This window comes from Marmota flaviventris, chromosome 15 (assembly GCF_047511675.1).
Source record: "Marmota flaviventris isolate mMarFla1 chromosome 15, mMarFla1.hap1, whole genome shotgun sequence".
Classification (NCBI taxonomy): Eukaryota; Metazoa; Chordata; class Mammalia; order Rodentia; family Sciuridae; genus Marmota; species Marmota flaviventris.
The window spans coordinates 58,448,129-58,513,137 of record NC_092512.1 but is presented as its reverse complement, the minus strand read 5'-3'; the positions used below and the strand labels follow the sequence as shown (position 1 = coordinate 58,513,137).

The window sequence follows — 65,009 nt, the reverse complement described above, 5'->3', positions numbered from 1 at the left end:
ATATTTTATGTACCAGGCACTATTCTGGATTCCTGGTGATATAAAATGAATAATATTGAATCCTTGGCCTTAAAAGGCTTAGTCTAATGAACATGAAAGACATAAATAGTGTTTGATATCATAGTTGATAAGAGCTCTCATAGAAATGTATATATCTATGTGGAATAGTTTCCAAGAAAGTGGCTATATTTTCCCCAAAGTCAAGTTCAAGTGGTCTATAGCTTGAAAGTTCAACACTCCTTGGTTTAGGGCTATTATAATATTGTAGAAAATAATACTGACTAGTAGTAAGAAATTCATTTTTGTGTTATAGTTTTGTCACTAACTCTAGGATTTTGGACTAATTTCTCAGCTACTAAATCTCATTTCCAGGGTGGTAGAGTACTTGCCTAGCATGCATGATCCTCAACACTGCAAAAAAAAAAAAAAAAAAAAAAAAAAAGAGTGTGTCTCAACTATCAATTATGGATTGTCATAAAGATAAAACTAAATTATAAGAAAGTGATATGTGTTCTTTAGATGCAAAAATTTTATGCCATTTGTTTATAAAGTATTAATGCAGTATCTACTTCATGGTTTTAAAATTTCTACTGGGAAGATATGCTAGAGAAAGTGCTCAGTGTTCCATAGTGGACAGATTGCTATGTGCATATCCACTTTCTTCCTAAGCACAGTAAGAAGAATGAAAGGTACCTAAGACAGTGGGTGTCTGAGAAATGGAGAAGGAAATAGAACTAAAGTTGGTTGGGACAGGAAGAAGTGACAAAAGCAGATTAGTATACAAATGTACTCATTCACAGATTTTTTTTAGTATTTATTTTTTAGTTGTAGTTGGACACAATATCTTTAATTAATTAATCAATTAATTTTTATGCAGTGCTGAGGATGGAACCCAGGGCCTTGCCTGTGCTAGGCAAGCGCTCTACTGCTGAGCCACAACCCCAGTCCCTCATTCACAGATTTAATCAGGATTTTTCTGGCTATCATCATAAAAAACAATTTATTAAATACTGAATAAGAGATACATTCCAGGGTATGTCAGTAAATGTTTAACAACCAATTCTCTGGGGAAAAAGAAACATACCATGTACTGATTTCTGTACTATAAATACTACTATGGCGAATTTCAAACTGCTAACATAGTATCATTGAACAAAGAGTTAGGAAGAGATGCACAATAGCATATCCTTATATACTATTTTCATCATGTAGATATAATACATAAATAAACTCAAGAGCATAGATAATAAGATAATTAGGGAGTGATGATTTTTGAGTATTTGCTGGCTTTCTTTAAAAATAATTTATTAAGTAAAAAAATCAATTTGATTAATTTTTAGTAATGGCTGGATTGAAATTCAGCTTGCAAAATTCCTGAAAATTTAACATTTAGCTATCATGAGCTAATGGCAGCACAACACTGGGTATATTGGCAACTGTCCTAATATCATACTTTCACAGGGAAACCCTCAAAGCCATTTAAAAATTTTTTTTTGTAGTTGTAGGTGGACAGAATGCCTTTATTTTATTTGGTGCTTCGGATCAAACCCAGTGCCTCACAGGTGTGAGGCAGGTGCTCTACCACTGAGCTACAGCCATAGCCCCCCTAATATAATACTAGTTGTGGTAAAGATTATTGCCTCTTCTGGGAAGCCTCTCCGTGTTAGGTGCTTTGCTATCATAATTTAAATATTTAAGCAATTACAACACTGGATTTAAATGTTATTTTTCTCCTTCCACATAGGGCCAGTGACTGTGAGTTTTAACTCCATTTCTTCTGCATCCAGTACTATGCCTGGAACATGTGGTGTTCACTAAATGTATATTGAAACATTAATTTTCCTGAATCTGGCTTCTATCCTCTTAGAGCCCTCAATAATGCTAGGACATACAAAGACATATTACAGAATATAAAGACAATGTAATAGAAGCTCTGAACGAACACCTGAATAGATAATATGATTTTTGTATTACCTACCAGTGGTTTTTACTGGAATACAAAATAAAAGGAAATGATATTCTTTTAGTGTTCACATCTTTAAGAGGTAAAAACAATACATATCCAATTATAGAAAAATTAGAATCTACAGAAGCATAAAGAAATAGAAACCACTTGTATTTCACAAAGTTGATATATTAGTGAGGAGAAGTTAAGACACGAGCATCTGTAAAACCCCAAATAACACTGCCTGTTATGGTTTAGATATGTGTTGTCCCCAAAAGTGCATGTGTGAGACAATGCAAGAAAATTTGGAGGTGAAAGTGATTGGGTTGGTTATGAGAACCTTAACTTAATCAGTGCATTAATCCACTGATAAGGATTAACTGGGTGGTATCTGTAGGCAGATAGGGTATGGCTGAGTGGTAGGTCATTGGGGGGCATGCCTTTGGGGTTTATATTTTGTCTCTGGTGAGCAATGCTGAACTTTGTAGTTATGGTTTGGATGTGAGGTGTCCCCCCAAAACTCACGTCTGAGACAATGCAAGAAGGTTCAGAGGAGAAATGTTTGGGTTGTGAGAGTCTTCACCCAATCAGTGAATTAACCCTCTGATGGGGATTAATTGAGTGGTAACTGAAGTGGTGGGGTGTGACTGGAGGAGGTGGGAATTGGGGGCATGGCTTTGGGGTATATATTTCTATCTGGGAAGTGGAGACCTTTCTCAGCTTTCTGATCATCATGTGAGCTGCTTCCTTCTGCTACACTCTTCCACCATGATGTCTTGCCTCACTGGGAGCCCTGAGGAATGGAGCCTGTTGTCTGTGGATTGAGACCTCTGAAACTGTGAGCCCCTAAATAAATGTTTCCTCCTCTACAGTTGTTCTGGGTGGGACCTTTTAGTCACAGCAGCGATGCTGACTAAAACACTCTGCTTCCTGATTGTCATGCCCTGAGCTGCTTTCCTCCACCACACACCACACTCTTCCACCATGATGTTCTGCCTCACCTTGAGCTAAGAGGAATGGAGCCAGCCTTCTATGAACTGAGAATTCTGAAACTATGCATCAAATGAACTCTTCCTCTTCTAAAATTGTTCTTTTCAGGTCTTTTAGTTGTAGCAATGGGAAAGCTCACTAAAACACTAGTAACCCAATAATCCATATGGCTTATATTTTGTTTAAGTATGGAGTTTTGGAGATGGAGGTGGTTATGGTAGTTCTGCTCCCCAGTGTCTTCATAGGTTATTTCCCTCCCAGCTCATGACTTAGCCATTCCTAGTGTGTGGCCTCCTTCCTCCTCATCTAAGTCAGTGTCCACTTTCCTTGGGGGCAGGATGGAGATGGGGATGAGGAGGCAAACATCTGGCTGCCTCTGTGAGGATGATTCTTAGAACATGCGTGTGGCACATCCATGCCCTTTTGTTTGAATACAGTCATAGGGTCACATTTAGCTGCAGTGTAGCCTGGGAAATGCAGTTTTTATTCTCAGCAGCCACGTGCTTTGCTAAAATTTCTATTACCATAGAAAAAGGGGAAAATAGATGTTTTTAGGGCCAACTGTAGATTTTTCTAGTTTTTCCTTAAACTGAAAATACAGGAATTGACATAAGTTATGTTCATTTTGAAGCATATTGATAAATTTCCCTTCAGAGGCCCTTCACATGTTTACATTGCCAATGAATATGAATACTTGGTACTAAACACCGACACAGCAATCAGGCGGTTCATTCAATGTCCACTATATGGTTTTGCTACTGGGAAGATGTAATGGAGAAGGAAGTTCTTAGTGTTTGATGAGCCAGAGTTTTGTTGTCAGGAGTCTTTCAGCTTCAAGCATCAGATGACTCAACATGAGTGTTGAATTTATTCGAATATTGAGGTGATTTAGTAAATCAAGGAAAAATGAACTATATATTTCAGAATTTGGAGTTGGAAAATTAAAAATACAGTTCTTCTTCTGAAGAATGGGAGGATTATATAGGTACTGTAGTTGTAAGAATGGTGAAGCCTAAAAAGAGAGGATTCAGTATAGTATGAGTCTTTTCCTGTCAGTGGAGGGACTCTTAGGCAACCTTCCATCAACTGGTACATTCTAGGCAGTGTCTTGATGCTTTTTTCTTGGTGCATTTCTCTCCTTGAATTGCCATGGCATTCTGGGTTGACACATATTTTTACGTATCCATATTTTATATGTGATGAAGTAAAAGCTGAAGAGAGACATCAAGCCAGGGTGACCACAGACTTTAAACTCTATTCTGTCTAATTTCAAAGTTTGTTCATTCCCCTTCTACTTTAAAGTAAACTGATGCTCAATGGTAGATCAAGTGCTTGGCATCCTTGAGGACCTGGACTCAATACCAGCACCTGGCCTGGGATGAAGTGGGGGCACTGACCTACTTAAAAAACAAATTTTGCAAGATCACTTTTGCTGAAGCATTTCAATTAATATAAGAATATATGAAGACAATATAAAATCTTTTAAAATTGTAAAAATTACAGGGAACAAATGAAGTGCTGTCTTTATTGCACTCTTTGGAAGAACCTCAGGAAATTTTTGTGTCTCCTAGGGGCCCTTCCTATCTGGGCTGGGCACCATCCCTTTCTTTCTCACAGTATCTTGTGCTTGCCCTAAGACAGTTTTAATTTTTATTGTGGTTACCTATTTGTTGTCTCTGCCACCAGAATTATATTTTGGGTGCCAGGTTTCAGGTCACGCACAACTCTGTATTCCCCGGATCTAGTAAAATACCTGGAAAATAGTAGGTACTCAATGTTTGCTGCACAAATTGCACAGGGATTTATTTCATGATCCTATTTATGTGTATTTACTAAAAATGTTACCAGTTTACTATGATGCCAAATTTTAAGAGGTATACAATAATAATTAGTATGAAAGCATGATTCTGCCTATGACCATAAAGAGATTTTTATAAGGCAACTAAGCTTGTGAATAATATTACGTGTCTACAACGTGCCAGCTGAGTGTTTAACGTTTTATTTATGTATTAAGTTCTTGCAAAAACGAATATAATATGGGTCAATAACAAATTTTGCATGAGCAAAATAAAATTACCTCCACTTCAAAAATGGGGAAAAAGAAAAAACTAGGACATAACTCCAGGTAGTTCTGTTGTAAAATTCTGTGTTTAACAACTAGTCTGTTTTACATCGCCATTGTTTATGTTTTTTTCTTTTTTCTTTTTCATGAGAGCATCTTCTAGTGAAAACTCATTGGTCCTGATTAATCTGTCACCGGAACTTCCTTTCCACCAAAGAGCCCTAAGTATCTTGGGAAACTGCTCCCTTCTACCCAAACAACCTCCAAAACCAATGAGTAATTTGCTATCTCCATCTTTCCCTTACCGTAATAACCAGGGACTCATATTTTAGATTTTTTTTTTTTTTTAACCTAAAATACTCCTGGTTGCACCTCCCAGCTGACTGCCGCGCTCCAGGCCCTCGTGCGCGCGCAGAGCTCTGCTTCTCTGCGGCCTCGGCCCCGCAGCTTCTCGCGGGTGAAAACTACACTTCCCAGAGGTCTCTTCATCGTCCCCCCACCTACCCCGCCAGGCGTCGGGGCAAACCTAGAGAAGCTCCGCCAGGCGGCGTGGGTGGGAGAAGCGCCGGGCGGACGGGCGAGGCTCCCTGCGCTCGAGCTCTCCGCAATGGCTCGGAGGCAGGAGGAGCAGAGGGCGGGAGCGCCCTTGATGGCGGAAGGCAAGTCCGACGCGGAGGTTAAGCTCATTCTGTACCACTGGACGCATTCCTTCAGCTCTCAAAAGGTACAGGCCTCGGCTGCCTGGGGCCGCGCGGATCGGGTTTCAGCACCGGGACAGCTCCCGCTGGGTGTCGCCGGGCCACGCCGGCCTACCCAGAAACCCGCCTCCGGAGTCCTAACCCGGCGGGCACGCGCTCCGGGGCTGGGATGAGCTTTGGGAAAAGGCGGGAGAATCGGTCTGGGATGGAAAAGGAGTGACCCAACACTGCCAGTCATGACGTGCAATGAGAAAGCATCACTTTCAGAATCTGAAAGGCCTCTCTGGACCTTGCGCAATGGGCCCTGTGGAGTCAGGCAGAGGAGGCTCCTTAATTCAACCGCTTAATAATCTACATTTTTTTTTAACCCTCCCTTCTTCACTCTTCCTGAAATTCACTCTCTCCATCAAGGCCCAGGATACCTGTACTTCAACTTCTTGTCGGGGGAGGACCCATAATGAGGTTTAGGACCTAAAGTGGTGGTGATGGGAAGGGTGACTATAATACAGACAGAATCATTTTCAGTACTTTGTCTTCTCAAATTTTTTTTTTTTTTTTAAGAGTAGGGCCCTGGAATACATCTCACTTATTCGTTCTAGGAATAGCTATCCTTATAAAGAACGTTTAAAATGTTAATATCTCTGGAAGCCCAGCAAGGCTGCTTAGTGGTATCCAGGAAGTCATTTAACTGAAAGCTTATCTGCACTGCTGTAACCCTTGTGAACTCTTCCAGGTGCGTTTGGTAATTGCTGAAAAGGCATTGAAGTGCGAGGAACATGATGTAAGTCTGCCCCTGAGTGAGCACAATGAGCCTTGGTTTATGCGTTTGAACTCAACTGGAGAAGTGCCTGTCCTTATCCACGGGGAAAACATAATTTGTGAGGCCACTCAGATCATTGATTATCTTGAACAGACTTTCCTGGATGGTAATGTTAAGGCTATTTGTGATTTCTTGGATTTACTCTCAACACAAATGTGCACCTTCTTTCTCTCCCCCGTCCTTCTCCCCCTCCCTCCCCCTCTCTCTCTCCCCTTTCTCATTTCATTATGGTTTTAGTTATTAAAAACCTTTTCCATTTCCATAAGCACACGAATATAATATAGGTCAATAACAAATTTTGCATAAACCAGTATGCATAAACTCTGTTTAAAAGAATTTCATTTAAAGTACAAATGTTAATGTCAAAATTTTTCTTTTAAATCTATTTGCAAAAAACCCCGCAGGTGTGTGGCTTGTGGTTGTGATTTAATTGCTTTAGGGTCAAATTCAGAATACTGATTCTAAATGTATACTGTGAAAACCAATTCAATCTATCAAGTGGTTTCATCTTAAGAGGAAAAAGAGGAATAAACCTCAGAAAAAGTAGAATAGAACATTAGTGTATTTCGATTTCTATGCCCTAGTACTTATGTATAGTTGGAATTTTTAAAATCTTTTTTTTTATAAAAACAGAATAGGGCTTAAATTTGTATAGTGTTTGTCAGTAATAGTCATTTAATAGCTTATATATCAAACATTTTATAGTTTCTATTTCAGTCAGTCATCAAATGAACCTATCTAAGATAGACTAATTATTACCATTTTGTACATGAAGAAAGAGGAACAGAGGGTTACCCAAGGCAATATAGCCATTTTATAGCAGGGTCTTTGGCCGCCATTGCCTTCATACCAAATGGGCTGTTTCCCGTAGTCTTTGCCACTTACACATTCTCACTTACAACCCTTTTAGTTGAACTGTGGCTTCAGTGATTTGCCCAAGATTACACTGCTGATCGATGGTGGAGCTGAGGGCAGGGCATGAGGCTCCTAATTTTCAGCTGAGTTTTCTTCTAAGAGAACTGAGATCCTGTTACTTTTCATCTACTACTAGTTATGCTAATGTTTAATTTCGTAGGATGAAACCAGCATGTAAGCCCGAATTAGAAGCAACTGAGGAAGGAAATTACCAGACCAAGAATTATCTGAGGCATCCAGAAGGAAAATGGGTATGAGACCTAGATGAGGAGGATGGGAAAGCCCAAGAACTTAGATGAGCAATCCCTATTCTTAATTTGTGTGTGTGTGTGTGTGCGCGCGCGTGCGCACACTTATATACACACACACACTTGCTAAGGAGATACCACTATTAAAATTTAATTTCTTAGATTCTGGATTCTGATTGGATGACTAAAGGTGACCTTGGCCTAAATCAAATGTTTTCATGAACTACTTATTCTTCACCATTATTTGTTGTTGCTTATGTGCTGGGAATCATACTGAAAATAGTGACTGATTTGACAATTTTTCTCAACCTTAAGCTTTTTGGAAATGGATAAGCCTGTTAATATAATTTGTATTTCTTGGGAGAAATGATTATATTAATGAACAAAAAATGTGTAAGAATTCTGTTTTATATGATAAAAATCTTTAAGTGGAAAATCATATTTAAATCTTTTTGGTAGCGTTGATGAACTAATACTACTACTACTGTCATATTACACATCTCTTGCACTTCCTTTTTCTCCTCCTTATACTGTTTTTCCTTCTGAGAAATTCTGCAATGATATTTTATAACATAGTAATGTTACTGATATTAGGTTTCCTTAAAATTTTCCTTAGGCTTTCTCTTTTGCTTTTACCATATAATAATGACAAAAATGAAATGCATTCTGGGTCTTGCTAAGTTATATTTAGATAATTAACCCAGGGAAATCTGTTTTTTTTTTTTATGATTGCTTATTGAAATAGAGGAGAGGTTACTCTGAACTACATGATAGAATGGAAATATAGAATTGCAGACTTTGTTCTGGTTGAGCTTTTATAAGAAAGCAACCAAGAGTTCCAGCTTTTAGTCTGATGCAGCTACTAAGTTGCTGAATACCTTTAGTGATTAAATTTCTCTATTTGCCTTTTAGATTAGGTGATTCAGGTTTATCAGTTGTAGAGATAAAGCAAGTCCAATGAACTCTTATTTCACTCTTTCCTCTTTCCCAGGAGGGTAAGTATCCAATTGGAAAGGATTAAAAAAAAAAGATTAAGGGATCTATAATTTATGGTAGATAGAAAGACAGAAAGAGAGCAATAGTCATATAAATCAAGCCTAATCCAGTTGAAAGGTCAAGATGAAATTTACCTCAGAGTATTGGAATTAAAAAAACAAAACATACATCAGTGTTATCACTATTGTAATTAAGATACTTAATTTTTATCTTTAAGAACTCATGGGGAAATAGGAAAAGAGCCAGACAAGTGATAAACGTAATCCAGCAGTTAAAAGAAAGGAAAGAGTGGAATCCTATGATCCTGGCATTTAAACTGTGTTGCATCCACCAGCAGCACTGACATCACCCAAGAGCTTGTTAGAATGCAGCACTGTAAATCTCACAGCAGATCTACAGAATTAGAACCTTTGTTTTAACAAGAACCCTGCGTGATTTATATGTACATTAAAGTTTGAGAATAATGCTATAAATTACTGTGTTGAAGCTTTAAGCACTGCTGTAAATTACTGACTTGAAGTCTGGCAGAATTCTAGAATGGACTGCCAATGTTTTTTTCCCCCCCTTTCCAATTAAATAACTACTCTCCTGGGGAAGAGAAAAGAGTGAAATAAGAGTTGGTTGGATCTGTTGTATCTCTGCAACTGATAAAATTGCCAAGGGTTTTTAAAATATAGTTTTAAAAGTTTTGGGTCTTTCAGTAGAAGAAACTAGCTTAAGTCTCAACATGGCTTGAGAATGTGACAAACATATTTTAAAAAGGTGTCTATTATGTACCAGCCATGGTTGTAGATACATTGTATCTTGATGTAAGTAGAGTATTTCAGATCACTTTATACAATACCCTTGTGGGATAAAGGGACAAATATAGCTAGATGATAGTAATGCACCATTTGTAGATGAATAAATTACCATGTTGAAGGATATTCATTTATAGATTTGTTATACCAGGTTGCCTTTCTAGCTATGGACTCTTATTTTACTTATGATTATTTTTATCATACTTTATTTTAAATATGTGAATGACTTATAGAGTACTGTAAGCACCATGAAGTCAGAGACAATGCCTGTCTTATTAAAAACTGTATTCCCAATGCCTTGCACAAGTGAATGCTTTTTAATAGATGCTTTAAAATGCTTTTGAATGATTAAAATGAGTGAATTATTGAAATAGGCGTCAGTCTGGATGGGGATCTCTAGAGCATTCTTTTCTTTTTGGCTGTGCTGGGGATTTAATCCAGAGTCTTGTGCATCCTGGTAACCTCTATACCACTGAGCCTCAACCCCCCAACCCTAGTATTCTATAGTCTTCTATTCTCTGACTTGAACCTGAAAATCGTATAAATGAGTTGAATAAAGACATAGAAGACATTCTATTACATATGTGAATGACAGAAAATCTAAAATGGTTAAAATGATGACCATCTTATGAAATGTTTCTGATGGAATAAGAATTAAAAAAAAAAGCTCAGATAAACTTTAATGAGGCTAATGTAATATATAAATTTTGTTTTTAAAAATCAGCTGACTTAAGGATGGATAATGAAACAAAAGGTTAGTGTGATCTCAGGTTCTATCTGGACTGTACAGGTGGTAATCCTCTGCATTCAAAGTTGGTCAGAACATTTGGCATTTTGTCTAGGTATGGATAGGATTTTGAGGAATGTTGACATGTCAGAATGATAATAGCGGATGTGGTTCAGGAGGTGTGATGAGGAGACGGTGTGGCCGTTCTTCTAAAGAACAACAGCATATAATGAACCAATATCCCTGTTGTCCTTTGCTCTCCTTTTTTATTCTGTCAACTGGGGTCTATACTAAAAATGAGGATTTGCTTGACCTTTTTGTGTACCACTATTCATGTCTATATCCTTGTGCTTTTGTGATGATCCATTAAATAATGGATAGTTTTAGGGGAGAAATATGAGAGTCAAGGTAATCCTTTTTCAAGTCTTAGCCTAAAATCGTGCATATATAAATTGGTTAATGGCTATGTTTGATTATATTTTTGTTTTGTTTTTGGAAAGCATACACATGGAGGAAGGATGTAGACATGACTGATATTGTCCAGGCAAGACTTGGGCCAAAGGAGGAATTTAGACAGATTCAGTTAAGAGCTGGCCTAGTGCTCCCCTTTCATTCATTCTTTCAGTAGCCATTTATTGGGTATTAATTGGGTGCAAGGTCCCAGCATACTTCAGAGATCCCAAATCATTGGAAGCTTATTAATCTTCAAATATTTTTTTCCTATAAGTTCAATAAAAGTTCCTAATTTGTTTTTAATATATGCATATGCTATTATTACTATTCAGTTTTTCATGTACTTGATATCTTCTTCAGTGCAGGTGTGTAATGAATACTTCTATTAAAGCAAGCCATTGATTAAGTTAGATGAGGTATGACAGTAAGTAAATTAGGCAAACTCAGGAACAGGATATGACAAGGACACACTAATAGAATTTTAAAATCCAGCTATTTTTTTCCTATTCAAAACTTCTTCAAATAAAATTTAATTTGGCTACTAGATTTAAAAAGCGAGTATGAAGTTACTCTAAAATATTAGAACATCTGATATTTATTATGCCAAATAACTGAATGGTAAGCTAGAATCAATGATATATGATGAATATTGAGTTTTGGTAATTTAATATGTTATAATTTGAAAATTATATCCTGTGCCTTATATCATTTAAAGTGTTTAGAAATTGAATTTGCTTTTGAAATAATCAACTATCCTGGTCTGATATTAGAATAACATATAAGTCTGACCAGGAAATATAAATTTATTTTATAAATACAGTATATATTAAAATTCAAGCATAACATTTTAAAAAACATTAATTTTGAAGTAATTGTTACATTAAAATATTTAAGGCCAGTTGTTAAGGTTTATAAAATGATATTATGCTTATCAGTGAATGGTTTTCATATATAATTCTCATATATAATTAAATAATTGAATAACTTCATATACCTTTTAGCACCTCTACTGAAAGCTTCATATTAACACAAACTGGAGAAAATGGTAAGGAACAGAAAATGAGTCTTTAAGATTAATGATTATGTCAATAAAAGTTGCTTGAAAAGAAGTTATTGTTTTACTTTGTGATTTGTCCAATTTTAGCAGACAGATAGGGATATTGAAGTGCAGAGGCCATAGTTCTGTAAGTGTATCCAACAGTTGGCACAAGTAATATTTGTCCCTCTCATTGCAAATGTTTCTGTTAAAAGTCTTAAATATAATACCTATCAAAGTAGTTGAACATTTACTATATAATGTATAAATTATTTTGAAAAATAAATGCTAGATTTGTCTCTGTCTCAGAAAACCCTGGAGGCATATGAGGTCACATAATTTGACACCAAGTGTTTTTTTCCTCTTTTGTGTTTAGATTTAATCTTTCTAGTACCAAAGTGATGAGAGTCTTTAGTCAGCTTGTAACCATATCTTTTGCTTCAGGTCATGACTTGTTTAAATAGCTTGATGGATGCCTAATTGAAGGGTATACTGTTGTTCAGTTACTTATGTATATACTCATGCCCCCACTATGCAATAAAAAAAGCAATAGAGTTAGATTTGAATTTTAATGTGTTTTCATTAATCTAATAAGGAAGATAGGATAAGTTACTAAAATAGACCTGAGGGGTGTGTCTTCCTTGAAAACAAGGCATAATAATGGCTTTATCCACTGTCACTAGGGATGTTAGGAAACCAGACCAGTTAATTTAGTAGAATAATGGAAACTTACGCTTTTAAACTCCTAACTCTTTTCATTTTTGCCCTTGAGAAAACCCAATGTAGTTTTTGTTTTTTGTTTAAATAGCCCAGAGCTATTATTGTTATTGTTATTCTACTCAGCAACACAGGGGCTCACATACAGGTCATTTGTTTCCACTAAATGGCTGCAGAATGCTTCTATTGTTGTTCACCCCCCCCCCCCATTCTTTTGGTTTCTCTTGCTGTTATCACATCTTTCTTTCTGCTATAGGAACTCTGCTTTTTCTCTATTGGCATCTTTCTAATTTGCCACCTAATTTAGGTACAATACAAGACCTGTCTTGTCACTTATTTAATTGGTCTTCTGTCAATTTATCTATTTATTCTTTTTGTTGTTGGTAGTGGTCCTGGATATTGAACCCAGGGCCTTGTGCATGCTGAGCACATATCCTGCATCTGAGCTTACACCCCAACCCTGATTTATTCTTGCAGTCACCAAGCCTGGCTCCTGCTGTGCAACCTCGATCCCCAATACTGGGACCTCCTTTCATCAGTTGCTTCTGAAAACTCCCCTGATTCCCTGCCCTTCCTCTGTGTACTGTATATAACCAAGATGCTCAATGAAAGAGTTGGAAACTAAAATAGAATGGGTTTGGGAGGGAAGATATCTTGTATAATTCAAAGGAAATTCCCAGAGGCAGTGGATGCTGCAGTGCCCTGGGGTGAGGAGGAGGTTGCCTGTGTGATGTTGGAATGGACATCCTTGAAGCATGTGGGGAGAAAAGGGAGATGGGTAGAAAGTGTGGATGCAGTGGGCATCTTACGCTGTGTCTGGTGGAGTACTTTAGGAGATAGTAGGCGGCAAAGGCATGAGAAGAAGAAATTTATTTTCATGAATTCAAGCATTTGTTCTCCTATGAAGAATTCAGGTTTGGCAGATGGAACTAACCCAGGAAGCAATTGGACATTTGTTTTTCCTTCTCTCGTTTACTTTCCTGGGAAGGAAGTGGAATGCTGTTCTGGAGAATGCTTCAGGGCCTGGCACCAGAGGCAGCCAGAGCCAGCAGTCATCAATTTGACATTTGGGAAGCATTTGAAAATGTTGTGCTGGTCTATGGCCATACCACCCTGAATGCGCCCGATCTCGTCTGAAAATGTTGTGCTGTTTATGGTTATTAACCTGAGGATCTTTGACTTCCCTAAAGCAGTGGTTCTAAAACTTTTTTGGTCTCATGATCCCTTTGTCTTACAAATAATTGAGGATGCCCGAGAGTTTTGTTTATGTGGGTCATTTCTATCAATACTTATATTTAGAAATTTAAACTGAGAAAATTTTAAAATGTTCAATCACACATCCTGCTAGTTGTCAAAGTGATGTAGTAATCACCTTTCCTGTGGCCTCTGGAAAGCTCTGCCCTATGCTTAAGAAACAGCAAGAGTGAAAAAGCGAACAACATCTTAGTGTTGCTATTAAAAAGTAGCTTTGATTTTGTGGATTCCCCGCAAAGTATCTTGGGGGAAACCCAAGGACCCTTAGTCTATATGTGGAAAATGTTGCCCTTAAGGGTTTAGGAATAGAATTTAGGAGAGTTGAAATATTTGAGAAAAAATTTTCTTTATTTTTACTAATTTCTAACAGGAATCTATCATTTCCTTTCATTACTTATTAGATATAATCCATAACAATATCAAGAATGCTTATGACTTTGTTAACAATGAAAATCAGATCCATTCATGGCATATTAAATTATTATAGATATCTTAATTTTTTTAAAAATTAGGATAGTTATTAGACCTGCTGCTAAATCTTATTAATGTGTTAAAGAGACATGCATATTAGTATTTTATCATTTAAAGTTATTTTCAATATAATATCTTTTGCAATCCCATGTTTTGTATTCTATGCATTTAAGAACACTATTATTTTGAGAAGAGTTTGGTGGTAAATGAGAGGCTAAAATTTCCTTAAGATTTCAAGGCCTGGGATCTGTGGTCTGCATGGAAATGACTACCATGCATTAGTTGGGTCCTGGTGCATCGCATGTTCACTGTAGAGGTCCTGAGAAGTCAACCCAAGGAGTTAATTGTAAGATCCTCCATGTTGAGAGCCTGACTGTGTCATAGGTGACTTACCTGCCCTTTTTCCATGTGGGGTCAGTATTGCAGTATGTTCTGGTGTGGTAATCTTTTGGAGGAGCAGAATATAGCTGATACTTCATTCTTGGTTATTCTAATGCAGCCCTTAGCGTTGGACTCTCCAGCAGGGAATTAGATATTTGTCTGCTGGTTTGAAGAGTAATCCATCTTCTTTATTCTTAGAGTCAGAAATAGCCTGCTAGTTTAAAAAGCTTATTCTGCTTGGTCAGACATTAGGAGATCTTGCCTGAAATGCTCTGTTGATGGCAACCAACTATGAATCATTGACATTTATGAATGAGTATGAGATTCTCAGAAGAATTCTAAATTAAATAGATAATGCAAACTAAGAAATCAATATATGAAGAACATTGAGACTGTTTCTTTCATTAGGCAGAATAAGCTGGTTGGTAGTTTTTCAGGGATGGTTTAAGAAACAGTGGGAAATGATTCTGAGGGGACATATTCCTGACATTTGGGATGTCACTATTATTCTTTCTGGATAGTCTCTAAATCCTTTGAAGATATTATAATAATATCATAAAATAGAGCACTACATCTCACTGGAACCAGATGCCTTCAGTTCTTGTTCTGCCTCTAAATAGCTGTGGGATCCTGGGAGAACTTCTCAGCCTCCATATCTCACTGTCTTCACTAAGTACTTCAGAGCTTCTTTCTTGAACTCCAATATTCTAAAATAACTGGAAGTTGGGAAAGTATTAATTATAAGTTAGTGAGCACCTTCTGTATCAGACATTATATTAGGCACTAGGGATTTAGTAGAGAACAATATATGATTTCTGCCTGCAAAGAATCTGCAGTCTAGATTTTAACCTGCCCTCAAGTGAAGATTCAAGTGGAACACACTTTCCAGATATTAGATATTCCTAGGGAAAGTGCTGTGGTATATGTTCAAAGGCTTTTATTGTTCTATTCAGATTGTCATTTAATATTTATATAGTATTAGTAGGGTCACTCCTAGTGTTGGTTGATTATTTTCCCATAGTGAGTATTCCTTCACTTGTGGAGGGCCTAAAATGTGTTTCTTCTCAGGAAGATGTCCATGATGCAAAAAGATACAACTATTTATAGAGTGATAACTTCTGTATAAGAGTATGTGCCTGTATTATGGATATGTAGAGGAAGGCACACCTGAGGTGATTGATGGGTGATAGATGCAGGAGGTTGGGCATGCTTCATGGAGCAAGTGGAGTAAAGAACTGGACTTGGAGGGTTCAGCAGCAGTATGCAAAGTGGAGAAGTGAAAGGATGTCAGTGTGATTGTGGTTAGGAATCTGGTCTAGTGCATCAGGCTATTTCAAACAGACTGGACTGGGGACATAATCTTTTAAATGTAATTATATAATGTTGAAATGTTAATGATGAGGGATGAGGATTTTTGCTTTTGGATATAACATTTGTAACTTTTTCTTCAATACTTGTGTTTATGTTTCTGTATTTTAGAAAGAACACCCAGGTTAATGCCTGATAAAGGAAGCATGTATTATCCGCGAGTGCAACATTACCGAGAGCTTCTGGACTCCTTGCCAATGGATGCCTATACACATGGCTGCATTTTACACCCTGAGCTGACCGTGGACTCCATGATCCCAGCTTATGCAACCACAAGGATTCGCAGTATGTAAAAATTTTAAAGACCTGGAATTCAGTTTGAAGTTTTCCTTCTTTTTTTTTTTTTTGCGGGGGCTACCAGGGATTGAACTCAGGGGCCCTCGACTACTGAGCCATATTCTCAGCCTTATTTTGTATTTTATTTAGAGACAGGGTTTCACTGAGTTGCTTAGGGCCTTGCTGTTGCTGAGGCTGGCTTTGAACTCATGATCCTCCTGCCTCAGCCTCCTGAGCTGCTGGGATTATAGGTGTGTGCCACTGTGCCCTGCTGAAGTTTTCTTTTGATTCATTTTTTTTTTCTTATTAGTTGCTCAAGACAATACAATGATCTTGACATATCATACATTTGATTCAAATAGGGTATGAATTCTCATTTTTCCACATGTACAGATTGCAGGAACACATTGGTTATACATCCATGTGTATACATACAGCAATCCTAGTGTCAGTTGTATTCTGCTGCCCTCCTATCCCCCACTCCCCTCCCCTCCCCTCCCCTCCCATCACTATTCTCTACTCATTCTACCGTGACACTTATCTCTCTCTCTTTTTTTTTCTTCCCTTCCCCCTCACACCATTGTATATGTATTTTGTGAACCCATGAGGGTCTCCTTCTGTCTTCCGTGCAATTCCCCTTCTCCCTCCCTTTCCCTCCCTTCTCTTTTTCTTGTTTCGTGGTAATCTTCTTCTCATGCTCTTCCTTCCTACTCTGTTTTGAGTCACCTCCCTTATATCAGAGAAGACATTCGGCATTTGTTTTTTAGGGATTGGCTAACTTTGCTTAGCATAATCTGCTGTAATGCCATCAATTTCCCTGCAAATGCCATGATTTTGTTATTTTTTAATGCTGAGTAATATTCCATTGTATATAAATGCCACATTTTTTTAATCCATTTATCTGTTGAAGGGCATCTGGGTTGGTTCCACAGTCTAGCTATTGTGAATTGTGCTGCTATGAACATTGATGTAGCTGTGTCCCTGTAGTATGCTCTTTTTAGGTCTTTTGGGTATAGTCCGAGAAGGGGAATAGCTGGGTCAAATGGTGGTTCCATTCCCAGCTTTCCAAGGAATCTGCATACTGCCCTCCAAATTGGCTGCACCAGTCTGCAGTCCCACCAGCAATGTACAAGTGTACCTTTTTCCCCACATCCTCACCAGCACTTGTTATTGTTTGACTTCATAATGGCTGCCTTTCTTACTGGAGTGAGATGGTATCTTAGAGTGGTTTTAATTTGCATTTCTCTGATAGCTAGAGATGGTGAGCATTTTTTTGTGTACTTGTTGATTTATTGTATATCCTCCTCTGTGAAGTGTCTGTTTAGATCTTTGGCCCATTTGTTGATTGGGTTATTTGTTTTTTTGTTGTTTAACTTTTTGAGTTCTTTGTATACTCTGGAGATTAGCGCTCTATCTGAAGATTTATTTCTCTTGCTGAGAAAAAACTTTTTAGTTTGAATATGTCCCATTTGTTGATTCTTGATTTTAACTCTTGTGCTATAGGTGTCCTATTAAGGAATTTGGAGCCCGACCCCACGAGATGGAGATTAGGGCCAACTTTTTCTTCTATTAGATGCAGAGTCTCTGGTTTGATTCCTAGCTCCTTGATCCATTTTGAGTTAATTTTTGTGCATGGTGAGAGAAAGGGATTCAATTTCACTTTGTTGTATATGGATTTCCAGTTCTCCCAGCACCATTTGTTGAAGATGCTATCCTTTCTCCATTGCATGCTTTTAGCACCTTTGTCTAATATAAGGTAGTTGTAATTTTGTGGATTGGTCTCTGTGTCCTCTACCTGCCTGTTTCGGTACCAATACCATGCTGTTTTTGTTACTATTGCTCTATAGTATAGTTTGAAATCTGGTATCGCTATACCACCTCTTTCACTCTTCCTGCTTAGAATTGCTTTAGCTATTCTGCGTCTTTTATTTCTCCAGATGAATTTCATGATTGATTTTTCTATTTCTGCGAGGAATGCCATTGGGATTTTGATTGGCATCGCATTAAACCTATAGAGTACTTTTGGTAATATGGCCATTTTAATGATGTTAATTCTGCCTATCCATGAGCAAGGTATATCTTTCCATCTTCTAAGGTCTTCTTCTATTTCCCTCTTTAGTGTTCTGTAGTTTTCATTGTAAAGGTCTTTCACCTCTTTTGTTAGGTTGATTCCCAAATATTTTATTTTTTTTGAGGATATTGTGAATGGGGTGGTTGTCCTGATTTCCCTTTCAGAGGGTTTGTCACTGATATACAGGAATCCCTTAGACTTATGAGTGTTGATTTTATATCCCGCCACTTTGCTGAATTCATTTACTAGTTTTAGAAGTTTTTTGGTAGAACCTTTTGGGTATAGAATCATGTCATCCTCAAATAGTGCTAATTTCAGTTCTTCTTTTCCTATTTTTATGCCTTTAATTTCTATCATCTGTCTTATTGCTTCTTTTGATTCATTTTGAGACACAGCATTGTCATTGAGAGGGAATAGGGTTATTGAGTGTGCTTTGTATATATGCATATTCTGAATTGATCCAAGAACTAGTCAGGTTTATCTGCTCTTCTGCAAGGTAGCTGGACGTTTATTGTCAGTGGGCCCTGATTTGTCAGCTTTTGACTTTGAGGGCCAAGCTTGGATAAAACTCTTTGTAAGAGTGACCTGTGTGACAGTAGAGAACATCACATATTCTTATAAAACAGGTGGACTGGGAGTCAGAAAAACTGGAATCCACTTGGATTATGAACAGCTAAGTTTACATGTCTGGTCTATAATTATCATCTCATGGTGTGAGGGAGCTGGACTAGTTGGTGTCTAGGCATTGCCTCTGCAGTCAGTGAGTGGAGATTTATTGAGGTTGAGTTGTGTCATACAGCTCTCTCCCTTCGTTCTGCCATGAGGCTAGAGGAGGGTCAGTGCACAGGAGGTGGAGCCTCCGAAGGAAGTATGCTCCATAATGCCGGTGACTGGAGACAGAGGCCCAGGGATGGTGACCGTGGTCAAACTCTAGGGTGTTTGACTAGGAACAATCAAGCCCAGGTCTTCTAGATGCAGAAGCCATGTTTTCCCACCACATCATACCTTGCCTTTATTGTTCCTCTTTATGCTGTTATTTTTCCTCCTTTGACACCTCTTCTCTTCCCTCTCTACTTCCTTCCTCTTCTCCTCTCCCTCTCTTCTTGCTTTCCCTCTTTTTCTTGTCCCCACTCTATCTCTTCATAAGTACTCATATGATTTGAAACACACATTCTGACTACCATTCTATCACCTATAGTGAACAGTATTTTAAAAATAAGGCTTTTCCTCTTCACAAAGAAGTTCATATGGAAACTTGAAGTGCGGGAAGGGAGAACAACTCACGTGCATGGAGCCCTGGAATGTGCCAGGCCTTGCTCTAAGTGCCTGTGGGAGCTGCTCAGTCCTTAGCCTGTGTGGTAGGTACTCATTATCTCATCTTAAAGGTGAGGAGACTGAGGCATAGACAGGGCATGTCTGAGGCAGTGGCAGGGCACCAGCCCCAGAGCTCATGCCTTTACCATAGCGTTTTCCCACTTCCCCCTGTGTCTGGTACAGAAAGGAGAGAATACTTTTCTAATCTCAAAAATGCTTCTCTTATCAGGCCAAATTGGTAACACAGAGTCCGAATTGAAGAAACTTGCTGAAGAAAACCCTGATTTACAGGAGGCATACATTGCCAAACAGAAACGGCTCAAAGTGAGTGACCATGCTGTCTGCAGTCGACATTCACTGTTTGTAGAACATCTTCTATTAAATCTTGCTGTTCACCAGTGTGTGTTACCTGTAGCTTATGCTTTCTTTTAGAAAAAGTTTTCATTACTACATTTGATAGTTAAACCAAGAGATGATTATATAGGAAGCAGATACTCAACATTGCTAGCTGCCATGGAAGATTATAAAATGCAACAGCAAGTTAATACAATAAGCCATTTCTAGGCCTGTGTCCCTCCAGACACTGGCTTGCTCTGCCCCCTGACAAGGAGCAGCAGTTCCTTTTGCTTTCTGTTGATTCTTTCCCTGTGGCCCATCAACACATAGAAGACTCTCCCACAGTATAGATGTCACAGCAGCAGCACTCCCAACTGTCCCTCCATTTCCACCTTCCTTTATCCTCTCTTAGCTAAATTAGCGCCTCAGGAGAAATGCCTGTGCATACAGCTGCTGTCCCTTACTGTCCACTTGCTGCACTCAGACTTCTGCTTTGTTCCTAACCTTTGGGTCATTCATTCTCTCAAGGCTGCTCAAACTGATTCTTCATTGTGGACTAGAGGAGGCTCTATGTGCCTCAACATTTGACCAGTGGGCTGTGGTTCTAGTCTTGCGATGTTTTCGCAGCTGGGGTATTTCCCTGCAATTTCACATTGGCTTTGACAAAGTTATTATATATTTTTTCCATTATCTAAAATAAACAGGTTCCATCTCTGTATAAGAATTTATATCTAATTTTTGCTATGTGGATACTTTTTGTAGGCATAGATAACCTATTTAGTTTTTTTCTTTGGTTATTAATTAGTCAAAGCTGCTTGATCATGACAATGTCAAATACTTGAAGAAAATTCTTGATGAGTTGGAGAAGGTCTTGGATCAGGTTGAAACTGAGTTGCAAAGAAGAAATGAAGAAACCCCAGGTAGGTTCTCCTTTATATTCTTTTTCTTGTTTCAACATCAGGAGTACTTATAGGGACATCACAAATCTCACCAAACATGTTATGTTTATAATCTGTCTTTTATTGTTATTATTCATGGGCTGATTTAATTATGATAGCAACAGTGCTGTTGCTCTGAGAAGAACTCAGGTATCTAATTGTAACTCAGTCTATATGAAATATGACGGGGGAAGTATTTTTCTGCACCATTTGTATTTTGGTTGGGAGATTCCTCCCTAACCTGTTTTACACATTTGTAGTTAGTTTGTTTGAATAACCTGAGTAATTACTTGAATGCCCTTCTGATTTTTTCCTTAGGTAGGGAGACATCTTTCAGTCTAAAGTGTAAAGTGGAAGCCAGCATGTGTGTATCTGTAGGATGACCAGTGAGCATCCATGTGTTGCACCTGTGAACTTTAGGACTAAGCCATCACCCAGGTGTATACACATGGACCATTTGTGCTACTCTGATGACAGAGTTGAAGACCATGTTTCCTGAAACCTGTTTATAATAGGAACTCTCTTCTGCTTTCAATAAGTATATGAAGGCCCATTAGGACACTAAAATCCTTGGATTCCCAAATCCCTTACATAAAATAATACAGTATTTGCACATTACCGAAGCACATTCTCCTGTATATTTAGATTACTTGTAATATGTCAAATAATGTAAATGCCATAAAAATAGTTGTTATACTCTGTTGTTTAAGGAATAATATCAAGAAAAAAGTCCATACTTGTTCAGTACAAATGCAGTTTTCTTTTTCAAATATTTTTGATCCATGGAGGTGGAGCCTGTGGATAATAAGGGCTTACTATGACTAGAGCAATAGTCCCTGAGTGATGTTTGAAGCTTAACTTGATGATTTTTCTAAGGCGCACCTGTGTTTTCCTTCCAGGAGGAAGTGTCTGTTAAATCCTTTGGTTCACAGGCTTTCAACTTCTGAGGCCTTTACAAAATGATAGAATGGCTTTGAGCTCAAGTGATTCCAATGTTACCTAAGGACTTAGGTGGCTGACAGATGTCTAAACAAGTCTCCTTTAGCTTGGGATACATTTGCATGGACTTTTTTTTTTTAAAGCATAAAATTACTTAGTGTGATTGTCAAGGAAATATGCCATAGCCTTCATTTAAAAAAAAAAATTTATTATTTTTTTATATGGTGTTGAGGATCGAGCCCAGTGCCTCACACATGCTAGGCGACCACTCTTCCTCTGAGCCACGACCCCAGCCCCATAGCCTTCATTTTTCGCTCCACTTACATTTGTCCTTAAGGCTGAGACTTCAGGTACCATGTAGAGTCTGTTAATACGGTGCTTTGCCTCTAATTCTCCATGTCCTTTTCTCTGATTAGAAGAGGGCCACCAGCCTTGGCTCTGCGGAGAAGCCTTTACCCTGGCAGATGTCTCACTTGCTGTCACACTGCATCGATTGAAGTTCCTGGGTTTTGCAAGGAGGAATTGGGGAAATGGAAAGCGACCGAACTTGGAAACCTATTACGAGCGTGTCTTGAAGAGAAAAACATTTAACAAGGTTTTGGGACATGTCAACAATATATTAATCTCTGCAGTGCTGCCAACAGCATTCCGGGTGGCCAAGAAAAGGGCCCCAAAAGTTCTTGGCACCACCCTTGTGGTTGGTTTGCTTGCAGGAGTGGGATATTTTGCTTTTATGCTTTTCAGAAAGAGACTTGGCAGCGTGATATTAGCGCTTAGACCCAGACCAAATTATTTCTAGGTTTGTTGGGATATGGAGGTGGCAGCTCATCCAACCATTCAGCTAGACCCTTGTCTACTCTTAGAGACCCAGTGAGGAATTGTCCTGGGCAATTAGTGAAAAGCATAATTTACTTTACTCTTTGAGTAGTTTATGTGGGGAGAGGAGGTTATGAAAATGTTTTTGTAGGTTGGTAATTGAGATGACTTATTTGCAAACCTAAACTAATTCATTCTTAAGACAAGTGCAAGGTTAAGATACGTCAAATGCTGACAGGTAGGACATAGACCTTAAAACCAAAATGCCATTCAAGTTTTGAATTCTCTTTTTGGGAGAAGGTTATGATAAACAGACAGTAATAATAGCCCATGACCACACATAGCTTTTAATCTGAGATTCTCTGAATATACTGTGTTGAGTTGTTAAGAGTATCTTCTCCTGGAACTCAGAAGTCATCCTTGTTACAGGAGAAACTAGGGAAATTCTGTACCAACTCATGGGTCCAGACAGCAACATCCTGTCCTACTAGCTTCAGGCAGAAATGAGTGAGGCGAAGGAGAAGGAAAAACAGGAGAATGAAATCTGCGTAGTGTACAGCAGTTGATTCTAATCTCCAATTGCTTCCAGTGTCACTTGCAGCTGCCTGGCTCCTTGGTAAACATCACATTTAACTTTTTGTGGCCACCACCCACACACACATTCTTGTAATTAAGAACTCTTGAGAAGAGAAAACTGGGAAGTTGGTGGGTGTTGTGGGTTGGAGAGAACCCCAGACTTTACATACATAGCACCTCATTTGACCTTGAATACTTATGAACACGCTTATTGATTTAATAAGATTAAGTGATTATTTATATACATGAACATGTTTATTTACATTGGAACATGTCTGTCTAGCATTTACATGTCTTTAAGTGATGTTAAAATGATTCCCTATGATCCCCAATTCCGTGGCACCTGTGAGATATTACTCCTGTAGACCATTGTATCCAGACCTAGGGTCTTGGCCTCTTGGGCCATCTTTATGCACATAAATGATATGTAGATGAATGTCCCAGGTAATCAGCAGCATGGCATGCAGATGGGTAGTGGACATTTTGATAAGTGCCAGATATGCTCATTCTTCATTTGGGAAGGCTGGTGCATTAACATACAAACTGTTGTTTAGGCCTTTTATCTCTTTATGATCATTGACCAAGCCTTAAGAAATTGAAGAGGAAGAGAAATGTAAAGCCTTAATCCTTGGTAGTTGATTTAGGGGACATGAAATATATAGTGAGTGATACCCACCCGTGTTCAGCCATGTATATACAGTCACTTTGGGGGATACCTTAGTCCATTTAGAAGAGACAGTCCCAGTGTGTCCCAAGAACAACCATAGAACCTGCAGCATTGATATGCCCAGGAAGGTAGTTTCTCTGGAGCTGGCCATCAATGCCTTGGGAGCAGTTTTGGGTGCCTGGTGGGTAGCTTGTGCAGAGATGATGAGCTAAGGTTCATCATTATGTTACTCATAAGTGATAACAAAAGCTTGTATGGACTGTCTCAGCTGGGCTGGGCAAGTAGGCAGAGAATGTACTGTCTTTTATGAGTAGGAAGTAGACATACCTGGGAAGCAGTGACCTTTTGATGGTAAAGCTATTCTGTAATTCCATTTTGACCTTATATTCCATTCCATGATCTAGCTGTATCATAAAAACTTGACAAACTGGATATTTTAAGTTTACAAAAAGTCAATAATACCTCCAGAATGAACTCAGCCCAACAACAGTGCACATGCAGCTTGTGTAACGTCTTAATTTTTCACATCCGTGTTGTCACATGGGATGTCTGAATCTGTCTATTGCTGGGACATTCTAATCCTTGTGTTCAAAAGAGCCATAGAATTGATTATTCAGTAGTTCCTGTGTGTCACTCTGTTAGAAACAAGAATTGGGACATACATAAAAATGGAGTTTAATAAAAATCTGCAAGGAACATTTTCCTGTGAAAGGGTTGTTGATTAAGAATAAATATTGGAAGCCTAATATTGGCTTTTCTTTTAGTATATATTACTGAATCATAGGAATCTACTAGGAAGTGTTTGCAGTTTTCTTATACAGTAGAGATACATGTGTCAATATTAAAGGTGAGACATCTAGTATTCTCACTTGTTTCATGGATCTGTTTAAAAACATTTGTTTAGCTATGTAATGTCCACTAGATGTCACTGTTCATCCAGTAGTCTAAGATCAGGAGTTCATTAGGTTCAGCCTTCTGAAATGTTTCAAGGGAAGATAAAACGCAAATGACCTTAGTTTTTGAAATGAGGGTATCTTCATCAAGATTATTCATCTGCAAAAAAGCTTGAGGCAAGTTTAATATTGATTTCTAATGCTTTGTAAATGATAACAGCACATAATGTCAAGCTGATGAGTTGAACATATTAGGTAAATAGGCACTTTTACATATTTTTCATAATCATTGGTTAATAGCCACTGTGCTTCTCACTTTCCAAAATTTGTATAAATATTAGTAGACAATGCCTGAGGTACTAAAGCTATGTTGCTATTTATGTCTTAACACACAGACTATTTTATTGTTATCACAATTACACGCCTTTTGAATATCAAATACTTGTAAATTGCTTGCTGGATTTTTAGTAATTATTGTTATTGACACCAGAATTCTAAATCTTTGGTGTTGTTGAATGTTATAAAGAGATCAAGATGCTATTCTGCCTATAAGATCAATAAAAGTAATTGGAAAACAAATAGGAGCCTTAAGACAAACTACTCATTTTGTAATCTTTTTTGGGAAATGTATTTATTTATTTATTTATTATTTAAAATCACTGCATCATGCAATTAGAAAGGGTAAAATAATAATTTCAGTATTCAAGATTTTTAGTTATAGGATGTCGTACTTTTCTTAAAGCATAAAAATTACCCAGTTTATTGAAATAGGTGCAATTTTATGGTTAAAATGAATGGCAAACTTGGACGGGGGTTGTAGCTTAGTGGAAGAGCGTTTGCCTAGCATGTGTGAAGCACTGACTGGGTTCGAATCTTAGCACCACATATAAATAAATAAAGGTCTATCAACAGCTAAAAGATATCTAAAAAATATTTAAAAAGTGAATGGCAGCCTAAAGAATAACATATTGATCCTGGTTATTAAAGTAGCTCTTTTGCAGCCAGGTGAGCATGCACATGGTGAACTCTAAGCAAATATTTATCTTTGCAAAAGAGTTTTGTTACATCTTTAGTAGATTTTATATGTTACTCTTAGAATATTTATGTGTACTTCTGATAGTTTTTTTTCTTTCATGAAGTATGGATTATGACTATACAGATAACCATCTATATTTCTAGCCTTGGTAAGCTTTGCTTATTCTTATCAAATAGAAATTGAATACTGGTTTTTTTTCTTTTACCTTGAACTAAGCAAGTTAAGTATATGTGTAAGCTTGTCTTTTCTGAGTTTACAAACAAAAACAAAAGGCAAGAATACTTAATATCCACAAAAGTCAAGTGAATATATGATAGTCTGCTCAGAAAAGAAAGTACTATGTTAAAAGACAAAATCAAATTAATGCAATAAATAAGTCAGTATTTAGACATAGTCTTTTTGTTATTTGTCGAATATTGATCCATTTATTTTGTTCTTTCTATTTATTCCAGATTGTCTCACTTTTTTAATACTCGAGCACAGTTGTGTTTTACCAGGTAGGGTAGTAGATTCCAAACCAAGTAAGAAAATGTCATTTCTGGTGTGAGCATAATCATTTTGTTTTGATTGTATTTTAATTAGGAAAGTGAAGTGAGAGGGAGAGAACTGTTTCATGGGTTGGGAAAGTGGTGCATTGATGAAAGCAATATCCCTATTACTGGCATCTGAATTGAGGTGTGGATTTTTGTTTTAGGAGGGAGGAAGGATTGACAGGTGAGAAGGTAGTGAGATAGTGCAGGCCTCCAGGTAGAGAAACAACACCATGGAGAGCTTGAGATAAAATGTGCCTATGATGGGCCTTGATACATTGTTTGATTCAAGTGGAATGGTGTATTTCATTCACAGTACTTTATCAAACTCTTTTGGGAAAATTATAAGTTTTTTTTTTTTTGTCTTCAAACTTTTACTTTAGACACTCTTATATCTTGGGTTCTTGATCACAATATGCTGTCATTAAACTCCCTCAATATAAGAAGCCAGTCGTAGGGGTAAACATGCAAAGGGTTAGGTAGCAGTAAAATTCATATTTACATGTATAATTCCTAATCAAATAAGTAAATTTTCGGGCATATGGTTGGCATGTATAAGCATCACTTTTTCTACCATATTAAACTGTATTTTGAGATTCAGTAATAGTCCATAAAATAAATGAACATCATATAAAGGACACATTTTCAGAGATTCTGTACTAAGTTTAGTGCATAAAAAATGTTTGCAATAAGAAAATGCTAGGTGCCAAGAATTATTAGTACTAAAAGAAGTGGCTAAATTGCAAAAATAGCCACAAAATCTCATTATTTCACTTATTCCCTTGTGCTGTAATGTTACCTTCCTATCAAGAAATAGTGTCTACAGAGCAAGGCTATGTGAGGCTTACCAGAGAGTACATACTAAAGACATTAGGCACCATATAATGCTGAAGGTCATTGGAGGTCCATTCCAGGCAGAGTAGAGGGCTTCAAAACCTCATTAATTCCCCCTGGTAGAAATAAGGACTGTGCCTTAGAGTACAGTTTACAAGGGTTTTCAATCTCGACAGTGTTGATATTGTGGGCCTGATAATTCCTTGTGTGGAGCTGTGCTGTGTGTTGTAGGGTTTTGGCCTGCATTCTAGGCCTCTGCCCACTGAGTGCTAGTAATGTCCTCCACCCTAGTTGTGCAACCCCAAATGTCTTACCATATTGCCAGATGTCACCTGGGGAGAAAATCATCTTTAACTGAACACCATTACTCTATACCCACTGCAACAAACCCTAACACTAAGCCATGACAAGACCGCAGAGGCAACATATTTTGGAGGTTGATTCCTGCCAAGTTATAGGTAAATGGGAAACATGTTGGGGTTCTACATGTTCTCCACAACAAAACATAAAATCAAACCTAGCCAATTTGAAGATGGCTAGCCATTAAGTGAGTTGCCTACTAGAACAAGAATCAACAGTCTTCAAAAGGAAGGTAATAGATAGAATCCAGTCTCTATCACTAACAATATCCAGTAGATGGTTACTAGACAAGCAAAATGGTGGGTGATAGTCAATAAAAAAGTATTAGTAAGTAGAAACAGAAAGATGTGAACAAATGTTGGATTTAGCAAAGACTTTAAAATGGCTAACAAATAGTTTTGCTTGTAGAATTAAAACAAAATGTACTCTGATTGAGTCAACACACAGGAAATCTTAGCAGAGAAATAAACATTGAAAAAGAATAAATGGAAGTTCTAGAATAGAAAAGTACCATACCTGAAATGAAAAATTCACCAAATGGGCATCACAGCTATTAGATTTGTGAAGTGTAGTATCAGTGTCAGGAGAGATATGCCCAGTGTAAAGTAACAAGTGGGAAGAAGAAAGTGGTGTTAAATGTGAAGTAGTACAAATTTTCACCCTATGGTACTGGGGATTGAACCCAGGGCTTTGAACATGCTAGGCAAGTTCTGACCTATATCCATAGCCTGAAGTAATAAAAATTTGATTCTAGATAGATTCTGACAAGCTAAGGATGCATTGTTAGCTCTGGAAGAAAACTAAAAATTAATTTAAAAATAGCAAAGAAAACAATAGAATAAATAGAAATAAAATACCAGTGAAAGAGCACAACCAAGAATCAGAAGGGACAAATGGAAAACAAATAGTAAGACTGTAGATGCAAACACATACCCATAATTACGTTATACTAAATAACATTATATGTAAAATGTTCCAATTGCAGGTCAGAGATCATCAGATTAGATCCATAGGAACACACAAGTATATTCTGTCTATAGGAGTTCCATTTTAAAGATATAAATTGAATATCAGTGTATGTAAAGTGACATACCAGGCAAATAGCACAAGAAAGCTTGTGTGGATATATAAATTTCATAAAGTAACAAGGAGCTGAAATACGGACATTTATAAATCACAAAAGGAATAATTCACTAGGAAAACATAACAACCATAAATATATATTTATCTAAAAACAAACATTCAAAATTTATGTAGCCAGAATAGACAGAACTATGATGGAAAAAGTAGTTGGAGATGTTATCACCATTCATTCAGTAATTAATAGAAGAAGTAGACAGATATTTAGTTTGGGTCTAAAGATCTGAGCATACTATTAACTAACTTGAGCTAATTGACTAAAAACATTATCAGTAACTGGGATAAACATTTTTTTTTTCAAGTGCATGTGGAATGTTTATTAAGGCAGATATGTACTAGACCATAAAACAGTTCTCAGTAAATTTCCAAAAATTTTCATATTGCAGAATATATTCTATAGCCAGGGCAGAACAAAATAAAAAATAATCAAAATATTTAGAAAATTTCCAAATATTTGGAAATTAAATAACAAAGGCCTAAGTAACTCATGGCCTAAGTAACCCATGAAAGAAGAAATCCTGAAGGAATAAGGAAATATTTTGATTTGAATGTTAGTGAAAATGCAACATTTTTAAATTTATGGGATACAGCAAAGACAATGGTTAGAGGGAAATTTATAACTTTAAATGCCTATATTAGATGAGAAGAATAGAAGTAAGGCTTAAACATTTTTTAATTAGTATAATAGTTCTGCAAACTATGGGACTTAGTATGATATTTTGAAGTATGTATATGATATTTAATGAATTATAGTTGTGATGTAAATTTCCACTTAAAGAGCTACTGACAGAAGAGTAAGTTAAGCCCAAAACAAACAGAAAAAGTAATTATCAGTGCAGAAATTTACAATATAGAAACAGAAAAATTAGCAAAGTTTAAAATTCATCCCTTGAAGGATAAAATTGATAAACTCTAACAGGATCATTCAGGAACAGAGATCTGTACACTACCAACATCGCAAATAAGAGAAGGAATGTCATTGCATAGCCTATGGATATTAGTGGAAAAATTTTAAAATGTTAAAAACAAATTGTATCAATTAACAACTAAATGAAACACAACTTCTCAAGAGTAACTCAAGAAGTGAGAAATTGGAATAGCCATGGATCTATTAAAGACCTATAATTTGTAATTTTTTTCTACAAAAGGACACTCAAGTCCTCCATAATTTCATCTGTAATTTCTATAAAAAATTATGTAAAAATTACACCAATCATAACACAAACCTTTTAAGAAAATAGAAAAGTGTTTCCAAAACTAGTGAGACCAGTGTAACCCAGATGCCAAAATCTAACAAAGATTTGCAAGAGAAGAATTTAGAGACCAAGTAAGTATTCCTCATGAACATAGATTCAGAAATTCTTAATAAAATATTATCAGATTGAGTCCATTAAAATACAAAAATATGTATCATACATATGGCCAAGTAGAGTTTATTTAAGTAATGCAAGCTTGGTTTAATCTTTGAAAATTATAATGTAGTTAACCATATTAAGTGAATAAGATTTACACATGACCATCTCATTAAATGCAGAAAAAGATTTTTATAATATTCAACACATGTTCAAGATAAAAACATTCAACATAGTAGGAATAGAAGTACTTCTTTAACCTGATAAACAAATCCCTTAAAAAGCCAAAGATAATATACTTAGTGGGAAAGACTTAGGTTTCCAGCTTACAGCTTGGGAATAGGACAAATATATCTACTTTTATTCATTTTTCTATTGGAATAATAACCAGAAAATAATGCAACTATGAGAAATAAAGGCATCAAATTGAAAAGAAAGAAGAAAAGATTTCTATTTTTAACTGACATATTGTCTATATTAAAAAATCCTAAGTATTCTTCTAAAAAGCACTTAGAAATATCAAGTGAAGTTATCAAGGTCACATGTAGGGCATGATGTAACATGTAGGGCATGTTGCATCAGAAAAGAGGAAACCTAACTTGCTAACTTGCTACCCGCTTCTGGGTCTTGGGGCCACATGTGGCTAGATGGCGCCTGGCTATCAGACAGGAGGCGGTGCTGTCGGTGGTGATGAAAAATCAGTCCACCTCTAGGGCTCAGAACCCTTCTGCTCTCGTGGACAGCTCGTGTCTCCCATTATGGCCTATAGGGTGGGTGTACACGTAAACTCTCCCCACCCTGCTGACCTTTATCCTGATTCGCTCCTGTAAATTATATTAGCTGTGTGTGTTTTCTCATTAAACAAGATCCTGCTTTGGCGGGTCTCCCTGGCTCATCTCATTGTCCTCTGGCGAGGGAGGGCTGGGTGCGGGGCCGCCAGTCGACCTTTACCTTTCTTGGCTTGTCCTGGTCAGGGAGTGCTTTCCTCACTTCTCCCGCTGGTCAGGAGGAAATGGGGGCTAAAAACCCCAACAGTCACAGAATGCAACTCAGTTGTATTTATACATACTAGAAATATACAATTGCAATATAAAATCAAAAATTTCTTTCACAGAGCATCACAAAAGATAAAATGCTTAGGATTTAACAGATGTATAAGATACGTAAAGTGAAAAGCTGAAATAATTGATAAAAGGTTTTAAAGAAGACCTACATAGAGAGATATACAATATGAATGGATTGGAAGATCAATAGTTAAGAAGTCCATTCTCCCCAAATGTATTTGTAGATTTGATAAAGTGCTAACCAACATCCCAGCTGTTTTCTTCCCTTTTAAATAGGAACTGACGACTTACATTTAAATGAAAGTGAAATAGACATAAAGTAGCTAAAACAATTTTGAGATAGAACAAAGTTGGAGGATTTGCATTATTTTAAATCAAGACTTAAATCTATAGCTTTCAACTTAGTATAGTATTAGCATAAAGGTTAATGGCACAGCATAGACAATCCAGAATAGACCTTCTATGTATGATCTACTGTTTCCTCTCTCTTAAGAACAGGAGCCAATTTATTTTACTGGAGATACTGAAATAACCAGATAGCCATATTAAAAACATATACCTCAACATTAATTTTAAACTATATGTAAAAATTATCTTGAATTTTGTCATGAAATTAAACATAAAAGCTAAACTACAAAACTTATACAGGAAAATAAAGGAGAGTTTTTGCTACTTTGGGATGGGGAAAGAGAGGACATAAGTACTCACCCCCAAAATGCTAAATTAGACTTTATGAAAATTGCACTTCTTGCTTTCTAAAGGACACCATTAAGAAAATGAAAAGGTAAACTTCTGGATGGAAGAAAATATTCATAATATATGTATCTACAAAGGACTTATAGTCAAAATATAGAAAATATTCTTACAGCTCAGTGATAAACAACTAAAAAATAGGCATAAAACTTTGACATTTTACAAAAGAGGATATATATATATATATGTGTGTATATATATATATATATAACTATTTTTAAAAAAGATATATATATATATATATATATATATATATATATATATATATATATAAAACTAGTAAGCCTATGAAAAGATGCTCAACATCATCACACACCAAATCCAATGAGACAATTGGATTTAATTGGAAATTGCATATACTAATCATTATATCAACACAGAAACTATTAATACTGCATGGTCTAAGTCAAACTCCAAACTACAATAAGTACTTCACAGACACTAAAGGGTTACAATAAAAAAGACTGACATATTAATTGTTGGCAAGGATGTGGAAAAACTGGGACTCTTATAAATTATTGATGGTAAGGTAAAATTTACATCTGTTTTGAAAATAGTTTGGCAGTTTCTTATTTTTTTTTAAATTTTTTATTGTTGGTTGTTCAAAACATTACAAATTTCTTGATATATCATATTTCACACTTTGATTCAAGTGGGTTATGAACTCCCATTTTTGCCCCATATACAGATTGCAGAATTACATCAGTTACACATCCATTGATTTACATATTGCCATACTAGTGTCTGTTGTGTTCTGCTGCCTTTCCTATCCTCTTTGGCAGTTTCTTATAAATTAAAAATATACTTAATGTATGTCTTAACAATTCCACTCCTAGTTATTTATCTCAAAGAAATGACAATCAGTATCCACATTTATGTGCAAGGCTTTTACATAAATGTGTATAGCAGTTTTATTTATAATAAGCAATATTTGGAGACCATTTAAATGTACATCATAGATGAATAAGTAAAAAACTGCTATGTTTATACAATGGAATGCAATTCAGCAGCAATAAATATTTATATGTACCCTAATATTGATGAATTTCAAAACCATGGTGTATGAAAGAGGTAATGGGTCACACTTGTAACTCAAACCCAAGTATGACTATCACAGGTTCAGAATTCTGAATTTGTCCTATGTCTGACATGAGTGAGAATAGTTTCAAAATAGGGTATCAACATCATTTTGGCAAACTAACCTTATATGATCATATGAAAGAAACTGTCCTAGTCAATGGAAGTGAATTGGCTACCAACCAGGCCACTCTTCTAGAGCTAGATCTGACCATGGACTGAGTTTTTCAGGATTTCTTGTGACTCTTCATGCAGGTTTAATAATTAGAGATTATCCACCAGGCATGGTAGTGTGTAATTCTAGTGAGTCAGGTCACTGAGGCTTGTGGATGGCAAATTCAAAGACAGCCTCAGCAATTTAGTGAGGCTCTAAGTAATTTAGTGAGACCCTGTCTCAAAATGAAAAAGGGCTGGGTATGTAGCTCAGTGGTTAATCACCCCCCTGGGTTCAATCCCTGGTACCTAAATAAATAAAATGGAGAATATACAAAATGTGAGAAACAGGGCCAGAACCCATGCAGCTCCTGGTCTCAATTCAGTGTTTTCTGTCTGGATGGCACTGTTGGCCCTGGCAAGTACCAGGCACCACAGGTGGGCTTAGAAAAACTTGAGAAACACACTCTAAAGCACATCCCGCCCCCTACATTCTGGGACCCACATTGTTTGCTTGAGTCTAAGGCAATACTGTAGGGGAATGTTTCAGAAATTCAGTGGTGGTTATTCTTGTTTGGTCTGGGATGACAGTAAAAGATACTGTCATTAAACTATTTATCAGTGTCATCAAATTACTGTCAGTTCCAAACAATTCTGAACTAGCAGAGGCCAGGTAGCAGCACTTAACTGACAGAGGGGAGATGCCCATGATTAACAAAATGAAGAGCAACGCTGGAGTCACAGTGAGGGGACTTTGAGCCACAGCATGACAACTAATAGACCATGCATTCCCAGAGGAGCAACATGTGAGTAGTCTAGTAGGGCATTATTATTGGACTTGTATGACCAGAACATTGAGAGCCTGTGAGCAGAAGCCTGATCACAGTTGTTGTAGTGAAAAATCCTTTTCTTTCTGTAAGTTTCCAGATCTAAATAAGTTCTGAGACCCAGAGTCTGTTACTTGAAGGGGAACTATCCTTTGGAGAAAATGACTTGCACTTTCAACACTAAGGTGTGTGACAAATGACTGGTGATCTTACCTACCACTTAGGTTACAAGATGTGGGGCAAGCATACAATAGAAATTGTTGGCCTGAAGCTATCACTCTTATTTTTCCGCCTGGGGCCTCACTCATTCATATGCATACACCCCAATATGCAGGTCCAAACTCTGAACACCTCTACACAGCCAAAGTCCTCTTGGGTTTTCAGGTATCACACCAGCAGCATGATATACTCTTGACTGGAAAGAAATAGGGAATGAATAGCATATAGGTTTTGGCAGTGGGCTCAGGCTAATTGGGGACAAGGGAGTGGGAAATCACATACTCCTAATACCTTAAGTATTGTTTTGAATTGGTGATGTGAGCTTTGAAGGGCATGTCCTTTTGGCCCTACACACATGCAAGGAGAGTTGTGGTTGGAGGCCAGAGCAGTCTTTTATTAAATGCAAGTCACAGAGGGGTTCTAGGCAGGGTTGTTATTTGTCTCTCAGGGTGACAGTGTACATTGGTGAGAGTTAATCAGAGTTTTTGAGGACAAGTGGAATCCTCATATTTATCTCCTGACTTGAATAGTAGGAGCCATTGTGATATGGTGGGCCAAGTAATAAAGCCACCAAAATTACCAGGGTCCCCCAATTTCATAGGCCAAAATGATAAATCAGAAGCCAAGTTATATTATCAGAGGAGTTTCAGAGATTAGTGTTGCCCAAAACTTTAAAGTATACAGACATGATTGTTTCCAATTCACTTTTTGAGATCTTGCAAAACCCAATGGTACATAGTGGTTGCCTCTTATTATGGTAAATTCAACAGAGTGGCAGCACTAATTATAGTTGCTGTATCAACCATAACATCTTCTTTGAAACATTATCAAACTTCTTCAGTCATTTGAAATGCAACTATTAACTTTTAATCTACATTAGAAAAAAATGCCCTAGAGAAGTTTCTTTTATATGGGAAAAATAAGAGGATGTTGGAGGTCATGACCAAGTCAAGATGGCGCCTGGCAGTTTGCCAGGAGGAGTGGTTTGTGAGGCAATGCCACCGAGCCATCAAGATGGTGGGGACTCCTTATTGGCTGATTGCTGTACCTGTAGGGGAGCAATGCTATGATTGGATGATGCTGATTGAGTCATGCTTTATGTAAATCAGTTATATATATATACCTCTGCTGTTCTGCAATAAAGCAGTTCCTGCTTCAACCCACACAGTTGCTTGTCACCTCTCCGTTACTTTGCCCAGCTGGACTGCGGCAAGAGTAGACCTTCCCTATCATTTATTTCTTAACTTTAGTCTTTAACTTTTGATTTTAAACATTCAGCAAGCCAGTTTCACCAGTATTAAAGTAAAAGTACTGGACTTTACATTTAATGTCTATAACTTTACAGTTGTTTATCCCTTCTATTCAATTGGGGTCAGTATTAGTGCTGGACATTAGCCTTATATCCTGTCTGTCCCATAGAGGATGGCCTGTTATCTCAGATTAACTCAGGTTGTTATATATAAATTGTACTTTTGTAAGGCACTAACAGATAATAGTTAAATTTTACAAGGGAAATACAAAATGAAATTAACAAGAGTAAAAACATGATTAGTTTGTATAATAGCTGTGAACTAAGGAACATACCCAAAACTTTAATTTAAACTTTAGTTTGAAGAACCCCAGTTTGGTAAAATGTTCTTCTAAACCTTATACTTTAAAGACTTGTATACTTGAAAGATACAAATACATTTAGGAAAATTCAGAATCTGTAGTGTAATACTCTAAAATAACAGTTGTTTAACCAGAGTTGTACAAACTCTAACTTATTTAAGACTATTTTCTCTAAATAATAAAATTTAACAGACACAAGAAATTACCTTGAGAGATAAGAGTAGATTAATGTTTTAAGGAATTACTTGTTATTTCAACAAATATATATTATTTCAATATATATTCAATATATTTCAAAGTTTAGACTAAACTTTGATTTATAACAGTACATTAATATTTGATCTTAGGAAAAAGACTTAAATAACTAACTGATTGTGATAATTTTATATAACCAATTTAGTTACACACAAACCTTATGAAATTTACCCTCCACAAACCTTCTGCAACTTACTTAGATATTCTACAACTTTTTATTTTACCACACAAAAGACTTTCTTATCCAGAAACATTTCTTTTTCCTTCCACTTTCATACTAAAACATATTTCCTTACCTAGAACCTTCTTATATCTCTTTCCTAGCTTTTTTTCTTTAATTTTTATTGTTGGTTGTTCAAAACATTACATAGTCCCTGACAAATCATATTTCACACTTTGATTCAAGTGGGTTATGAACTCCCATTTTTACCCCGTATACAGATTGCAGAATCACATCGGTTACACATCCACTGTTTTACATATTGCTATACTAGTGTCTGTTGTATTCTGCTGCCTTTCCTATCCTCTACTATCCCCCCTCCCCTCCCCTCCCATCTTCTCTCTCTACCCCATCTACTGTAATTCATTTCCCCCCCCCTTTTTTTCCCCTTTCCCCTCACTTCCTCTTGTATGTAATTTTGTATAACCATCAGGGTCTCCTTCCATTTCCATGCAATTTCCCTTCTCTTTCCTTTTCCCTCCCACCTCTCACCCCTGTTTAATGTTAATCTTCTTCTCATGCTCTTCCTCCCAACTCTGTTCTTAGTTACTCTCCTTATAGCAAAGAAAACATTTGGCATTTGTTTTTTAGGGATTGGCTGGCTTCACTTAGCATAATCTGTTCTAATGCCATCCATTTCCCTGCAAATTCTATGATTTTGTCATTTTTTAATGCAGAGTAATACTCCATTGTGTATAACTGCCACATTTTTTTTTATCCATTCGTCTATTGAAGGGCATCTAGGTTGGTTCCACAGTCTTGCTATTGTGAATTGTGCTGCTATGAACATCGATGTAGCAGTGTCCCTGTAGCATGCTCTTTTTAGGTTTGGAGCCTGACCCCACAGTATGTAGATCGTAGCCAACTTTTTCTTCTATCAGACGCCGTGTCTCTGATTTGATATCAAGCTCCTAGATCCATTTTGAGTTAACTTTTGTGCATAGCGAGAGAAAGGGATTCTGTTTCATTTTGTTGCATATGGATTTCCAGTTTTCCCAGCACCATTTGTTGAAGATGCTATCCTTCCTCTATTGCATGCTTTTAGCCCCTTTATCAAATATAAGATAGTTGTAGTTTTGTGGATTGGTTTCTGTGTCCTCTATTCTGTACCATTGGTCCACCCGCCTGTTTTGGTACCAGTACCATGCTGTTTTTGTTACTATGTTCTGTAGTATAGTTTGAGGTCTGGTATGGCTATACCGCCTGATTCACACTTCCTGCTTAGAGTTGTTTTTGCTATTCTGGGTCTTTTATTTTTCCATATGAATTTCATAATTGCTTTATCTATTTCTACAAGAAATGCCGTTGGGATTTTAATTGGCATTGCATTAAACCTATAGAGAACTTTTGGTAATATTGCCATTTTGATGATGTTAGTTCTGCCTATCCATGAACAGGGTATATTTTTCCATCTTCTAAGATCTTCTTCTATTTCTCTCTTTAGGGTTCTGTAGTTTTCATTGTATAAGTCTTTCATCTCTTTTGTTAGGTTGATTCCCAAGTATTTTTTTTTTTTTGAGGATATTGTGAATGGAGTGGTTGTCCTCATTTCCATTTCAGAGGATTTGTCGCTGATATACAGGAATGCCTTTGATTTATGCGTTTTGATTTTATATCCTGCCACTTTGCTGAATTCATTTATTAGCTCTAATAGTTTCTTTGTAGACCCTTTTGGGTCTGCTAGTTATAGAATCATGTCACCTGCAAATAGTGATAATTTAAGTTCTTCTTTTCCTATTTTTATGCCTTTAATTTCTTTCGTCTGTCTAATTGCTCTGGCCAGTGTTTCGAGAACTATGTTGAACAGAAGTGGAGAGAGAGGGCATCCCTGTCTTGTTCCAGATTTTAGAGGGAATGCCTTCAATTTTTCTCCATTCAGAATGATGCTAGCCTGAGGCTTAGCGTAGATTGCTTTTACAATATTGAGGTATGTTCCTGTTATCCCTTGTTTTTCTAGAGTTTGAACATAAAGCGATGCTGTACTTTGTCGAATGCTTTTTCCGCATCTATCGAGATGATCATATGGTTCTTATTTTTAAGTCTATTGATGTGGTGAATAACATTTATTGATTTCCGTATATTGAACCAGCCTTGCATCCCAGGGATGAATCCTATTTGATCATGGTGCACAATTTTTTTGATATGTTTTTGTATCCGATTCGCCAGAATTTTATTGAGGATTTTTGCATCTAGGTTCATTAGAGATATTGGTCTGTAGTTTTCTTTCTTTGAAGTGTCTTTGTCTAGTTTAGGAATCAGGATGATGTTGGCCTCGTAGAATGAATTTGGAAGTTCTCCCTCTTTTTCTATTTCCTGAAATAGCTTGAAAAGTATTGGTATTAGTTCCTCTTTAAAGGTTTTGTAAAACTCTGCTGTATACCCATTCAGTCCTGGGCTTTTCTTAGTTGGTAGTCTTTTGATGGTTTCTTCTATTTCCTCAATTGATATTGGTCTGTTTAGGTTGTCTATATCCTCCTGACTCAATCTGGGCAGATCGTATGACTTAAGAAATTTATCGATGCCTTCACTATCTTCTATTTTATTGGAGTATAAAGATTCAAAATAATTTCTGATTATCTTCTGTATTTCTGAAGTGTCTGTTGTGATATTGCCTTTTTCATCTCGTATGCTAGTAATTTGAGTTCTCTCTCTTCTTCTCTTCGTTAGTATGGCTAAGGGTCTGTCAATTTTATTTATTTTTTCAAAGAACCAACTTTTAGTTTTATCAATTTTTTCAATTGTTTCTTTTGTTTCGATTTCATTAATTTCAGCTCTGATTTTAATTATTTCTTGCCTTCTACTTCTTTTGCTGTTGTTTTGTTCTTCTTTTTCTAGGATTTTGAGATGAAGTATGAGATCATTTATTTGTTGGTTTTTTCTTTTTTTAAGGAATGAACTCCAAGCAATGAATTTTCCTCTTAGAACTGCTTTCAATGTGTCCCATAGATTCCGATATGTTGTGTCTGTGTTTTCATTTATCTCTAAGAATTTTTAAATTTCCTCCTTGATGTCTTCTATAACCCATTGATCATTCAGTAACCTATTGTTCATTCTCCAAGTGATGCATGATTTTTCCTTCCTTCTTTTATCGTTGATTTTCAGTTTCATTCCATTATGATCAGATAAGATGCATGGTATTATCTCTACTCCTTTATATTGTCTAAGAGTTGCCCTGTGACATAATATATGACCTATTTTTGAGAAGGATCCATGTGCTGCTGAGAAAAAAGTGTAACTGCTTGATGTTGGGTGGTATATTCTATATATGTCGGTTAAGTCTAGGTTATTAATTGTGTTATTCAGTTCTATAGTTTCCTTATTCAACTTTTGTTTGGAAGATCTGTCCAGTGGTGAGAGAGGTGTGTTGAAGTCTCCCATGATTATTGTATGGTGGTCTATTAGACTCTTGAACTTGAGAAGAGTTTGTTTGATGAACATAGCTGCACCATTGTTTGGGGCATATATATTTATGATTGTTATGTCTTGTTGGTGTATGGTTCCCTTGAGCAGTATGTAGTGTCCCTCTTTATCCCTTTTGATTAACTTTGGCTTGAAATCTATTTTATTTGATATGAGTATGGACACTCCTGCTTGTTTCCGAAGTCCATATGAGTGATATGATTTTTCCCAACCTTTCACCTTCAGTCTATGTATGTCTTTTCCTATCAAATGCGTCTCCTGTAGGCAGCATATTGTTGGGTCATGTTTTGTGATCCATTCTACTAGCCTGTGTCTCTTAATTGGTGAGTTTAAGCCATTAACATTTAGGGTTATTATTGAGATATGGGTTGTTCTTCCAGCCATATTTGTTTATTTCTGTTACTAAACATGGTTTGTTTTCCTCTTTGATTATTTTCCCCCCCTTTACTGTACTACCTCCCACTGTTGGTTTTCATTGTTATTTTCCAATTCCTCTTCCTGTAATGTTTTGCCAAGGATTTTTTGGAGAGATGGTTTTCTAGCTGCAAATTCTTTTAACTTTTGTTTATCGTGGAAGGTTTTAATTTCATCTTCCATCCTGAAGCTTAATTTCACTGGATACACAATTCTTGGTTGGAACCCATTTTCTCTTTTGTTTGAAATATGTTATTCCAGGATCTTCTAGCTTTCAGAGTCTGTGTTGAAAGATCAGCTGTTATCCTGATTGGTTTACCCCTAAATGTAATCTGCTTCCTTTCTCTTGTAGCTTTTAAAATTCTCTCCTTATTCTGTATGTTGGGCATCTTCATTATAATGTGTCTAGGTGTGGATCTCTTATGGTTTTGCACATTCGGCGTCCTGTAGGCTTCTAGGATTTGGGATTCTGTCTCATTCTTCAAGTCTGGGAAGTTTTCTCGTATTATTTTATTGAATAGATTGCTCATTCCTTTGGTTTGGACCTCTATACCTTCCTGTATCCCAATGACTCTTAAGTTTGGTCTCTTTATGTTATCCCATATTTCTTGGATGTTCTGCTCATGGTTTCTTAACAGTCTTGCTGAGCTGTCTATGTTCTTTTCAATTTGAAATACTTTGTCTTCATTGTCTGATGTTCTATCTTCTAAGTGTTCTACTCTGCTGGTAGTATTCTCAATTGAGTTTTTAAGTTGGTTTATTGCTTCCTGAATTTCTAGGATTTCTGTTTGTTTTTTATAACCTCTATCTCCCTGTATAGTTGATCTTTTGCTTCTTGGATTTGTTTATGTAATTCATTGTTGAAGTGATCTTTCATTGTCTGATTTTGCTGTCTAATGTCTTCCTTGAGACTCCAGATCATCTGAAGCATGTATATCCTGAATTCTTTATCTGACATTCCATCTGCTGCAGATATTACCTCTTCTAACTTTGAGTTGACCTGCATTGCTTGTGGTCCTTTCTTTCCTTGTCTCTTCATACTGTTCGCGTTTCTTTCTGCTTGGTGAAACTGTTGTGTTATTGATTCCCGCTATATATTTATATTGCTCTTGTATAGTTGCAAAGTCTCTCTCGCAGGCACAGGCGGCGGCTCTGCCCCTCCTCCAATTGGGGCAATGTGCCTACCACGCTGGCAGGCCGCTGGGCCTGTTCTGCCGGTGGGTCGCAGGTCCGCCTACCTTGCAGGCGCGGTTGGGGCCGCTGGGCCTGTTCTGTCGGTGGTCACAGTTCCTCCTACCTTGCAGGCGCGGGGGGAGGGGGCGGCTCTGCCCCTCAGCAGGCTGCTGGGCCTGTTCTGCCGGTGGGTCGCAGGTCCGCCTACCTTGCAGGCGCGGGAGTGGCTCTGCCCCTCCGCGGGTTGCTGGGCCTGTTCTCTCTTTCCTAGCTTTTGATCCCTTTTTAAATTCACACTCTGAAACAATCCTTATTAAATTTCTAAATTTTTCCAATTGCTCTTCTTAATTAGATGAAAAACTTCATGCTATTTACAGTATTTTAATTAAAACACAGCTGAAACTTTTTGGACTCTTTGCATATAGTATTACACCTGTTAGAACTTTAACATTTTGTAACTTGCTTTAATGAAGACCCAGAAACAAAGCAATCTTAGACTCTTTTTTCATTTACCAATGTATAAAAGCACATTTAATGTTTACATATATTACCTTATGGAATTTAAGTAGTCAAGCATACTTGATTTTATATTTAGCAGTTGATGTTTTAGCACTTTAACTTTGTAAACTAATCAGATGTCTCCTCTAAGAAACACATTTATGATTAATCCCATTGAGGTTGATGTTAAATCTAATCTACTCATTTTGTTTTTCTTTTTTTGGTACTGGGGATTGAACTCAGGGTGCACTCAACTACTGAGCAACATCCCAAGTCCTATTTGTATTTTATTTAGAGACAGGGTCTCAGTGAGTTGCATAGCAACTTGCTGTTGCTGAGGCTGGCTTTGAACTTACTATCCTCCTGCCTCAGCCTCCTCAGCTACTGCACTTAGCTAACTTACTCATTTTTAACTGTAAAAATCCAAGTGTAATTAACAGTGCTAGCTATTTCTTCCCTGTTGAAGAAAAGTCCTAGAAACAATTGATATTACATTATCTAGACATTTTATAGAAACCAACACTCTGTTAATTTCTGACCATATAGAAAAACTTGTGAGTAATTTTAAAGACATTTAAAGTTTTTTTTTTTTTGTTGTAGATGGACACCATACCTATATTTTTGTGGTGCTGAGGATCAAACCCATTGCCTCACATGTGATAAGTTAGTGCTCTACCACTGAGCTACAACCCCAGCCCTAAAGACTGTTTACCTAATTTAAATTGAACTTTTTAAGTCACAAGAACTAAAAGGTATTTTAATCATTTCTTTTAAATTTTAATTTATGAGTGCTCATTTATCTATGCCAATTTTGATACCATGTACATGATATATGGACACAAGCACATATGTAGACACAATAGCATAATACACAGATATACACACATACAAAAAAAAAAAACAGATAGGAAACAGAGATCTTGTAGCTATTTGTAGGTAGATCTCCACAGGAAGGAGGCATCATTACAGATGTTTATTAGATTTAAACTGTTATAAATTAAAATAGAGCTTATCAGACATTCACATTACAACTTAAATACAGAGGGCTGTGCAGTTGGAAGTGCTAGGTATAAGTCTAACAGCCAAGGTGGATACTGAGATCAGGTGGCCACTTTTCCTCAATGGCTATTAGATTTATCTCCCAAATCACCGTGTCTATGTCTTTTTTGGGGATTTTGTAAAAGAAAAGTCTCCATTGTATTTGAGAGCTAACCCTTGAAAATTTGGCCTCTAAAAACAGAGTGTAAAAGTCTCTATAGTTCAATAAAATAAGACTGATCAGAAAAATATTTTAATTTGGGTACACAGGATCAAATGTGAATTCACCATAAAGCCATGAGCTCAAAAGTACAGCATTCTAAAAAACAGGAGTTCCAAAAGGATAAAAATCAAAAAACAACACAGCTGTAATTAGTAAAGGAACATGCAGAACAACTTTATCAGATCATAGTGCAGTTTTAGGTCAGATTAGAAATCAGTTCAGATATTGAAAGAATAGGAGAGCCCTGAAATCCTTAAGTAAAGATTCTCAAGGTAAAGAAGACTTGTATATATGAGATAATTCCATTTTCTCTCCCTGTGATGTAGTGTTTAGGGAGAAACTCCTTAAGAAAGCAGCCTGGTGGACTGCTAAGAAGAGATAAGGCAGCTAGCCATTTAGGTCCCACAAGCAGCTTGGATTTAAAAGTGACACTTTTTTTCTTTGTTCCCAACTGGTTCTCAAAAGTTCTTGCAAACTTTGTAAATCTTGAAAGCTCTGCAGGCTCTGTAAGCCTTGGAGAGAGAGAGATTTGGCAGAGGTGTAAGAAGTAAGGGAAGCTGCTGTTTTGAGCAGAACTTCATGCATAGGGAATTTTAACCATTTTTCATTATCTAGTTGGTAATCAGGCCAGGTTTGGGTATAAAAAAATTATTAGGTATCTCCTTTATCTAATTGTGATTAGGTCATTCCTTACTATTACTTTTGAGGATAAGGCTCCCTTCTGAACAAAAACAAAGAAACAAACAAATGAAAGAGAAGTGATCATGGGCATCTTTGGCTAGGGGACATTTCCTCAATCTTGGAGCCTCTAGAGGTCAGCAGTTTCTGCCTTTCTTTCCATGACCTCTGGCTAGGGCCTCTCTCAAAATGGAGGATACTAACTAACTTGATAACTATTTTAATTTATAGAAGGATGTTTGTCAACTAGTTGTGACTTTAAAGTTTCTTACATGTTCCATTTTTTGTTGTGGGTCCTCATACTCACAGAACAATGATTTCATATTATGCTCCTCAATTTGAAGTTGGGGGGCAAGCAAGCTCTGGGTGATATCTGCACTAGAGAAAATAAATTGGATTTCTGAACTAGGACATATGAAGTATAGTTTTACTCTAACTGAGATAGATTTTCTGGTCTTTTTCTTGCCAAATGAAGGGAGTTCAAAAGAAAATGTGTCTTATGAGAGTCTAGAGAAGGTAGTCTAATTTTAAAGCGAGGGTAGCTTTATCTTAAGAATCTCTCATAACAGGTCTCTGTTTAAGAGGGAGCCAGTATGAACAGAATTGGTGTAGAAGCATTTCTGAAGAGGGAGCTATTGCTTGATTCATGCTCTGGGGATTAATGGGTCATCTCTTTTCCAAAGACCTCAGATCAGACTAGGATTTCATCTCAAGATCATTGGGTGAGGGTGCCCTCCACCATCAGGCCAAATAAATCAGAAACAGAGAGGCAATGGTCATGTTTGGTATCCTGAGGGCTGTCAGGGTCAGATTTGAGACATGAGACCTTCATGTAGCACCAGGGAGTGGGCCTACCCAGCTGCCTCCAGTTGTCTCAAGCCTTCCTCTGTCCTACACACCATTTTTTTCCACAGAAAAGAGACTGAAGCAAGTCAGGACCAACATTACCAACACATGGATGAAAGGGGATTCAACCCACCTGTTGACTTCTGACTGATAGTAGGGTGACATCAAACTTCCAAGTCCCCACTGTTATGGCAACTCTAGGTCACCATGGCCCATGCTGACTGGTTCTAAATGGATTCCTAACCATACAGTCTTACAGATTCTATGGCTAAGAGGAACTATCCTTATCTCCTAGAGTTTCAGGATCTAGTCACAAAAGTTTCCTCCTTCAGGGAAACTTGGCCTCCTTTTATCAACATTATTTTGGGCCTTTATTTCTCCTGTAGTGAACAAGTAGTTTGATAAGAAATGTGATATATCCTATCCACAAAGGCCAGGTAGGGTTGCAGGTAAATTGCTTCTCGGAAAAGAAAGCATATGGGGGTCAGCACAGTGGGCCCATTTGATAGAATTATTATATGCAGCATTTAGCTTTTATAATGTCACAGATGTCCTCATGAGGTATAGTTAAGAAGTCTAATGCCATTTGATTTTTGAAAATACCTTTCTTTTGGCATAACCTCTGTGTTTATAGAGATCCCTTTTTCTGTGTCAGGGCTTCCTTGGTAAAGTTAGTTAGAACTTTTATGTTCCACATTACATCTTTTAGATCAATATGAGCGATAAATACTGGGGCTAGATAATCATACTAGCAAACACAGAAACACAGATCAAGCCTGTGTTTAGAAAGATTTGTAGGTCTCAAATTGACTCAGAAAAAAAGCTGTGACTCTAACAGTCTCTTTTGATAGTTATCAGGCACTCCTGTCTATAAAACTTTATTGTACAGCCTCCATCTTTACTTACTTTTGATGGGGGTTTATCTGCTATTTCAGTGGTAGTAAATGAAGAAGAGGGCTGGGGTCAGGACCTAATCTAGGGGGCTTATGGAGTCAGTGAGAATTAATCCTAGAGCAGAGCAAGGTTGGCATCATGAGGGACTTGAGTGAAGGTAAAACAAAGCTTGGAGGTAAGGAATCTCAGGCTATTTGACATTTCATTGGAGGATATTGCCTAAGTTTTGGAGGATTTTTGGGTCAAAGATACTGAATTCCAAATTTGGGCTGTTGATTTAGGCTGTCTAATTTAGATTGCAGCCAGATCTGGTATTATCAGCCTAATAAGATGCTTGCTTTTGAGGTCAGATTGGAGGTGGAGGATTTTGAAAAATTTAATGAGACAACCTAAGGGGGAGTCGTGTGGGATAGACTCATTGGCTCCTACATTAGAGAGATTCGACCAGGCTGGTGGGTGAGAGCAAAGAAACTTTTTTGATGTCTCTCATCACCAGAATTCCACCGGAGAGTGAGAGAGCACCCCCTCCTACAATCCCTTTGGGTCTGAATGAGCCAAAAGCTGAGGGTCTCAGGCAGGGTGCCTCTGTGAGAGATGGGATGGGATCTTACCTCTCCAAAGAATGAGAAGGCCTGTGTTTCTTGGGGGAACAAAATGGCAGAAAGTAGCCTCTGATCCAGAAGTCTGAATACATAAGAGAAGGAAGAAATTGGAGAGGATAGGGTTAGAAGGAGGATGCCTCCAACACCAGTAAAGAACCTGATATAGGCCCTTGCTCTGTCCAAGTGGCAGTAAGGCAGCAAAAATCTAGCCCAACATTGGGGTTGATTTTGGGTCACATACTGATTGCCATTGAGCGACAGTGGACTTACAGTGTGAGGGCCTCCTTCTATTGGGAGGAAAAAAGGAAAGAATTGGAAGGGAAATGAGAAGGGATAGTAGAGGTTCATTAGGATGGGAGGGGTAGAGGGCCCCAGACCCTGCCCCAGGTTTTGGCACCAAATGAAAGCAAATGCAAGAGAATACAAAAAGAAAAAGAAAGGGAGAAGACCTCAACGGATCAGCCATCCTTTATCAAGCATCAGAAGGGCACATTTCCAAGAAGGAAAATGGTGATGGGCCACAACATGGATCTGAGTTTTATAGTGTTTAGTAGGGCCAGGTCATAGGAGGAGTTGGTCAGTTACTTTTGGTGGACTTACTTTTGGCCGGCAGGGGGATTTTGGCAGATAAGGGAGATTGTGACAGGTCAGATGCCTGAGCTCTGTTTTTCCCTGAGGGTTTTGTAAGTCTCTGTTTCCTTCAAATGTATTGTTAGACACCTTGAATACAAAAAAGGATTTAGAAAATATTGTCACTAATAAGTTTCCAGTTTCATTGGAGTTTACTGTTTTTACCTAAGAATAAAAAGATACTCAGTAACATGTTTTGAATTAATTCCTGAGGCTATCATTCTTTTTTTACCCTCTCCCCCCACTGGCAAAAGCTACATTACTTATGAATTCTGTTTATCATTATTGGGTATAGGGAACTATACTAAGCAGATAATTAGGGTCTTAAAATAATCTGTTTAGATAAATAATCAATGAAGAGAAAACTGGAAGACTGGAGTGTTTGTTCTGATTTACAATCTCAAAAAACTTGTAACAAATTTTCCCTGTTTAGAATTCTACTTCTCTTTTTTTCTCTTGGGTTTGTATTTGCTTGGAAGTCTGAATTATTCAGGTGGAGAATTTTTGGATTATTCCGTCTACCCATTATTTCAACTATTCTCCATTTGGAATCTCTTCTTTTCAGGAGTTCTAAGTTTTTCACCCCTAGCTGTTGAATTATCAATTTAGAATTCATGGAATCTGAATGACATTTAAACTAAAAACAAAACCAACTTCTTTTTGCTTAGAAATCAATCACCTTACAAAATGTTTGTAAAACTTTCCAACCTGGGTTAAGTCTGGGTCTTTTCAGGATATAGCAATTCAAGTTAACCCAAGTTCCATGAAACATGACATTTTGTTTCCCTGGGTGTTTGCTTACAAATTCACTTAAACATATCCAAATTAAGAACAACCTTTCAGTACCTTAGTTGGCCCCTTCAAAATTATGTTGGGGGAAATCTTAAAAAATTAATTCAAATGAACTTACTTTGCTAAATTTCACCTGCTTGCAGGTTTCTGATGGCTGTCACCCAACCTTTAACTCAGTCCAGGCTTATTGGAAAACCAGACTGCATTGGCCTCAGAATTGACCTGGGCTTGTTCCAGATGCATCCCACTGAATTGCAGCCCTCTGTAGTCCAAAGCTCATCTCTAGACATTTCATTTTTCCCTCCTCTTGGGAGAGAAGAATCTGGCTGTATTTTAAGTAGTAGAACTGATTTCAAAAAAGTTTAGATTTAACAAATCTGCTTTTAAATTCCTACAACTATTTTCATCCTTAATTTTAAAATACATTTTTTTTTTCTAACAAAAAGAGAATCCAACACTGTATATAAGTGCTGACAGAAATCTTCGCATTTCCAAATCTTTCTGTTCATCTTGCAGTGGTCTGGTGCTTAATAACCCTTTTAACTACATCCTCTGACATTCATGACCCACACCTTTCCACACTCTTTCCCTATGAATGGAAGAAGTTATTTTTTTCTTAGTTTGCCAGTTAACAAGTTGTTTTGTTTGGTTTTTAGCTCCACTTCTTGCAGATTCACTTCTTCCATAAAGTCTTCCAATCAAAAATCTATGATATGCCAAAAAGAAAAAACATAAGGTCACAGTCAGATTTTTCTTCAACCTTGTGAATCAGCCCATGTCTTGGTTGTCCTAGGTTCTGAGCATGCAAGCCATAAGACTTTTGTCACATAGCACGCATGAATTCAGCCCCTTAACTCCAGGTTGCAGGTTTCCTGCCTCAGAAATGATGAGAACAATGACTTCATTATTTACCTCACAGGAACTTCTTATTTGGAATATCGTCAGCTGAATTCAGACAATGCACTGATAACCAACTGTTTGCTTTTTAAAACATTCCATTATTTGTATTAAAAGCAATTTGTTGAATTTGTCCATGGACATGTGACTGAAGTTAACATTTTCTCCCCCCCCCCCACCCCCCCAAGAAGATTGAGTTTGTTTCCACACCTATCTTCTGGGAATTCGCTTCAATAGGAATAATAACGACACCATATTACACAATTTCTTTAAATTCCTTTCAGGCGACCTCTTTTCAACCACCATGTTTTGGTTCCAGAGCCCATGCGTGAACAATTTTTTGTATTTTTCCAAAGGAAAAGTTGTTTTCTTCAGGTCTTTTCTTTCTACTAGGAAGTCATGTTTTTCCCGTGAATGGAACTTAAACCCTAATCGTTCAATTCTACGTTCAAAACCCACGGAATTTGGTCTAAAGTAAACAAAACACATTTATTCTCCTGTTCCTAATTGCTTGAAATTCTATCCAGGTTTTCCAAAAGTTGACTGAATCTGACCAACATTTTCTATGAACCACACATGGATTTGGAGTTTATGGAGAAAACTCAAGCTTCTAGAAATAAACCCCACATCAAGAAAGTTTCATTTGGTTTCAGGTTTCACTACAAAAATTCAATATAACTTCATTAAAAAGTACTAAGTAACCCCCAAAGAAGACAATCTCTGCTGCCAATGAAATGCCATCCCTATGTATCACTGCATAGCTGTGCTAATCTGCATCTTCTGGTCTTGAATGAAGTCCATTCTATGTTTTGCAGCCTACAGAACTATGAGCATTTAATGTATAAGGTTTCAACACAGTACTAACTTTACATATTGAATTCACACAAAATAGTGTTCTAAGGAAATATATCATATGGATATGGAACTATTCTAAACCACAAGCGAGTGATATTAAGGCTAGCAAAGCAAATGACATGGATGCTATTAGAGAACATTAGATAATATTAGATAACATTATTCGGTTAACTCCCCAAAGACTCAATCACAGAACTGGAAGGGAACTTTTGGGAATTTTTTATTGTGGTGCTTCTATTGCAGTAGAAATTAGATATTAGTAAATCCAAGTTTCTTATTTTTATGGAAAAGGGTTAGGTGTTAATATACATCTTTCTCTACTGACAGAGTTGGATATTAATCATTTGTGGCTAATATTAATATTACTTGTTAATTTTGGTATTATCTGTGATATAGGCTTAGTATTTGTATATAATAAAATATATAAAGGCACTTTAACTTCATTCATACTGACTTCAAGTACAAGGATGATAAAATTATTATATTTATTTAATAATTATTCATTTTAGATACAGGATACAATAAAATCAGTTTCTGTTAGTCTGTTTGATTCATCTTTTATTATTCTATAACTTTATCTATGAAATAAGGATTTTTTTTAAAGTAAGGATTTAATTGGTCACCAAAGCACTACCTAGCTTTATCTATGTGATATTCACAATATTCCATATCATCTTTACTTTTGGATTTTAGCAAGAAAAGTAACAATTTTTTATGTCCATCGATGCAAAAAGCAAATTATATAAAATGGGAGAAAAAATAAAATCTAAACTGACAGTTTCCATCCAATTATAAACATCTAGCAGTCATTAAGGTCAATACAGATCTCAGTGAAAAGGGTTTTCTACCTTTTGTTGCTTAATGTTTTATTCATGGTATGAGATTGTTTTACATTTTAGTTTGTAGTATTTGTTTTTACAATTTAACACTACATTTAGGGAATACCAGTAATCCACTGAGAATTATGATTTCTCTTTGATAGAACAGAGCTGTTTCTCAGTCAATGTGGGTCTAGGAATTGTATTTTCCACCCTCCTTTGTAACCAGGTGTGATCTTATGATAACTTCTTGCTAATGAAATTAGAGCAATCTATGCCATTAAGAGACCTGGCTGGTAGAAATCTTCTATGTGCTCTTTCTTCTTCTACTAGAGTTGATACTGATGTCAAGGTTTAGGGAATGGCAGAGTCAAAAGACAGAAGGAGCCGTAGCGTAGAAGAAATTTGCTGCTGATCAGGAGTACCAATATTGAAGAAAAAAATCAGTCTGGTTAAGACATGAACATTTGGAAATTTGATTCAGAAGCTAGCACTGTCCTTACAGCATGTACAGAATGTATTTTACATATTATTTGGTGTTTTTAAAATCAGTATCAAAATATACACATATTAAAAAGAACTTCAAGTGCCTAAGTTTAATATATTTAACCATGTCATGGAATTGTGTCATGTGGGGTAATATTTTTTTAACAGCAGTGAGAATTTATTATAGCACATAACACACCTTTTGACTTCCTTGTCAAAGCTAACTTAAATGATTAACATAATTATTCATTTATAGTAAAGAGAATTACAGAAACACAAAAGTGAAGTCAATAATTTCTGCTTTGGACAAAAAAAAAAAAGAGGAAAAGTGTGTTTCTCAGTTCCCTTTTACCACCTCCTTGAATTTTGAAATATGGCACACTGTTTTCCTCTTCTTTTGCTGTGTAAATTCCTTTGGGATAAAGGATAATAGTATAAATATGAATAAAAGGACTCAGGGAACTTTAGATACAAAAAAACTGGACCCCCATTTTTGTTTAATGTGCATAAACTATGTAAAATGTCCTGGAACAAAATGTTCTGAATAGTCTAGAAAGATAATGATTATTTTGGATCATTTTTATTGTGACCAAAGAAAGAAAAAAAATAAGGGGTAGAAATTTAATAAGAAGTATCTATGGACTTTGACTATCAAGTGTCTCATGTTGATCCAAGAGAATAACAAAATACATCATATGTTTGTCTAAGTAGCTAAGCTCCTCCTAACAATGCGATCATTGAATATTATGATAACTAATAGTTAAAGCAAAGTTATTATAAACATTTTAGTTAACATTCAAGTGTAATTAAATGAGGGCCAATGTCTTTCAACAGGATAATATATTTGTGAATGCTTTTAGCTGCTAGATAACTCTTTGGCTTCTGAGAGATATGCCCCCAAATGGAACCATGAAGGAGGTGTCACACTGGATATTTTATGAAATACCTCCACCACTTAGGATAGAACCTTCTAGAAGCTGTCTTCCCAGACATGTCTTGTGATAGGGCCCTAGAGGAGACACATGTTCACATCTCCACGCTTTTGCACTTGCTGACCTCCCCATGTGGAGCACCCTTCCTCTTATTCCTAGCTTCCATGGTCAGGTGAAATGCACTCTTCAACTTCTCTAGGTAGAGCAAGTCCTTCCTTCCTGGGCTCTACACACTCACTCACACTATGTCACATTGACCAGAAGACTCAGTACAAAGGCAACCTGGGGCTAGAACTTGGAGGACATGGAGAAGAAGGGGGAGTTAAGCAGATCTGGAGGTTAGGAATGGTGCTGCTGGTGACAGCAGGAGCAAGGAGCCAAGACAGAGGGTTCAGGAAATGGGAACCAAATAGGGTTCAACCCCGGAGAGAGCTATCATGGTAAGGGGATCAGGAAGAAAAATTGTCAAACCCAAAGTTGAGGGAATACCTGAAGTTGCATCAATTGCAAATAAAATGCATAACTCAGGCCAGATAACTCTGCTTCCATACATCTTTTGGCTTGTTCCACCCTTGTGGAATGTCCTTTTATCACATCTGTGTTTGGGCATCTTTGGCATTTTATTCCTCTGAAATTCCCAGTGCTTAGTTCAATTTCTGGTGCCTACATAATGAAAGCAAATGAATGAACAAGTTTCAGAAGATATTCTCCTTATTTTATAGATTTTAAGCATGTTAGTGGGTATAGACACAGCTTCAAGGGTAGTTGAATTAGAATGTGGTGCCATTTAGTGTCTCTCAAGCTTACTGTTAACTTCAAGGACTTTGTTGTGTCTAGTAAGCACATATTGTATTTGATTTGTATGCAAAGCCTTCAGTATGTATCAGAGGTGGATTAAACACACAAGAAAATAGAACTCTTTCTCCTTTACCCCACACCCAACTCCTGGGAATGGAACCCAGGGCCTTGTGCTGTATTACTGAGCTACATCCCCAGCCACGAATATAGGTATCTTAATTTCATGTTCTTTCTTCTTGCAGAATAATGAACGAACTGGATGAGGAAAAAGGATTAATTCCTATTACATACAGTTTCACTGTTTAGCAGTCCTAAGTCCATGTTGCAGAGAGTATGGGTGGTGTATTTTGAGATTGAACTTAGGGTCATGCAATCCTGCTTTCATATGACTGATACTAGCATTAATGCCCTGTTGCAAGTGGGCATTATTGCTGCCAACTCTAACACTGGAGTGGGGTCAGTTGCATCTTCAGTCAAACCTAAACAAAGCAAATCATAACACCTATACCTGTATTTTTAATCATTTATTCTTAGGCTTAATGGAAGTTCCCCCATTTATTTAGTATCTAATGGATGCAATACATTGTTTTAGATTTTACTATAAGATGGAAAGACAAGTTAAAAAACATTAAGCCACTACCTCAAGAACTTGTGTAACAGAAACTTGGGAATTTAGCATATTCTGTTCTTTGGAACCTAGAAATCCCTCTTCACAGAGCTTTTCAGTTTTGAAATTTCTTACAAAGGAATTTTTTTGAAAATCAGAAAAATTAAAACAAAAACCTATGCAATTACTGCTTTTCAAAATTTCAACGTAATATTATTTCAACAGAATTAAAAACCTTAATTTTTGGCACTAAAAGCAAAATTCTTTTCTTTAAATATAAACAAATGACTTTTTACATACACAATGTCTTGAAGTTAACATGTAAAACTTCTAATTCTGTAGAAGTTAATTAATCATAAAATTACCTATCAAGATACGTCTGAACAGATATATCACTGATTCTTCTCACTGTTTGTTGTTGTTGAGCATGGTACAGTGAAGACAATTTTCATTTCAATATATAGCATTCCTCAAAAGGTAATGGGTTATAAAGATGACAGATATGTAGAAGCATACCATGAATAGAACAACCACTATAATATAGCAATGAACATTTTTATGACAAGCACACACATACATGGCAAAAGTAGCCAATGAATTTTTTTTAATCTTTTTTAAAAATTTTGTTTTAACTAGCTATACATGACAATAGAATGCATTTTGACAAATCATACATAAATGGAGTATAACTTTCCATTCTTCTGATTGTACATGATGTAGAATTACACTGGTCATGTAATCATATATCCATATAGGGTCATAATGTCTGATTCATTCTATTATCCTACCTATACACATACCCCATCCCCTCTCTCCACATCCTTCTGTCTAATCCAAAGTACATTGATTCTTCCCTAGTCACCCTTCCCCTTATTGTGAATTAGCATCTGCATTTCAGAGAAAATATTCAGACTTTGGTTCTTTGGGATTGGCTTATTTTGCTTAGCATGATATTCTTCAGCTCCATCCATTTACTGGCAAACGCCATAATTTCATTCTTCTTTAAGGCTTAGTAATATTTCATTGTATGTATATACTACATTTTCTTTATCCATTCATCTGTTGAAGGGCACCTAGGTTGGTTTCATAGTTTAGCTATTGTGAATTGAGCTGCTATAAACATTGATGTGCCTACGTCATTGTAGTATGCTGATTTTAAGTCCTTTGGGTATAAACTGAGGAGTGGGATGACTGGGTCAAATGGTGGTTCCATTCCAAGTTTTTCTGAGGAGTCTTCTATACTGCTTTCCATAGTGGTTACACTAATTTGCAGTCCTACCAGCAAAGTGTGAGTGTACCTTTTCCTCCACATCCTTGCCAATATTTATTATTGCTTGTATTGTTGATAATTGCCATTCTGACTGAAGTGAGATGAAATCTTAGAGTAGTTTTAATTTACATTTCTCTAATTGCTAGAGATGATCAACTTTTTTTTTTATATGTTTGTTGATTGCTTGTAATTCTTCTTCTGTGAAGGGTCCGTTCAGTTCCTTAGCCCATTTACTGACTGGGCTATTTATTTTTTTGGTGTTAAGTTTTTGAGTTCTTTATATGCTGAGATTAGTGCTCTGAAGTGCATGTGGTAAAGATTTTCTCCCATTCTGTAGGCTTTCTCTTCACATAATTCATTGTCTCCTTTGCTGAGAAGAGGCTTTTTAGTTTGAATTCATTCCATTTATTGATTCGTTTTTTGGTGGGGGGTAGGTACTGGGAATTGAACTCAGGGGCACTTGACCACTGAGACACATCCCAGCCCTATTTTGTATTTTATTTAGAGACAGAGTCTCACTGAGTTGCTTAGCACCTCACCATTGCTGAGGCTGGCTTTGAACTCATGATCCTACTGTCTCAGCCTCCTGAGCAAGTGGGATTATAGGTGTGTGCCACCATACCCTGCTCTCCATTTATTGATTCTTGATTTTACTTCTTGTGATTTAGGAGTCTTGTTAAGTCAGTTCCTAAGCCTATGTGGTGAAGATTTGGACCTACTTTTTCTTCTCTTAGGCACAGGGTCTCTCTCTGTTTTAGTGCCTAAGTCTTTGATCCACTTTGAGTTGATTTTTGTGCAGGGTGAGAGATAGGGGTATAACATTTGCTACATATGGATTTCCATTTTTTCCAGAACCATTTGTTGAATAAACTATCTTTGCTCCAATGTATGTTTGGTGACTTTGTCTAGTATGAGATAACTGTATTTATTGTGGATTTATCTTTGTGTCTTCTATTTTATTTACCATTGTTCTACATGTCTATTTTGGTGCCAATACCATGCCATTTTTGTTACTATTGCTCTGTAGTATAGTTTAAGTTCTGGTATTATGATGCCCCCTGCTTTACTCTTCTTGCTAAGGATTGCATTGGCTATTCAGGTTCTCATATTTTTTCCAAATAAAATTCATGATTGCTTTTTTTACTTCTATGAAGAATGTCATTGGGATTTTAATAGGAATTGCATTAACTCTGTATAATGCTTTTGATATTATTGGTATTTTGACAATATTAATTCTACTGGATATAAAATTCTCAATTGACATCCATTTTCTTTCAGAGCTTGATATAAGTTATTCCAGTTTCTCCTGGAATTGAGGGTCTGGGTTGAAAAATAAATTGAGATCCAAATTGGTTTCCTTCATCTGTAATTTGATTTTTTTCCCCTCACAGCCTTTAAAAATCTATCCTTATTCTTTATGTTAGTCATTCTCATTATAATATGCCTTGGTGTGGGTCTGCTGTAATTTTGTACATTTTGGGTCCTATAAGCCTCTTGTAGTTGATTTTCCATTTTATTCTTTAGATTTGGGAACTTTTCTGATATTATTTAATTGAAAAAAAGTTGTGCATTCATTTGGTTTGTATTCCACACCTTCATCTATTTCAATAAATCTTAACTTTGGTCTTTTCATGTTGTCCCATATTTCTTGGTAGTTCTGTTAATGGTTTCTTACCATCTTCTCTGTATGGTTGACTTTATTTTCAAGAGTATATATTTTGTTTTCATTGCCTGAGGTTCTGTCTTCCAAGTGGTCTAGTCTGTTGGTGATACTTTCCATTGAAGTTTTAATTTAGTTTATTGTTTCCTTTATTTTGAATATTTATGCTTGATTCCTTTTTATAATCTCTGCCTCTTTAATGAAGTGATCTTTCTCTTCCTGTATTTTCTCTCTGATAACATCCTTTATTTTGAAGATCAATCTAACTATGTACCTTCTAAACTCGTTCTCTGACATTTCTTCTATTGTATTGTCTATGGATTATATTGTTGGAACATCTTGGTTTGTTTGAGGCACTTTGTTCCCTTGTTTATTTTTTTTCCACGTTGTTTTTATGTCTTCCCATGTAGCATTGTGGATCTGAGGTAGAAGAGTTCCTACCCTGTAGTCTCATAGTGTCCCTGAAGGCTTCTAGTACCTCACTTTTAGAGGGAGAGACCAATATTAACAGCACCCAGTGCAAACAATATACAGCCTTAAACCAAACAGCTCCTTTTGAGGCATTTACAGTTTTGTCACAACCAAGAGAAAGGTTGTGTTCAATTATTGTCTACAATATATACTCTAAGTTTGCTAAAAGGTTTACCATTTCAAATGATGGACAAAGAGGGAACAGAAGTAGTGTAGGATGTGATGTTTATGAGGGAGATGGAGAGAAGATAGAGGTAAAAATTTATAGTAAGAGCGAAGGAGGAATTAATAGAGGTTGGCTGTTAGCATGAGAGAAGTGAGAAAGAGAATCCAAGGAGACAGATAAGTGAGAGAGAAAATATATACAGATTTTTTTTTAAAAAAGTAAATATATAAGAATACACAACAAAACCTGTAATATACTATTAAGACATCCCATTCCTTAATAAATTGATGCATGAAAAATATTTGGATTCAAAGATGGTAGAGATGTGAGAGACAGGGGGAAAAAAGGAAACTATGGAAAATGGAATGATTGCTTCCATTAGTTTTCAAAAAGTTTCTTGGCTTCCCTTCTCAGCTTCCCTTCTCTGCTGATAGGTGGGGTTATTTGAAGTGCGACGTTAGTTTCAATTTGATGGGTGCCAGACTGCTTGGCTGGGTGAGCTGATAGCAAGATGCCCTCACACCCTCCTCCAGTCTTCTCACACATTTTTGCTGGCCCCTTTCGTCCCTGCACACTTCAGGACTCACTGAGCTGGAGAGAGTCTGGTTTTCTCCAACCTGTGCTCCCCCCAGGGAACTGCCCCCAGTCTCTGTGTTTCCACAGGCTTGCCAGACCCAGACTAGCCCACACAGACCCAGCTGCAATCTGATGGAACTGGGCTTCAGAATCCCCAGGCTCTGCCTTGCTGCAGTCCCAAGATCTCAATGCTATTCCAACTTGCAGAGAGACCACCAGGGATGCGCCCATACAAAGGAGTCACCCTGCAAAGAGGCGGCCAGATGGTGATCATGGGCACACCCAGCAGGAAGACCTCTGGTGCAACCAGTCCTGCAAGTACCCAGACAGTCTATTTACAAGACCTTGCCAGTATCGCCAGACTGAGGTGGCCATGCCCTGAGATGGCAGCAGTGATGGTGGCAACCTGCAGGACTCTTGGTCCTGTCCTCCCTGGCCAGTGTCCCAAGATGGGACATGTAACCAAACCTGCGGGTACCTTGACATTGGACTTCCAGACAGCAGTGGCAGTGGACAGCCAGAGATCTGCACGCAAAATGTGGATGTTAAACTCAAAAACCATGGATGATCCCAGTGGACAAATGGGGGGCAAACAGCAGGGAATTGGTGGGCAGTGAGGGCTGCCTCACAGAGAAACAGTATTTCCTCAGCTTGAATCCCAAGTCTTGGAGTAACAAAGAATGCAGCTTCCCCTCTAGTTCAACATCTTGGATCCTTAGAGTAGTTTTGATTTGCATTTCTTTAGTTGCTAGAGATGTTGAACATTTTTTTCATGTATTTGTTGATGGATTGTATTTCTTCTGTGAAGTAAGTGTCTGTTCAGTTCCTTAGTCTTTTTATTGATTGGGGTTTTTTTTTTTTTTTTGGTGTTAAGTTTTTTGAGTTCTTTATATATCCTGGAGATTAGTGCTCTATCTGAGGTGCATGTGGTAAAGATTTTATTCCATTCTGTAGGCTCTCTTTTCACATTATTGATTGTTTCCTTTGCTGAGAAGAGGCTTTTGTGTTTGAATCCATCCCATTATTGATTCTTGATTTTACTTCTTGCATTTTAGGAGTCTTGTTAAGGAAGCCAGTTCCTAAGCCGACATGGTGAATTCAGACTTGGGTGGATAAGGAATTTGATGGTAAAATATAAACTAATCTTATACCTAGACTTGATACAAGAGTCATGCACTAAGTGTGTTTGTTGTATTGAAAACATTTCAATGTTTCAAATTTATTTATACTCAGATGATTCTTTTTTTTAAAGAGAGAGAGAGAATTTTTTAATATTTATTTTTTAGTTTTTCGGTGGACATTTATTTTATTTTTATGTGGTGCTGAGGATTGAACCCAGCGCCCTGTGTATGCCAGGCGAGTGCGCTACCACTTGAGCCACATCCCCAGCCCCATGATTCTTAATGATATAGATACCCTAGCTTAATTGTTTAAGTTTTACTAGCATTGAATTCTTCATTCTACCTCTTTCATAGTATGGACCATATTTTATTGTTTTGTTTGAATAAAAATTTAAAAGAAAGAAAGACAAGAAGAATGAATTATAAACATATTTAAAAGTTTAATTCTTAATTGTGTTCCCATATAGTCAGAGAAGAGCAGAACATATTTACATGATTTACTTGGTTATCTATCTTGGGCTACTCATTTTACCTGGGAGGTGGCTAGAATTGAAAAGGAACTGAGATGGTGAAATTTTCCTTTCTAAATAAACTGGCCAAATATTTGTAAGTTTTACATGCTTGTATTTTTGCTTTTATGGATTAAGCAATTCTATTGGATTTCACTAGTAGTTGCAGTAAAAGCCTATGGAGTATGGTCAACCGATTTGTGTAAGGATTTGGGCAGATTTCTCAAGCTGCACTGTGTCTGTAGTCTATGCTTCAGTAACTTTACAGACCACTTGATAGAACAGCAAAGGTGAACCATGATCATCCAAAGGGTTTAGCTTATGTTTAAGCCTGAAATTTGAAGGAGTTGCTTTTTTTTTGTTTAGACTCAATGAACATTTTAAAACTCAAACCTCTAAATATATTTGGTGCTATGGAAGAGGTTTTGCATGTGTATGCTATATGGAAAATGTTTTTTATTCTCTGTGGAGAAACATTTTAGCAATCAATCTTTCAATATGAACATTTAAAAAAGTAAGAGAGGGCTGGGGTTGTGGCTCAATGGTAGAGCGCTTGCTTAGCATGTGTGAGGCACTGGCTTTGATTCTCAGCACCACATATAAATAAATAAATTTCCATGGACAATTTAAAAAAAAAAAAAAAATATATATATATATATATATATATATATATATATATATATGTACATATAAAAGAAAGAGAATAGTGTTTTGAGTTTATTCAGTACAAATAACTTGGAATGTTAGAAATCCCTATGATAATAAAGATCATGAGATTTATTAAACTGTGACTAATAAAAATCACAATGATAATGTAATTCAATTACATTTTAATCATGGGATAATGACTATTTTTTGAGTGCTTACAATATATCAGAAGATAAGTTAAGTGATATCTATCTATCTATCTACACACACACACACACACACACACACACTTGTTTACTTTGTGCATTAACTAAAAAGAAATTCCTACCTTAGACTTTTATTGAAATAGCATTACTCTAATGATTATAGCAGCTACCATTGTCTAAATGATCATTATGTACCAGGCAGTGTGTATGAATTAACATTCAGTCATGACAAAAACTCTTCAAGATATATATTATTATATATATCTTTAATATGCATGATTCGATTATTCTCATTTTAAAACATGAACATACTGAGATGTAGAAGGATTAGGCCACTCACCAAAGACCATGTGGTTACTAAGTTTGGTGGGGGAAGACTCCAACAGTGAGTCTGGCTGACTTTAGAGGTTCCATTCTTAACCACTAGACTGTAGTAACTCTCAAAGCATACCATTCCTTTGATACCCGTGAAATCTGACGTTGTCAACTGATCTCTAGGGAGAGCTTCCTTATCCTCAATGACTTTCATCTAAATCAGAGTTCTCTCTCCTCTCCATTCCCTCACGCTTTGAGGATTTTCTTGGGATGTTGAGGGTATAGAGTAAATGTTTGTTGAACTGAATCACATTAAAGTTTACCATGGCTCGTGCTCTGCAAAGGGTCCTTTTTTTCATGTTTTTATTTTTGTACTTACTGAAAGTTTACTGTTGTGGTGTGGGAACTTAATTTTTTTCTTGGATTTAAAAACAATATTCCTTGTAAGTGAACAGGCAATCATATTATTTTCAAAATGGCTAAACTAGTCTTGAAATAACAAAGTTGAATCATTATAGTACGTCCTGACATATTGAGCAAAGGGGAGAAATTCAGAGACTAAAACATGAGTGAGCGTCTTGAGGGCAAAACCTGTCCAAAGAAGTAGAATTTTCCATATTTCAGTGCTAGATGCCAGTCATTAACATGACATTGAGAATATTAAGGGACCTGTTTGGGTAGAAGGTGGTGTGTTCTGGCGAAGAGTACATGTCCAAGGAGACATTCTGAATTGTGAAAGTTTCCAAGTGGGATATTTTCCAAGGAGTCAAAAATCTATTGGAATCAATAAATGTCAGTAGTTTTCATAGGCTTTTAAACCATTTTAATTTAGGAATATAAAGCCTTTGGCATAAAAAAAAAAAGCTGACTGCTCAGCCAGATTCACATGCCTTAGATGATCCAAGACACTCACCTGACTAGTCCTGGTTTAAATCTTGTTTTTAATCACTGAGGGATTGTAATTCTTAGATGTTGAAAGGCAGATGAGGCAAAAATGTGTGGTGCATGTCTTTTCAGCAATATGGCAATACGTTGAGGATATTTGTGGCTCAAGTTAAAGTTTTGGGCATTCAGTGCCATTTAATGAATTCTAGGTTAGCAATGATAAATAAACAGTGACTCAGAACACTGTTTATTTTCTGTGCTTGAGTCTTTACTTTGGAGTGAGCCCTATAAACACACAAGTACTTCTCACAGTTCTGGCATTAATATAATACTCTGTGATAACAAGAAAATATGGTCTGAAACATGGGTTCTGCCTGAGTGAACAGCTCCCTGTGAAGAAACCATGGAAAACTGTATTTACAGCAGCAGATGTACAATATTTTATTTTTATTTTTCCATATTTTTATTGGCACATTATATTTGTATACAATAATGGGATTTCTGTTACGTATTTGTACATGCACACAATATACCAATATAATTTGGACAACATCATTCCCCAATGTTTCCACTTTCTTTTACCTGCCTCCCCCATCCCTTTCCCCTACTCTACAGATCTCCCTACAATTTTCATGAAATTTCCTCCCCTATCATTCTTTCCCTTTTTTTCCTCTCTAGCTTCCACATATGAAAGAAAACATATGATTCTTGACTGTCTGGGTTTGACTTATTTTGCTTAACATGATGATCTCCAGTTCCATCCATTTTCCTGCAAATGATATGATTTCATTTTTCTTTATGGCTGAATAAAACTCCATTGTGTATATATACAATATTTTCTTTATCCATTGATGGACACCTAGGTGGGTTCATAGTTTTGCTATTGCAAATTGTGTTGATGTAAACATGGGTATGCAGGAATTGCTAGAGTATGATGATTTTAATTCTTTAGGATAAATTCCTAGGAGTGGTACAGCTGAGTCATATGGTGGTTCCTTTCCTAGCCTTTTGAGGAGCCTCCACACTGATTTCCATAGTGATTGTACTAATCTACAATATTCCACCAACAGTGCAAAAGTGTTCCTTTTTCTCCACATCCTCTCCAGCATTTATTATAGTTAATGTTTTCAGTAATTGCCATTCTGACTGGAATGAGATGAAATCTCAGTGTAATTTTGATTTGCATTTCCCTAATTGCTAATGATGTTGAACATTTTTTCATATATTAGTTAACCATTTGTATTTCTTCTTTTGAAGAGTGAGCAGATATACATTTAAAGAGCAATTATACTGGGTACAATTTTAAGGCCACTTAGTAGAAATTTCTGCAATTATTAGTGCTTAATCTGAGACCAAAGAATAAAGGGCTTAACCTGTATCCTTCTCCTAATTATTTCTCTACTTCACAATGGTGAAGAAGTTTGCATAATAATCCAATACCACTTCATCCTTTGCTTCTATTATGGACTCCCATAGTGTTTTTTTGGGGGGAGGGGTACTGGGGATTGAACTCAGGGGCACTCAACCACTGAGCCACATCCTCAGTCCTATTTTGTATTTTTATTTAGAGACAGGGTCTTATTGAGTTGCTTAGCACCTTGCTTTTGCCGAGACTTGCTTTGAACCTGTGTTCCTCATGTCTCAGCCTCTCAAGCCGCTGGGATTACAGGTGTGAGCCATTGTGCCTGGCTCCCATAGTGTTTTTTGACAAATAATTATTCAAGTTAATACTAGTAAAGTCCCAGAAGCTAATTTACCATGAGATAATTTGTTTTCCAAAGCTGGATAGAGCCTCCACAGCATACCTAGTGGTAGCTGTGTGCAATTAACTCAGAGGAAAGCCAACTTAGAATAATAGCTGTCAATCAGGCCTTCTGGGATCATTTTAGCTGCTTTGTTCTTAGAATCATCATAATATAATTTTCTTTGCTCACATAAAGTTTCATTGCAGTTGGCATACTTGAAAAAATTTCTACATCAATCACTCATGTGTTGTGAAATTTTTAGGCTTTGATTAACAGAAAGTACCAGATAATAGTGTATGATCTATTAATTATACAAATCGTGGTTCTCAGAAAGAAATATCAGTTTCTAGAGCAAATGCTATGTCCATCCCCTTGACAATTGCCGGCTTTTGTCCCTACTCCCTGCTTTTTCTACTTTGAAATTGGCCTAAACAACCAGAAAAGGACTCAGATATTTGTCTGTTAAAATTAGGCCTGATCGCAAATTTAAAAATGTTCTACTTCTCTCCTGGACCTGAACCATATTTCTTTCTCAACTTTTCAGAATTAAATAAAAAAAATTCAAATTCCCCAAATTAAAATTCTGGACTCTCATGGCCTGATTCTTCAGATTTTACATTTTTTTTCCACTTCTGATCAACTAAAATCTCTCAGGTCAAAAATCTCATCTTTGATGTTTCCAAAGAGAAGAGGGCCAGAAACCCTGTAGGTATACCTCTTTATTTCTCTTCTCTGAAGACAGGCTTAAAAATTGTAGCTCAGCAATGTCGCTTTTGTATTTCCATGGTGGTCTCTAATGCACTTTCCTCTGCAGATGGTTGAATTCTCCCAGGATGTCCCTAGTGGGGGCCGGTTGCCATGGTCTTAGAACTCATGTCTTCCCAACATTCAAGCTGAAATCCAACTCCCAAGGTGATGGTATTAGAAAGTGAGACCTTTGGGAGGTGATTAGATCATGAGAATGGAGCCCTTATGAATGAGATTAATTCCCTTATAAGAGGGACCCCAAAAAGCTCTTTTCTACCACGAGAGGAGGATACAGTGAGAAACCATCATCTATGAACCAGGAAATGGACCTTTCCCAGACACTAGATCTGCTGCAAGTTGTTCTTAGACAACCCAGCCTCCACAACTTTGAGAAGTTTCTATTGTTTAGAAGCCATGGGGCCTATTGTATTTTTGCAGCAGCTTGTGTTAGTCAGCTCTCCATCACTATAACAAAATACTTGAGATAATCAACTTAAAAAAAAGAAAGATTTATTTTGATCCACAGGTTTTTTTAAATTATTTTTTTTATTATTAGTTGTTCAAAACATTACATAGCTCTTGACATATCATATTTGATACATTTGATTCAAGTGGGTTATGAACTCCCATTTTTTCCCCGTATACAGATTGCAGAATCACATCGGTTACACATCCACGTTTGGTTTCCTATGACCAATTGGCCCATTGCTCCTGGGCCTGTGGCAAGGCAGTACATCATAATGGGAGTGGGTAGTGGAGGAAGCTGTGTACCTCATGGGAGCTAGGAAGCAAAGAGAGAGACAGGAAAGGACCTCAGTTCCAATATTCCCTTTAAGGGTATGACCCCAATGACCTAACTTCCTGCTGCCAGACTCTACCTCATAAGGTTTCTACCTCCCAATAGAGCCATAGACAGGGGGCCAAGCTTTCAACACATGGAACTTTGAGAAACATTCTAGGTCCAAACTACAGCATAGTCCTAACAGACTAAGACATGAGTGCAAGTGTAGATTGTGGCACCATTTCCATGATCCTGTCTGAGGCCCTCTATTGATTTCTGAACTTATCGATAATGTATCTAAGATGAAAATCAGCTCAGACCCCCAAATTCTTGAATCCTTCTAATGTGGTAATGGGTATTCTCATTAGAACCGTGAAGAATATGCAGCACACAGGCTCTAACCATCCTTTATTGTGGACAGGAAATCTGATCACTATTGCCTTTCTGATTCCCTTTCCAGATGAATTGTGATGGAGCCTTGGAGAGCTTCACGGGCCATGTTTCTTAAAATGTAGTCCTAGCCACCTGCACCAGAGTCATTTGGGGTGCTTATTTAAAAGTTCTCTGGCTTTCAATCTAGACTCATTTAATCTCTAGGGCTGGTTCTTAAAAATTACAAGTTAAAAAAATGTCCCACAGGTGATTCTGTAGACAATTGGAATTTTGAAATTGGTACAGAAGTCAAAATTAGAAGTAGATATGATTGGCTAGTTAAAAAAAAAATCTCTTTCCTTCTGGCCTTCTTCTTTTGGTCTTCTAGGATTAGGTGTACCTAGTAAATTGGCAGTATCCCCAGCTCTCTGTAAGTGTATCCACCTCATGGCAAAGATGTGAGGAGAGACATAAGGGAGAATTGTCAATAAGAAAATATGAAACATGATATACCTGCCTCCTGAGTCAATTATATGAAGTCATCCATGGGACAGTCTAATGCCAACTCTGATGCCAGCGGTTTTATCAGGACCTGAAATATGCCAAAAATTAGAGCACAACAGGGAGGAAGAAAAGAGGAACAGGAGAAAAGCTTGAATTGATGGAGCTTATCCACATTCCCAACCAGACATGACTGGGAATGGGCAATGTTACATTTTTTAACATTAGGAGAAATGTTGGCATGGATGCTAACTTATAGTCAGTGACAGAGAAAACCGGGCATCTATGATCATGAAA

At 36.9% G+C, this 65,009-nt stretch overlaps 1 protein-coding gene across 2 annotated transcripts; it reads left to right on the top strand.

Moving 5' to 3' along the window:
- The first annotated feature begins 5,604 nt into the window (after positions 1-5,604).
- Gdap1 (ganglioside induced differentiation associated protein 1) lies at positions 5,605-22,554 on the top strand. Of its 2 annotated transcripts, XM_027950643.3 has the most exons (6): positions 5,605-5,721; positions 6,429-6,621; positions 15,993-16,166; positions 19,772-19,866; positions 20,684-20,798; positions 22,172-22,554. In XM_027950643.3, exons 1-6 carry the CDS (start codon positions 5,605-5,607, stop codon positions 22,552-22,554), a joined length of 1,077 nt encoding a protein of 358 aa, XP_027806444.1. The 2 variants fall into 2 exon arrangements, with proteins under 2 accessions (XP_027806444.1, XP_027806453.1); XM_027950652.1 differs by lacking the exon at positions 15,993-16,166.
- Positions 22,555-65,009: the final 42,455 nt, after the last annotated feature.

Coding starts and splice junctions, on each gene's coding strand:
- Gdap1 (XM_027950643.3), top strand. CDS start 5,605: ATGGCTCGGAGGCAGGAGGAGCAGAGGGCGGGAGCGCCCTTGATGGCG. Junction 5,722..6,428: donor ATTCCTTCAGCTCTCAAAAG/GTACAGGCCTCG, acceptor GAACTCTTCCAG/GTGCGTTTGGTAATTGCTGA. Junction 20,799..22,171: donor AAGAAATGAAGAAACCCCAG/GTAGGTTCTCCT, acceptor TTCTCTGATTAG/AAGAGGGCCACCAGCCTTGG.